The 70,245-nt window shown below is 45.5% G+C and overlaps 3 protein-coding genes and 2 non-coding genes across 7 annotated transcripts; 4 read left to right on the top strand and 1 right to left on the bottom strand.

The window, feature by feature from the left end:
• Window positions 1–6,298: 6,298 nt before the first annotated feature.
• Window positions 6,299–8,215, bottom strand: LOC118259393 (C-C chemokine receptor type 8-like). The gene is made up of 2 exons (XM_035568882.2): window positions 8,162–8,215; window positions 6,299–7,375 (listed from the first exon to the last, which is right to left on the bottom strand). The coding sequence occupies exons 1-2, from the start codon at window positions 8,213–8,215 to the stop codon at window positions 6,299–6,301; spliced, it is 1,131 nt and encodes a 376-aa protein (XP_035424775.2).
• A 6,085-nt stretch (window positions 8,216–14,300) lies between these two features.
• SLC25A38 (solute carrier family 25 member 38) lies at window positions 14,301–20,102 on the top strand. Of its 3 annotated transcripts, none has more exons than XM_050708573.1 (7): window positions 14,301–14,527; window positions 14,709–14,830; window positions 15,088–15,172; window positions 15,698–15,877; window positions 16,170–16,338; window positions 16,949–17,115; window positions 18,504–20,102. In XM_050708573.1, the coding sequence occupies exons 1-7, from the start codon at window positions 14,507–14,509 to the stop codon at window positions 18,624–18,626; spliced, it is 867 nt and encodes a 288-aa protein (XP_050564530.1). In that variant the 5' UTR covers window positions 14,301–14,506; the 3' UTR covers window positions 18,627–20,102. The 3 variants fall into 3 exon arrangements, with proteins under 3 accessions (XP_050564530.1, XP_035424770.1, XP_050564531.1); XM_035568877.2 differs by having other exon boundaries at window positions 14,455–14,527; window positions 14,676–14,830; XM_050708574.1 differs by having other exon boundaries at window positions 14,499–14,559.
• A 21,209-nt stretch (window positions 20,103–41,311) lies between these two features.
• LOC118259390 (40S ribosomal protein SA) lies at window positions 41,312–46,085 on the top strand. Its single transcript, XM_035568878.2, has 7 exons — window positions 41,312–41,423; window positions 41,657–41,824; window positions 42,395–42,513; window positions 43,912–44,157; window positions 45,017–45,145; window positions 45,366–45,534; window positions 45,945–46,085. Exons 2-7 carry the CDS (start codon window positions 41,692–41,694, stop codon window positions 46,037–46,039), a joined length of 891 nt encoding a protein of 296 aa, XP_035424771.1. The 5' UTR covers window positions 41,312–41,423; window positions 41,657–41,691; the 3' UTR covers window positions 46,040–46,085.
• Window positions 43,149–43,308, top strand: LOC118259398 (small nucleolar RNA SNORA62/SNORA6 family). Its single transcript, XR_004782021.1, has one exon. It is a non-coding gene; the product is annotated as a small nucleolar RNA SNORA62/SNORA6 family (small nucleolar RNA).
• On the top strand, window positions 44,332–44,485 carry LOC118259399 (small nucleolar RNA SNORA62/SNORA6 family). The gene has a single exon (XR_004782022.1). It is a non-coding gene; the product is annotated as a small nucleolar RNA SNORA62/SNORA6 family (small nucleolar RNA).
• Window positions 46,086–70,245: the final 24,160 nt, after the last annotated feature.

Genomic DNA, 70,245 nt, shown 5'->3' with positions numbered 1-70,245 from the left:
GGCAGTCTTACAGGTCAAAGTTGAAATATATGGAGTAATCTGCCATTTCCCTCTTGAAAAAGTTTCGTAGATGTAGCAGCAATGTCCTCATCTATTCAGATTTTTGCTGTGCAGAGCATAGGTGGAGGCATTAGACAAAGACTCTGCCTTTCTAACAGAGACCATTAACCTGTAAGAGGCTGGATGCTGATAAAGCAACACATGCATGCAGCAATATATATATGTATATATATATTTGTACTTCTGAGAGTCTGTCCCTGAAATGCAGAGAGACATAATGGATGGAAAGACAGTTGCGCCATGCACATGAGAGTAATGTATAACTTTCCCTGCCATTTTCCCTGTTTATGAACAGAATGTAATACTCCTTTTCAGGAAAATCTTTCTACCACTTGGCTGCCTCTTTCTAGGAAGAAAGTATCTCCAGGAGTGAGGGTGACATGGCTGGAGGTGAAGTGGGCGCAGAGCACACACCCAAACTCACAGCCACCTTCTAGATGAGAGGTAATTTGGTTAGCATACTCTCACCATATTTATCGCCATGCACCTTCCCTGCCATTCCTCTAAGAGAGAGGTTGAGTTCCTCTAATTTGGAAAACACTACAGACATACCATGAATATACAGGAAGGCACAGTGGGTGGTTAAGATCAGCCTCTTGCACAGAAGTCTGTAAAGCAAGTAACATTGTGCATGTGCACATTTCCTCCAGGAACAGAGCTTTTATCCACTTCACTCCTTTGTACTCTGCATTTTACAAACACCACCAGTGAATCAAAAGAAAAAAAATATATATTTTAGGTTTAAGTTTGAACATGAGGAACTATTACTTTTGTGTCTGTTTTAAGATTACACACTGAAGCCAGAACGGGAGAACACCTGACTATTTAATGTGCTACCGTCATCGTGACTTCCCTTTAACCTGTGTCATCTCAGCAAAAAGAAAGATCATGATCGGGATGAGTGGGACCAATATTAAAATTATGGTGGGCATCTTTTAAGCAAATGTGTGATCATACATAAAGTCTGGCCCAGCCCCTGGCAGCTGAATGCTTTTCTTGGGACAAGCAGCTGCTGGGACAACCCTACAATTTGGCATCACCCTCAAGCTGCCTGGACTTAGGGCTCCGACCTGAGCAGATGCAGGTAGATGCTTCCTGCTCTCCTGTGCTGCCAGTGCCCCACAAACAACAGCAGGGCAGAAGACTCTCCACGGCTTGTCCCATCAGAAAAAAAGAGGAGCTCTGAGACCTGTAGGTGACATGGGGCAGGTCCTGCTGGCTGCACAGCCTCCGGATGTGGGTCTCACCTCCTCCCCCTTCTCAGCAAGGCAGCTGTAACAGTTTGAAGCAGCTGGGCTGCAAGAGGTGCTGAGGTTGGTCCAGCTCGGGCTCCTGATGCTGCTGCTGCAGAGGAGGAAGGCAGCAGCCCCAGGCAGGAAATCCTTCATGCTGCAGAAAGCACCTCCTGCCTCCTCAGGAGAAGGCTTTGAAAATAGGGCTGAGGCAGCAGCAAAGGGAAGATGCCCTTTAAATGCTACTGAGAACTAGAGAAGTGAAAGGCTTTGAAAAGAAGTCCCTTTTCTCATGTTCAACTTTATTTCTAAATGCGTAAAATACGAAAATATGCACTTGGACTTTTCTGTTTTAAGACTGTGCTGAAGAACATGTCTATTAAAACAGCAGAACAGTGAAAACAGCTGGAAAAATTGTCACGTCTTGGGTATAACAAACTGAGGAGACCTGGCCATGGCGGGGGGGTGGGGGGGGGGAGGGGGGGGAGGGGAGCAGAGGAGCAGAAAGACCATCCCATCCCCAGAGGTTTCCTCACAGCAAGCATCCTTCCAGGGCTGAGGATAAGGAGCTGTATGCATGCAATGAGACACTGAGCCAGTGAGGCATTCCCTTTTCGAAATACCAAGAGTTCTGGTGAGAGCTGATCCTATAATACTTGTCATCTGCCAGCTTCCCCACACAGTGTAACATCTTCCCAACTCAGTTGCTGGTGTCCTGGAGCATTACACCTCAATTGGCATCAGAAATTAAAATTTTAAATGCAGCAAAATGAGCCCACTTATGCTAGACCATGACACATGCAGCTAGGGAGGATGCTTTCCAAGAGGAGCAAAGTGAACCAGCTCACCCAACCAGATGAGGACAGGTTGTAGGAGGACCACAAAGGTATTTTGGATGCTTGAGTGCTTTCAGCACTCATGTGTCTCACTTGAGATTACTCTTAACACCCTTTACCATTATTGCAGTAACAGGAACTAGAGATTTCTTGAGTCCCTGTGGTATGTTTTTGTCACAGGATGACACAAATGACTGATAGTAACCCAAATGAATACTGCACAGATCAGAAAGTTCACTGTCACCTCAGAGTCACTCACAATTACAGCACATCCCAGAACCAAGAAAATCTCAACGCCCACCCCCCCCCACACACACACCCCTGACCCTGTTGTCCTCTCCTGATGTGCTCCTGTTCTGCAGCAGAGCCTCACTCTAGGCTGTGCACATCTTATTTTGGTGACCTTGCCTAACCTACACCTCCACGCACCCTTTTCAGGACTGTATGGAGTAAGACAACTCCTCAGTTTGTATTTTTGACTATTACTGGAAAATGCTCTCTGGGAGTACAACCTAAGTACTGATCATGAATATTGCTGAGCTTCAGAAGAGCAAGTCTTCAGTTGCCTGATGTGGTCCAGGAGAGGTAGGGATGATTTTCTGTAAAGCTTAGAGACACATCCTTCAGAAAAAAAAAAAATATATATATATATATGTGTGCATGTGTGTGTGTGTTGGTCTTCATCTAAATGTCTTGGATCCCCCTTAGGCCACAGGTTAACTTGCCAATCTTGAAAAGGCTTCTTCTAAAAGGAAATTCTCCATCCTGCATTTGCATGAGTAAGGGGTTGCTCCATGCTATCAAATTTGCTGGCCATTTCAGTGTGACTGCAAAATTTGAAATGCCAGTGCAAAGAAGGTGCATTGACCAAATTTTGCAGAAAAATGGAAAAACACAAAAAATGTTAGGGTTTCTTCAGATCACTTTTGCATTTACTTTGTGTCAGTGTGCAAAAGGGGAAGGGGAAAAAGTGCAAATGGAGGGCACGTGTTCAACAAGCCAGGAAGCTCCCCTGTGACTGCAGGGATGTTTTTTTCCAATCCATGCTGCAGTCCTTGCAGATGCCCATTCCCTGACCTCACTCTTCTCTGGGTATCACAGAGGTGATGCTGGGGAGCAGCTCTGGAGGGCTGGCAGGGTGGGAGCATAGGCAGTGAGAAGGGATGAAATAATTTTGCATTTCCTGTTATTCTGCAGTCTTGAGGGTACTCCTATTTTCCTGCAGTGAACTGGTGATGGAAATTAAATGACTGTGCCAGCTACTGGGGGAAGAGCTGTGGGGGTAACCACTGCAGTGCAAGGAAGATTTTTGCCTGCATGTCAGTGGTGCAGAATCCTCTGTTGCATCACTTCTGGAGGAAGCAAGCCGTGAAATCCTACAGTATTGTACAGACACCAACATGTACACCACTGTGGGGATGCAGAACTTGTTTCCATCTCCTGTGCTTCCAGCAAGGTGCAATCTAGGGGGCTCATGCTGCAAAGTTTCAGGGGAGAGAGATAGTTGATGCTGTCCTTCTGCCCACCACCCTTTGTCTTTAACCTTAATGTCTGTGAATCCTGTTCTTGGACATCTAAGTGTTTGCACATACAAAGAAAAAAGCCTGGTTGACCATGGGTGGTGAGGCACCTGAATGGCAGGAGCAGCATTGCAGGACTGGCATTAAGGAATCAGTTAAAGGTTTTCCTTTATTCACTGTCTTTGCTTTATAATTTGCGGAATGTGTCATGGCCCACATGAAAGAACATTTGTTTCTTGCACATGCAGTGTTACCAGACTGTTCTTGCAAAAAAAAAAAAAAAATGTATCTTGCAGATTGCAAATACTAACACATATTGAAATAGTAAACCCTACCTGAAAAAGATCAGTGGCTAAACAGAATTGTCTTTTGTGTTTTGTTGGTTCTTCTCTAGGAATTAACCACAGTATGTGTGGGGATACTGCAAGGGTAGACTCTTACAGTGAATTAAATTGCTAGAATAAAAGATAATAAGATAATCTTCTCTCAGCCTCTTTTTCCCAGGGAGAGGGGGAAGAGGGAGAGAGAGAGAGGAGGTAGAGAAGAGGCAGCTGGAGGGATGATCAGTTGTGTAAAACTGCCTGGGACAGAAGAAAAAAGCATAGGCTGAAAGAATCAATGACAGGACAAGGAAGTTCCTCAGGTTCTGGGATTGTTCAATCACACTGCATACAGTATCTTTATTATAAAACTTCAAATAGGGTCATATCTTGTAGGGAGAAATAGACCAGAGCCAAAAACTTCAGAACATCATTGCATTTATCTATCAATATTTGTGTGTGTGTGTGTGTATATATATATATATGTATACACATATATATTCACACACACACATATTTAATATATATGTACACATATATATATGATTATATTTTTTACGTACACATATATTATATATATGTATATGCATGGTTAACCATTCACATATATATCATTCAAGTTACCAAGCTCGAACAGCAGTAGGGAATGTCTCAAGAAGCTCATACTAGTGCATCAGTTGTTTAAAGTGTTCAGAAAGTCTGTCTGGGTTTTAGGCAACTCTGAAGTCTCTGGCCACTCACTCCAGTCTGTGCCATCTGCTTTAGATACCACCTGAGTTACAGGCTCTTGGTGTATTTCCCCGTTTGTCTTCTCTCCATCCTGTTGCAGGCTTTCAGCAGAACAACCACCCCTCAGCTCATGGGTCAGGGCTCTGCTGAGAGCAACCACCTCCTTGGCCACCTCCAGCAGATCTCCAGGAAGTTTTTACATATGACCTTTACCACTCTCTCAGCTTACATTCGGTGTTTTCCACTCTTCAGTCTCTTTTTCCTGGTAACTATTTCTCCACTCATACCCAGGGCACTCATTCATTTCCATCAGTTTTTTTTTTTCTTAAGACTCCCACAGTGTCATTTCTCAGCTGTGACTTTTAAACCCTTCCAGCCCAGTAGCTGCAGGTCCTGGTAGCAAAGAACTTAGGCAGATAGGGAGGCAGGGTCATACCTAGATATTCTTCCATCTTCATGTTAACAAAACCCAGGCATAAAGTTAATTTCTTTTTTGCTTGACTAACTGATCGCTTACTAAGCACTTTCTGGGCTGGGAACATTGTTTAGATATCAGGTAGAAGCCAGACCCTGGAGTGATTCCTTAAATGTGGGGACCGTTTCCCTCCCAAAAGCGTGTTCCCCCTCCTGTGTTGAGCCCAGTCCCTACCTACAGAGCAAATCCACTCTGCTTTAATTCCCGGTGCCGTTACCATTGTCTATTCACATTATTAGCGTGCAAACCACTTTCCTTGGAGGGGAGTTTGTTGTTTTAATGGACACATCTGTCATCTTCCCTACACACAGATGATGCAGCCAGCTCTGAGAGCAGTCCAGGACTAACTGCCTCCCCCAGGGGGGCAGCTCACTGAGGAGGCACTAAGAATTAAATAAGCAATCCAGAAATAAGTATTATGCCTTTGTTTTATCAAGATCAGGAGTATTTAGGTGTGACCTTGACTCCCTGTCTGCAAAGACAGACTGCTTCCTCCTTGTACTTCGATGCACAATTTCATGATTTCATTAGAGATATTTGAGGGCCATGTGTCCTGTGCTGGAGGTGCTGGGTGCACCTTTCTGTACTGCTAGGGCAGTGCAGAGTCTGCTGGTAATTTTGGCCTCCTTTTCACAAAGAAGGTAGAGCAGGAAGTGAACTCCAAAGGGAACCATGATACAAGTAAGCTTAAACAGATGCTTCCACTTTTCTGGTACATCCTGTCCTAAAAGGTTCCCTGAACAGTGCGTCTCTGTGCTACTCTGAGAAGGAGGCATGAATCTATGTTAAAGGATTCAGCTGGTGGGCAGAGGAGTGGCTGATAAATTTCCCAATGTTAATTTCAGTGTTTGAAGTTCTCATTCACATTTGCTAATAACAGAGAAGTATTTCAGAAGGATTGCATCCATGAAGATACCTGCTCAGAATGGTATTACAGCATATCATGGAGCAAGGTGCACTGCAGCTTGCTCTAGGATTGCATGATTTCCTAGTCACACTTTGGTAATGGGCCACTGCACCTTAACCTCCTACACTAAGGCAACAAGAAGACTTATTAACTGAATCACTGGGAGGACTTCTCAACTTCAGGTCATGCATGAAGTATGGGAGCTTTTGGCTTGCAGCTCTACAAGACACTACCAACAAAAGATGACTGCGAGGACACCATGTGCACAGAGGAGTGCCTGTCCAGTTTGTGCCTGTGGAACACGCTGTAGTCGTTGCAGATCAAGAGAAAACGTGCATATTTGCCAAAAGCCTCGCAGAGATACTTCTTGAACTTCTCACCCACGAAGGCGTAGATGATGGGATTGAGGCAACAGTGGACGAAGGAGAGCGCCTCAGCCAGCTCCAGGGCTAGGTCGAGCCTTTGGCTTGCCTGGCAGTCGTCGATGATGTGCATGTTCCTCATGGAGTCCAGGAAGAGCACGACATTGATAGGGGTCCAGAAAAGGAAGAACACAATGACGACAACGAAAACCAGCTTCATTGCTTTGTACCTGTTGCGAGTGTGACACCGCCGCAGGTTTTTCAAGATGTTGTGGTAGCAGAAAATGAGGATGCCCACTGGGATCAGCCACCCCAGGACATTGACTTCAAAATTACTGAAAATCTTCCAGCCGTTGTTGCTACCAGGATAGCGAGGCAGGCACACGGTCCTGTTGCTGTCTTCCATTTCCCGGAAGAAAATGAGGTCTGGCGCTGATGCTAAAATGGCGACTGCCCAAAGGGCCAGGCTTGCGATGACCCCGTGGGCGGACGTGCGCACCCGCAGAGCATACACCGACCGCACAATGGCCAAGTACCTGTCGATGCTCATGATGGTTATAAAGAAGGAGCTGCTGTAGAAACCAATGAAGTAAGCTGAGCTGACAATTTTACACATGACATTGCCAAAAGACCACTGGCTCACCAGGGAGTACTGAACCAAGAAGGGGAGGGAGAAGACAAAGAGGAGGTCAGAGATGGCAAGGTTCAGCAGATAGACGTCAGTCATGGCCCTGACTTTTTTGAAGGCCATTAGGACCCAAACGACCAAAGCATTTCCCACAAGGCCGGTCACAAACAACACAGTGTACAGCACTGGAAAAAAAATCAGTGCAAATGCTGGAATAGTTTCAAGTTCACAGTCAATGTCCAGTTCAGAGTAGAGGAAGATGTCATCATAGGATGCAGAGGAGTTAACTCTTGATTGATAATCCACCTGTTCAAGGACATTGAAGCTCATGAGGCCCTAATCCCAAATTATAGCCTTAGTAAATATACTTGGCAGAGTTCATCTCACACCAAACCCACAAGGAAAAATCAGGTGCGCCTTGGCCAGGTCAGAGGATGCAAATGAGGAAGGAACATATGTGACCAGTCCTGCCCTGCAGGGATGAGGCTCTTGCACCAGAGGGGCAAGGGCAGAAATGCTGTGGTAAACCAGAGGGGGGTACCAGCATCCCCCCACAGCTCCTTGGGATTGACCAGCCCTGTGCCCACCCCATGCCACTGAGCAGGTGGGGTGAGAGACCCAGGGAGCATCACCAAGCCAGCAACCAAATGGGTACAGCCAGGATGCTGAGAGCCCCCAGTAGAGGTTTTGGGGCTCAATTCTGTATTTTGTTAAGGCCTTTGCATGGCTAATGGTGATGGCTGGGTGCCAATGGCTTCAAAGCCCCCACAGCCACAACTACCATGGCCAGCCAAGCACAGCAGAGCGGTGAGGGCACATCCCCAGCACAGGGACCCCCCTGGACACTCCTAGGGCCAGCCCTGCCCCAGGGGACAGTCGGTCCTGGCACATGCAGCCTTCTCAGTGGGAGATGCTTTCACACACGCTGCTTTCAGAGAACTGTGACCACAGTGATTCCTTCCACACCCTCACTGTCCCCACCAGCATGGCCTCTCCCAGTAGCAAAGCCCCACACATCCCAGTCACAAACCTGGGCCCCTGAGGCATGCCCCTGGGCTCAGCTCGCAGGGCGGCAGCCAGGGAGCAACTCACCAGCGAGTCCTCCAGGTCTCCTCCAGACAGCAGACTCCCCAGGCTGTTGTCCATAATCCAACACTGCATGAAAGAATGCCAGGAAAATTTCTTTATATCTAAAATAAATCTGAGAGGTGAATATATCTTCATACATATATACTGGCAGTACTTTGCTTACTTTGCCAAGCCACTGGCAAAGTCTACACCCTAACAGCCAGCAGTCTCAAACTGCCTCTTCCTCTGTGTGACAGATGTTACATTAAAGGTGTGTAAAACCACAAGCCAATGAGTTCAATGTCTTTAGTTCACACATACAGAAACGGAAATGTTTAACTTATCTTCTGGATGATCATTCTGCCATTTCACAGGAATAGGAACGTCAATGTAAGAGATCTGCAATTTGTTCCACGCATATGTGAGGTGCCCCGTCTCACCAGCAGCTCCCGTGCCACAGCCCCACATCATCATGAGAGGAGAGAAGAAACAGCACTGCTGCTCCTGCACACCAAGAACTTTTGGTGAAGATGTATATCGGAGATGGCCCAACACTGCTGATAGCCAATGATGGTGAAGGACACCATGTTTGCCTGGATGGTTTTCCTTGGAAGGGCCCTCTGTCCACCCTGCACCCACCACAGAAATAGTCAAGTTGAGATCATCTCACACTTCCTTCTCAAAACACCCATTCTGCAGGATGCTCTCAGAGACCAGCAATTCAGTAAAGCCCTGAACAAGATTGGATTCCCACCAACTCTGCAAGATATCTGCTGGGGACCCAACACGGCTTGTTGGGATGTGCCATGGAAGTCTGATGTGCTTTGCAGCTGATCTAATTGTTCAGATCATGGTTGTCAGTGTAATGTTGGTGTGAACAATTGTCTCACCCACAAAAAACAAAAGTGATAAATCTCTGAGCACAAGCACCTAGAAAATCTGCAAATATTTCACAGCTGCCTTTTGTTAGCCAGGGTGGGCAGTGTCACATTAGATGAAAGTATTGTGTGTGAGCCAAGCTGTAGGTATATGATAGTCTGCCTGACAGCCACGGCCTCCTGGGTATTATTACTCTTGTAATAACTGAAGACAGAACATTTCTCATAGCAGTGACTGGTAGTGTTGAAGTGTTATCTCCATTACTGATTTTCAGGTTTAACACATCCATCAGTGCTGGTGGCACAGAAGGTACCCAAGAATCATGCAATGTATAAAAAGAGGTGACAACCAACTACATGAATTTGGCTGCTCTGGCAGCTCTGTACATCTCGTCTCCTAAATGTAGATGGCAGGCTGCCCAACCACAAGAAACAAGCAGCTCCCAGAAGAACTGAGACTTCAGTGGAACTGTGAAGTGCACAGGTATCTCCCAATGCAGAAGAAAAGAGAAGTTCACAGGCAGGAGCTGGGAGTAAAGGTGACACCTCAGGTACTCACACTATATGTCTTGCTCAGGGGATGCATCTCATTGAGTCTGGGCAACACAGGAGCAGGTTTTCTGTGGTGTTTAAACTGAGGCAGGTGCTGGCTGTCCTGCAGGAACCTGTCCCAGTGTGGAAAACAAGCTGCTCAGAGACCCCAGGTCATGCAGACAGGGGGCCTTTGACTGTGAGTTCTCATTTCCTGCCTCAAGAGCCTGAAAAGGCTTTCTTAACTTGTAACCACAACTTTGGCAGCATCAGCAAAAATGTCTGTACATAACCCCCTGCTTGGGGCTCATGGGCAGAGTTTCCCAAATCTTTTGGAGTAGAGCTGCTGAAATGCTGCCGCTCATGCACGCTCTCTGGTGCACAGGTGGAGTGAGGCGGCGGGGAACAAAGGGGAGCGAGGGGGCAATGGAAATCAGTGCTTGGCTCGGAAAAGAGCTGCAGCAGAAATCTTGATCTCCAGGTGCTTGATCACCAGCAGCACGTGCTGGTGAGCACAGGGACAGGTAGAGGGAAAGGACACGGCCATGGCTGAGCAGCTACCAACAGGAATCTGTAGGGGCTGTGGTTTGTTCAGCATCAGCCTGTGTGGCCTCCTCGAGTCTCTGTCCATGCTCACTGTAAGGCAGACACATTTATTCTCCCCTTCCTCACAGCATCTACTTCCACATCAGTGCTGTGCTTCTCTGAACATCTCTTAACATCCTCAGATGTGGGCACTGGGGTATATCCTTCTCAGCTTCCCTGCTCACTGTGGGGTCACCTGAGTAACCAGCCCCCATGCCTGTGTGCAGTACCCATTTGAGATTTTCCTCCTCTCTACTTTCAAGGAATCCTAGAATCAGGATTTTTGAGTTTGGAAGGGTCCTCTGGAAGTCACCTGGTACAACCCCACTGCTCAAGCAAGGACACCTCATGTGGGTTGCCAAGGACCACACTGAGGAGGCTTTTGAAGATCTCCAAGGAGGAGACTCTATAACCTCTCTCAGCAGCCTGTGCCAGTGCTCAGTTATTCACTAGCCCTCTTCTATAATGGTATTCTTCTCCAAATCCTGTCCATAATACCAAATATTCAGCATTAGGGTGACAGGGGCAAGAGAGATGGGGCAGGGCTCTTTCTGGATCTCAGTAAGAAAGGTCAGACAACAAATGGCTTAATAAAAGAGCTGTTTTAATAAGGCAGAATAAAAAGAAGAATATAGGTAGCGAATAAATCTTACTTCCCTTTCAGTTTTGGGAATCCTGCATGTGTTCAGCATTAGATGGACACTAGATGGATTTTTCCATAACACACTGCACAGATCCCACCTGTCATCATTCAAGCTTTACGTGACTTGCTTGCAAGAAAACACCTCTATTCATCATTTCTATCAGCAAACAGAAAGGATTTTCTCACAGAAACTTCTTGCTGCACTTTTTGACAAAGGCAAGGCCACATGGTTGGTGTAATCACTGGTACCAAGTGGGAGCTGCCCACAGGTTCCTCTGTTACTATGAGCTGGGGCCGCCCTGGACAAGCCTGAGCCCACAAAGGGCCACTGCTGTCTGGGTCACTGGCTCCTTGGTGTGGAGTGGTCTCCTGGTCAGCAGCACTGCAGCCCTCATGGCATGGTGTGCACAGGGATCCAGACACATGTCATGGTCCACCTCCCTGGCCATGGCCAGACCAACTGCATCTGTGTCACCCCAGGGTGATGCTCATCAAAAAGCCACGCAGACCCACCACAGAGGAGAGATGTCGACTCCTCAGTCCCAGACCCAAGGGCTCTGGCAGGAGGTGGTTTTGCAGGCACGCTGGCACTGGAGATGATCTTGCTGGGGGTCTCCGTTCCCACTTGCCTCAAAGCAGTACCTAGCTCTGCAGGGACACTCCTGTCCTGCAGCAGGATCAGCAGCTTCACCTTCCAGTTCCTGTCTAACACTGGAAATTCTGAAACCGGGGAAATCTGGGGCCATGACAGCACTGTGGTGCAAGGTCCTGGGGCAGGAAGGCCCATGGGTGCTGGCAGAGCCATCCTGTAGCTTAAACCAGCGGGGCCCGGGTACCCCCAGCTGCAGACACTCCTGAGCAGGGACCAGTCCAGACCTAGACCATGCTGGTAATTTCTGCTTCTGACCTTTGTAATGAGGAAGGATAAATGTCTCCCACCAGTGGCTGGAAAGCCACCAGGCAGAGTGGTCTTGCATCTCTGCAGGGAAGTGACATGAAGGAACAAAGCTCCCTCTGCTGGGTTTTTCTTCACAGGCAAGGCACAGAAATCATCACCGCAGAGATGTGTGTGACCAGTGGTGCTGGTTCACCTCCTTGTTCATCATGAAGCTTATTTAAGGGAGCAAAACTCTTCCAGCTCCACAGCAAGCCAGGGACTGGGAGACTGTGGTTACTGCCAGGGTTTCAGTCTGGAAAAGCTCTTTCTTGGGATGTGACCCATTTGGCCACTACAACTGCAGTCTCTGGTTTGCGTCAGGAAGCAACACAGATGTCCTTTGTGGCTACACCCATGGACAGGGAGGAAGAGAAGCCAGACACACCACCCTCAGCTCCACACAAAAGCTCCACACAAAAACATTTCAAATACATCGTTTGGGTTTGTCAGCCTTATCAGAGTGGTTAAGCTCTAAGCGATCAGTTAAACATATTGTTTATGTTGTTATTGTATTGTACTGTGTTGTATTGTTGTTGTATTGTTATGTATTGTATATTTATTGTGTCTTCAAAGCGAAAGCCAAGCCAGGTGCAAACTGCTGTGGTGAAAGTATGAACTAATTCCTAAGAACAAGACATCCCTGTAACTGCCCTGATGATACAAGCTCAGCACAACAGAAAGACACCAAAGGAAATCACCCAAAGGATCTTTTCAAAACAATGCATATCTCCAAGCCATCCTCCTTATGTATCTGTTGATTAATTATGCATGATACGTGTGATCCCATAACAAATTCAGGATGCCATAGGTTAGTAGCTGAACATAGTTTTCTTTCACTCCAGTCTGGTACTCCCCCAAAAAGAGCACAATAGGGCAATGTGGAGAAGAGGTTCTCTCTGAATTATTTACTATGTAAATTTTGTCCAGCACTAGTCTTCCTGCCCCTGACCACATTTCCAGCCTGAAACTTTGCACCATATCACTTACAACCCCATGCTAAAGAAACATTTCTCATCCGTTCAACACCTCCATTGCTTTTCTGCTTCTTTTCCCCAGGCCACCCACCCATCAATGCTCCAGTGCAGCAGGAAGGGCTGCACTTTGTCGCCAGGCCTTTTGCAGTGGCATGCAGGGGAGAAAAGGAGCCAGGATGTGTCAAGAGGAAGCCAGGAATTCATAGTGTGATAAATTAGCGGGTGTTTGTTCATTGTCTCTAAAAGGAATGCAGAGAATATACTGAGAAGATAAGGTTTCACAATTTATGGCCTTGTTAAGGGGGAGGATTAAGAAAGTAGATAGTGGGGAAGGGGGTGCTGGGCAAACATCCTTGATGAAATAAAGACTCTGTGATCGCAAGGCATCGCTTCACTACCCCCTTTCCTGAGCACGAGCATAACGCATGAACACTGAGAGAGGAGCGACGACCCCCCCCAACAACGGACTGCGCAGCCTCAAGAGATTCAACAGGAACTTGGATGCTATAAAACAGCGATGCGAAAAAAGGAAAGTTGCGTGCTGTGGCAGAGCGGAGACTCCCTGGCCGCCCAGCGCTGTTTTGCTTGTGCCTGCTTACTTAATTAATAAAATATTTTTGATAGACCAGAAAATTGCGTGGTCTCACTTATGACAATAGGATTGGGGAAGTGGAGCTGGAGAGGTCTGGCAACTGAAGAGGAGCATGAAAGTTGAGCTTGGTACCACCTGCAAGCCACCTGGGGGCATCTCCTGAGCCTTTGAGGGTCTTTGGATGATTCAGGAAAGCTGGAAGCTGTTTGGAGCCTCCACAGGGTAGACTATGGGCTGCACGTTGGCACAGGACTCCCAGGTTCATCTGAAAGACATTCAGAGCTGCACAGCCCGAACCACCCTGGGGCACACCACCGCAATCAGCTGGCGATACGCAGGGGCTGCAGGCTGAAAGCCAACAGCCTTTGGCCACGTCTCCTCCTGCTTTGTGGAAAAGGAACAGCTGGTTCTGCAGCCACCTTCAGCTTCTCAACTTCTTGAAAGCCTTTGGCTCCCAAGAGCTGAGGCTCATGTTGGTGTCCCGCTGCTTGGGTGCTCCAGTGGTGGGGGATTATGGTGTCTTCAGGTGCCACCAGAACAGGATGTCCAGCGGGAGGGAGTGGGGGGGAGGGGGGGAGAAATGAAAGCAACGCTTCGTAATCGCTCAATTTTCCAGTGCCCGTGCCTTGCAGAGGCCACTGGGCCGAATATTTTGCTGCAGGGGAGGTTTAGGTTGGAAATGGGGAGAAATTTCTTAGGAAGAGTAGTCAGGCATTGGAACAGGTTGCCCACGGAGGTGGTGGCGTCACTGTCCCTGGGGGTGTTCAAGGAAAGGTTGGATGTGGTGCTTAGGGACACGGTTCAGTGGGTGATATTGGTGTAGGGGGATAACAATTCTGTGAGTCTTTGATTGCTGCAGCACGTTGGCTGGGTACCAGAAAGCCAGGAAATGGGGCCAAAACCAGATCCCAGCCACCGACTTAAACACATGCCCCGTGCTTTTCACATTTCCGCGTTTTTGCACGAAGGCCGGCCGCAAAGCGCGCACCCACTCATGCAGGTCACATGTCACGACAAGAGCGCACCCAGGCAGGCACATCACGTGTCACGACAAGCGCACCCCCGCAGCACGGCGCCCCCTCCGCCCGGCACGCCAGAGGTTAACGGCCGCGCAGCCGCAGTAGCCGGGCCGCGCGCCCCCCGCCTTGGCTGGGATTGGCCCGCGGCGGGGGTGCGCCTGGTGCGTCACTCTTGCCCGTCGCGCTCACTGGTTGCGGAGTGGCCCTGGAATGCCGGGGCGAGAGGCAGAGGTAATGACGCGCGTCCGGCCCAGCTCGGTCCGGTGCGTTGGGTTCGCTCGCGAAGCTAAGGAGGGGCCCCGCGCGGCTCCCCGTGGATGGGAGTCTGGCGGGGACTTCGCGTCGCGACATGGCCCCTGCTGCAATTCGATCTTGACAGGAAGTTAACCGGCCGCCTCCCCTCCTCCTCCAGATGCATCCCGTCCTGAAGGCCTTCGTCTGCGGCTCCATCAGCGGGACCTGCTCCACGCTTCTCTTTCAGCCCCTCGACCTGCTGAAGACCCGCCTGCAGATCCTGCAGCCCCCCGCGGGCGGGTAAGGGGCCCGGGGGGGCGGGGGGCCGGGAGGTGGGGGCCGTGCCCCAGCCCGGCCGGGGCTTGGTGCTCGGGGGTGCCCTTCAGGGACTGAGGGTCCTTCTGGGATAGGATGGGGTCTGGAAGGAGTGACCAAGAAGTCTGTAGGTCTGAGGTGCTGGAGTAATGCTTGGAGATAAAAGTAAGGTGGTGCGGCATGCGTCTGCTGGAGGGCAGAAGTAGGTCCTCGCTGCAGTTCCTGTCTTGTCTTCCTTTCAGGTCCGGCCGTGTTGGGATGGTAACGCTGCTTTTTAGGGTGGTTCGTACTGAGAGTCTTCTGGGGCTCTGGAAAGGTGTCTCGCCAGTAAGTGGCTGTTTTAACCCTCATCTCAAAAATACATACATAAATAGACCTACCATTTATTAATAACCAAGGACTGGATTTAAGTGGCTAGCTCTTGTACAGTTTAAGTGAAATCATGTGATAGGTAGATAGTTAAATCTCATTTTAAGGAGTTAATGGTTAATGTTGTGAGTTCCACTGGTTTGGTCCTAGCAGCCATTGTTGATTTGCAAGGCTGAGCAGCTGAATGTTTGAATAACTTTGCAAACATGGTGTGGTGAGTGCACTAACCTCATTTTGCTTTGGAATACCTTGTTCCTAGAAAATTGCAGATGAGGAGTGTGTTAAATCCTGGCATCAGTTGAATCTCTTACCTCTCAGTGGCATTAATTGCTTTTCTTTGTCTTCTTTTCTTAGCTTTAGTGATCTTGTAGTGATTTTTTTTTCATAAAGCTTCCTATCACATTTAATAGCTCCTGAAATGTTCTGTAGTACATTTTGTCTTGTGTGCTTTTTCTGTCTTACTTTGCTACTGTTTCTTTGCAGTCTTTTGCAAGATGCATTCCTGGGGTTGGGATTTACTTCAGCACTTTGTACACAATGAAGCAAAATCTTCTAGTGGACCGTTCACCCACAGCCCTGGAGTCTGTCTTTCTGGGTGCCACTGCACGTGCAATATCAGGGATTTGCATGTTGCCAGTAACTATAGTGAAGACCCGGTATGAGGTTAGTATGACTTTAATTAATTCCTTGTTAATAATATCACACCCCTTCCTCATGATGACAAAGAAATTCTTGTATCTGGAGAAGGTTGCTGGTTACCTTCTTGAAAGGCTCTTTTAAAGGCAGAGGCGGGTGGAATGAAGTTTTTGCCTTGGGCTATCCTCTCTACTGCCATCTTAGGTATTACATGAAGCACGTAGCATTGTTGGTTTGAACATGGTTACCTCAGGCTGAGAGCAGAGCTCCTTAGCCTGTTCCTAGCATGTGAATGACAGAATTTTATTTGCCTCTGCAGAGTGGAAGGTTTGGCTATAGGAGTGTATACGGAGCTCTGAAGAATATTTATCAGACAGAAGGGGCTCGTGGCATGTTCAGTGGGCTCACCGCAACGCTGCTGCGGGATGCACCATTCTCTGGGATTTACCTGATGTTCTACACACACACCAAAAAACTCACACCTCAGGGTAAGGCTGAACTTTGGAGGCTGTAACAGAAGATAATACCTTTCTTGCATCTTGCCCTACGATTCCCTGCTCTGCCTATTGCACTCAACCTCAGCAGCTAAATTAGTCTCTTGTAGGACTTCAGGTGAGATGTTTGCCTTTTACTTAAAGAGAACTGTAGACTTATAGCTCAGGTCAGTGTAGAAATGGAAATTGACCCCAAATTAATTGATTGTGAAGACTGATGCTTAATATAAGTAAATGATGCATAAGTTAGGTTAGTGAAGAACTGAGAGGATGTGTTCAGCAGTGTTTTATCCTGTTGGTTGTCTTGTATACTGATTAGTTCCCACTAAACTGGGGTTTCTCTGGTGTTAGAACTGGCTGGGACAAGACTTACACATCTTTTCCTTATCTGAGCTCCAATTAAATTCAGTTCCTCAGCAGTGAGCTCTTTGTGCAGTGTTATCTTTAACTTGTTGCTACTTTTCCTTCCAAGGTCTTCTCTGCCCTGCGTGGATTTTGTCTTCTCTTGGACTCTGCCATTGATACCATCATTCAGTAGCTTTTCAGTTTGTCATGCAACGTAGCTTGTTTTGTATCTGAGTGATTTGCCTTTGCTCTGCTGCAGACCAGCTGGATCCAGTGCTCATGCCCTTGATGAATTTTGGCTGTGGGATCTTTGCGGGAATCTTGGCTTCACTGGCAACACAGCCTGCTGATGTCATCAAAACACACATGCAGCTGTCCCCTGAAAAGTACTGCAGGACGAGCCAGGCCATTGCCTTCATCTACAAGGTGAGATGAATCCCTTGTAGCTAGTGCAATTGCAGCCTCGCTTCTCACTTACTTGCCCGAAGCACAGCCATGCTAAGAAAGTTGTTGCCTTTTAAAGTAGGCGAACAAATGTGACTGCTCATTGAGTTCTTACAATCAGGCTAATTAGCATGAGCATTTTCAGAAGATGAGATAGAACATGCTGCAGGAGACTGAGGCTGAATTTTGTGTCACTGGCTTATGGGCTGCTCAGGAAAATAACTGGAGAAGTAATGTTTTTGATGGCTTGAAAGCAGTCAAAGGCTTCAGTCCGTTATTCCTTGGTTTTCCTTGTAATTAGTGAGGCCATTACTGCTATCAGATTTTTTTTTTGCTCTTCTTGGACAGATTACAAGGCTGTGAACTTGCTCCCTGATTATTCTTGCCATTTCCCAGTCCATTATCTTTTTTTTTCACAAAATTACAGAAAATGGGGAATTGGAGAGCAAGCTTAGAGCACAAAGGTGGGCGTATTGCAGCAAGCATCTCTCCACAGAAACTTGCTTCATGTTTCCAACTACTGAATGATTTCACTTAAGTTCTGTCTTTCATACCTTGATTCTTACACTGGTAGTGATGGAAAGCACTTGGATTATTTCATTTTAGCTCTGTATGTAAGCTTGGTGGAGCTGTGCTTGCAGCTGCTGTCACCTCTGGCTTATCAGTGCAGGCACATCTGTAGTTACCACACTGAGACAAAGGGTTTCTTTAGTATGTGGCATGAAATGGCAATTTCATATATAAGCCAGTGAAAAAACAATTCTTTTCCCTTAAAAGAGAAATAAAATATTAAAAGACACTAAAAGAGAAATAAATATTCAGGTCTGTATCCAAGGAATGGGATGGAGATGTACTCAAAATCCACCTTCCCCTTCCTGCCCTCAGAAGGCAGCTTTACTCTGTTTCCATATTGAACTCTAATCCTAAACAGGAATATGATTTTTTTTTTTTGTACGTGGTTCCTTTCCTTGTATCAGATTTTTTTTTCTTCTTCAGTACTTATAAACTTCAGTTTTAAGTCTTAAATGATTTTTGTAAATATGAATGGCCTCTAAACTAGGACAAGTCACTTTCCTCAAGTGGCTTGAAATTGTTACTCCCTCATCTTCTCTCTTTAAGGCTTGAGTGTGGCTTTCCCTATTGTTTGTCATCCTAACACACCCTTCCCCTTCCTTCTTCATCAGTAGCCCTGCAAGTGCACAGTGTTATGGGTTCTTCCTAAAGGTTGAATGCAATTTAAGCCTGGATCTTTCAGAGGCTGATCTGGATCAGAGCTGAAATACATCCTGGGCTGTTCCATGTAATAAATGATGAGAAGTTAAAACACTGGAGGCAGATGGTAATGGATTGATGTTTATCTCCTGTTGCAGGACTTTGGGCTGGTCGGCTTTTTCCGAGGTGGAGTGCCCCGTGCCCTCAGGCGTACTTTGATGGCAGCAATGGCATGGACTGTATATGAACAGATGATGGAAAAAATGGGCTTGAAATCTTGACTGACTTGCACTAAAACTGACCAGGTTCACTCCTTTTCCTGCTTGCTGTGATCAGCTGGCACTGGGAAGTTCCCAGTTGCACAGAGGAATAAGCCTTACTCAGTTGGGAGGAAGAAAGTCCTTCTGAGACAGAGGATTAGGCCTTTTGGCAAGTAGGGGAAGGAAGAGTTGAATCTTTGCATCATTTGATCAATGCATTCCAGAAGGACTGTACTTGCAGACTTCCTTGGGAAATGGCAGGGTTTCCGCAGCCTGGTGTCTGTGCTGAGAGAAGGCTATTTTAAAGATTGCTCTGTGCTCACCACCTTAATGCAACGAGAAATTGCTGAACAGAAGTGTTTGAGGAGAAAACAGCAAGGACAATGCTGATTGCAGAACCTGCCAGCCTGTTCCTTGCTGGTCTGGCCAGTAAGGCCACTGTGATCCACCATCTGCTGTAGATCCTCCTTCCTCGTATGCTTTGTTCTCACAGGGGAACACTGCAGACCCAGTCAGGAGACTGGATTTGTCTCTTGAGGTTTACAATGCAGGAGTGGGTGGAAGAGAATGAAGTGCTGAAGGAAAGCTCTGTCATCATTTTTGTACTGTGCTTGATAGCAGAGAAGGTAACTCAAGCCTCCTAGCTGTGTCATATGCCACTGTGTAACCGAGTATCTTAACACTTCAAATGTGCTTCTACGGCTACAGCAGCATTTGCACTAGAATTAAGAAGCATAAGACGCTTCAAAGCAGAAGTAGAGAGCGTGCTAGTTGCTACCAAAATTCTACTCATTCCCTGAAAAACACTTTTCCTGATGATGTGATTACATCAGGAATACTCAATTTTTTTTATCCAGTTGTACTAGAGCTTTGCTTCCTATTATTTGTTTGATCCCTGATCTACATTCTGCGTGAGCTGGTCCTTAGATGTAGCTTTTAGGATCACGGCTTCTAGTGCATAAATGTATAATGGAAGCAGATACAGATACTGACACTTCAGATTTCTCTCAGAAGCCGTTACTGATTGCATGTGGAATATCTTTAGTTTAGGAGAGAAAAGGCTGTTCTTTTCTGCAAGCTTTCTCCAAAGTTTGAGGTGTCTGAGTGTTTGGTAGGGAACTTTAATTCTATTTATGTTCCACACAAACTCTGGGTGGGTTCTGAGATGATTGTTTTCTCTTAGCAGGTTCATCTATTCATGTTTCAGTATTCCTGAGTTTAAGCTTGGAGATCAAATACACTTTTTTTCATCAACTGTGCCTCTTTCCTCATTCCTACTCCAGACCTAATAGCATGTGCTTTCCAATCTTGGGTACAGCCTGCTCCCATCTTCACTTGTACCTCTGTGGGCTGGCTGAATTGGGACTCTTGCAGCTTTGCTGGTGTTGTCACAAAGCTAGGCATGGAAGTATGTGTCCTGTTCTGTAGTGTACCTTGCAGAAAACATAGCATTGGTTTTTATTAAATATCTATTGGTATTAAAATTCACTTTAAAAACAGAGTAGGTGTCTCTAAATATGAAGATGTGGCACACTTTAGCTGTATGAACTGGTTTGACCTATCGTTCTTAATACTTAAAATGCAACTTGCATAATCAGCGCCTGCTCTGGCAGTCTCCTGACCACAAGAACAGAAGGGATGTGGGTTGTAAAAGATGTTCTTCAACAGATTCCAGCTGCAAGAAGCTTTGATGATTGACGTGAAAGTGAAGGCGTAGAAAAGTTTAAGGGACAAGCTGGCAGATTGTCAGGTGAGTGGCTGGATCACTTGCCAAATCCTGAATAAGAGCAGTTCCCCTTTTTGCAGCCCCTCTTACCCTCTTACTTGAACTTACAAATGCACGTGGAACAGTGGTAACTGCACATGTTGCTGTTTGTTACCCTGAGTACTGCTGACAGAGCTGGAGAACCAAGTCTAGATTACTGACCTGGCAGAGTCTTCTATTCTGCTATGCATGGGGTCAAAGCCTGAATTTATTTGGGGTTTCTCAATCTGGTGAGTGAGGTAGATGTGTTGTTCACCTTGGGTTGTGGCAGTCAAGGGCTGCACATGGTGTTGCCTGCAAGATGCTTCACAAATATTTTAGTTGCTGATTAAGCAATTGCAAAGTAGTATGCAGCTTGTGCAGATAGAAGCTTAATGAGGCATGTGGGCAAAGAGTGCCAGGTGATAAATCTTGTATTAAGTAATGTCCTCATCAGAAATATGAAATGCAGGACTGCTTTGGTGGCTTTTCATGCCCTCTATTCCTGCCTGGTCACGTAACAAAGGAGGAACTAGAGAATCTACTCAGACCTGCTGGTGTCTTAAAGTCTACTGCCCTAAAGCAGTATTAGCTTTTTCTTTTGGAAGGCTCTTCTATTCCCTTCACTTCATAGAGAATGAGGAGGCTCTTAGTTGTTGCAGTAGAGTGAAAAGGTGTATGTCTTTCAGTTGTGAACTAGTTGGGGCTCTTTGGACTTTTACAAATAGAGAATCTAAACTGCACTGGGCTTCATCAGCCCTTAGTGCTGCAAATCCAAAGACTTCTCTCACACAAGCTGGGAATAGTGAGTTTTGTGGTACAGGTTTGTTTGGTTTTATTTCTTTTGTCACTTCCCTTACATATAGGGGAAGGGAAAGCTTGAAGTTCTTTCTACTTCACAATCTGAAAGCTGTATCAGGCAGATACAAGACTTTCTCAGCTCACTTTATCATCTTTCACCCTTTTCCTTTTTCAAAAAAAAAGACATTGTTTCTAAACTGATGAGTTGAAGTTACTTTTCAATAGTTATGGTGAGTGTTTAGCTATGTTTCTGGTGAGGTTGTATGCTTCTAATAAACAACAAATGGTCACTATACAACCTAAACACAAAAACCAGAGACAGTCCCAGAGGCAGGTACTGAATCACCTACCTCCATCACCCCAACAATTCAGCACTAACAATCCCATTAGATAATCATTTACAAAATCTAAGCTAAGATGGCTTTGGAGAAGGTGGTGTGATGAAGTGTGAGCCTTTTTCTATTATGGCAGGATCACAGTCAGATCCCTCTCTGGGTGACCTCAGTTGCTGGCAATGCACTCTTAGTGAGTGTGCATTGGTTCTGTTTGCCCCTGCAACTGTGGTATAAGAATGCAACTGGCTAACACGTTGAGGCAGTCAGTATTTAACTGACTTGTAAAGACACAAGAGAAATAGCCTGGTTATTTATTTGTTTCATGTTATTGCTGTTCTGCCTGTGGTGGTCATATTTTTTTTTTCTCTTGCACTGTTTAAAACAGAACTGGAGCTTTTGAACATTTTATAGGTTTGAGTGTTTTGAGTGTATGTCTACATAAAATGTTTGTGATAAAGTCTATATTTCTATTAAAAGCTGTGGTTGCCAGAATTATCAATTTCATCCCCTCTATTTCTTCAAAAAAAAAACAACCCACTAACAACAACAAAACAAAACAAAAACAACAACAACAAAAACGTAAAAAGCAAAGGGATGGGATGGAGAAAAAGCCTAATAAAGCAAAAGAAGTTTCCCAAGAGAACAGAATTGTTGGGTGAGTTCAGATTAATATGAGGCCATGTGTATTCCCTTTCTCTAGGGCACAATAAACAGACTGTGCTAATGCAAGCTGAATTTGCATTACTTAAATGGAAAAAAATACACAGCAGTGGGGACTCGTCTTCCTCACAGCTTCCTCTGCGTGCCTGTTGTGTGTTAAGGCTGATAGAAAGTGAATCTCACTAGCAGATGGTGAAATATCAGCCTTTAGGACAGTGGTGTTTTGAGTACTCTGAGTAGAAACTAACTTTTTAATCTCCTGCAAACCAGCTCTTTGCTAATCAGGCAGTCTGATCTCAATGGAGGACCAAGACTGTGCTTGTGACTTCATTTTCACTGTGAGGCATAGTGCAAGGGCATACTTGATTGCTGATCTCTTACCAAAGCATGGCCCTGGGATGCAGTAGTGGGCAGGCTGCACCAACTCTTGCATGCAGGGCTCCCCAGAGCTTCTGCTGCCTTGGAGACCTACATCCAGTGTAGAGGCATTTCTGTTCAACTGGTGCCAGCTGCTGCAGCTGTGAGGAGAGATAAGGGACAAGCTCCCTAACCCTGTGGAGGGTGGGAAAGATAGAAGAGGAACCGTTAAAGTCACTATTCTTGTAATAGAATATTGACCTATGGTTCTGCCTTCTGCTTAAGAAACAGGTAAAATAAAAGGTTAACAAGGAGACCTCTGCAACTTTTGTAGAACTGGAAATAAGGATTTGCTGAAGTCTGTTTCCCCAAACCATTAAAGAAATAACAAACCTTTGAAATACAAGCGAAGATGGAATTTACAAAGATGATACTGCTCTGGGTTTAGTAGATGCCAGTTGTAACTTCAGTAAAGATCATTCAACTGTGAAACCATTTTTCTCTTCTGAAACTGCAAACTTCAAGGGAAAACTGCATCTTTAGAAAAATAACCCTACCTCCACTACTGAGTGGGCCAAGTACTAAACTCAAAGCTCCCCGGAGCTTTCAGCACGTGAAGAAACTGTAGCTGCTTCCAGAGGCAGTTTCCATACGAGTAGTAGCACTATGTGCAGTGACAGCCTTACAAAAGATGAACATTTTTTTGAATAAAGGCAAATGTGGGACCACCTCTGGCAAAGGTGAACAAAAGAAAGCCACACAGTCACAGTAGAACTGTTCTTTCCTTGGGATCGGGCCTGCAGGAGATGCAGCAGACTGCACAGGGCTCTGCCCCCAACATAAGGGATCACCAACAAGTACGTACATCATCTTATCCAAACTTTTAAAAGAAAAAAAAGCCACATACTAAGGAGTAACTTTTAAGTGTGCTGAAAATACATTCCATGGTGTTTGGAGAACCAGACTGCTGTCTCCGGTATTAGATACTGTGGTTATCAACTGTATTCCTGAGAAATGTGCATAGTGTGCATGCCTATAAAGTTGCAAATTAACCAACAGGCTATGCTGTATCTCTGGCTGAGGGCCACCATGCTGCAGCAAAGCTAGCAGACAGGATCATGTAGTAGATGCTCACCCACTGTGGTGTCATGTCCCATTCGCTTGACTAAACTTGTACCAGGAGCGACCTGTAGTTCACCTGCTGGGCTGTACACTGGACAGGCTGCTAAGCCGGCACATATTAATGTCGGCTAAGCCTGCTACTGTATGGTTTTGTGCACCTTTGCTGGAGGAGGATAAGCAAAACCAAGAAGTAGTAATAAGGTGTGGTCACAGAAACAAATCTGAAGTGAGAGTAATGAAGATAATATATTGCTTCAAATAAAAACAACTTTTAGAAAAACACTTCCAGAGCCACCCTGACCTTGGTGGCCTTCCACCAGCTGCTTCCGCTCCCTGCTGCAACAGCCCAAGGGAAGCAAGGGCCTCCCCTTCCTTCTCCCTGGGGGCTCAGTACAGAAAACATGCTCCGAGGACAGGGGGAACAACATGAGATGGAAAAGGTCTCACACAACATCTGAAAGATATCATATCTGTTATTGACTATGGGAAGACTGTAAGCTGGCCAACCTGCAGGATTTCCCTCTTCCTCACCCTGCCTCAGCTGCAGGGTGCTGATGGGGCAGGGCTGAAGCACTGTAAAGCCACATCCTCGTGGCACACTGTTCCTGCCTCTTTGCCAGGGGGATCCCAGGCGCAGTGTTGCAAAACTCTATCCTCTTCACTGAAGGTTAATCGGTTCCACTTATCGATTTGATGATGACTGGGACAGTGTGGGACAGGGAAGATGGGCTTACACAACACCTGTAACTCAGGAACTCTGTTACAGGTTGCAGGGAAGCCTTGCATAGGCCAGGTAAGTTAATGCCTTCACTTCGCATTTCCTCACTCTGCCTCAGCTGCCTTCTGGCAGGAGACTGGAGCCCTTTCAAGGCACAGGGCCAAGGCTGAGGCACCAGAGAAGCCCTAGTCCTCTTGGTAGTGCTCCCACTTCTCTTTGTTGGGGGAATCCCAAACACAACATTGACGCATACAGCTTCGCAGGAGGTGGCTGCGTATCTGTGTTCTCCTTTTTGTCTTCTGGAGGATCCAACTCCATGGACTCCACACCATTCCCTGCATGACACCCACAGGCATGTCCCATGGCAAAGATACTGCCCAAAGGTCTTTCTTACTGAGCCTCTCTCATGTTCTGTCCAGATGCAGCAGTCGATCCACTCTTCACAGGACCCCTTTGGGCAGCAGGAGATGTCTTCACGGCAACTCAGTGGCTTTCCCACCACTGGGGGGCCTGTTACAGCCCCCTTGCTCACAGACCTCCCCTGGCAAGGGCTGCTGCTTTCTTTCACAGCCTGGGCTGGCTGTTGGGGAGATGGTCTTTCTGCGGCATTGTAGCCACCCCAGGAACCTCCTTGAAGTTCTTGATGCACCACTTAAAGGTTGGTAGTAACTCTGTGATGCTTCCCTACACCTGCCTACTCCAAGATTCCTTGCTGCTGCAGGATGACCGTAGGCTGAAAGCCACTTTCCGTGGGTTCACTCCCACATGCCATTTTGCTTGCTAGACAGAAAGGCTGCTCCTTGTGCCCAGGGACCGCTCTCATTGTTCCTTCATGCATCCTGGACTCCATAACAGGGGTCCTACAAAGGGTTTTCTCCAAGATGTCACTGCCTTGCTGTTACTGACTGGATGATCCAAAACAGCCCCAGATGCAGAACCGTAGAGTGATTCTGTGAATTGCACGGGACCCACATGGATCATCGAGTCCAACACCTGGCTCAGCACAGGATTACCTAAAAGTCAAACCATATGTCTGAGAACATTGTCCAAACTGTTCTTGAACTCTGGCAGGCTTAGTGCCATGACCACTTACTTTCCTAGGGAACCTGTTCCAGTGCTTGAACACCCTCTTAGTGAAGAGCCTTCTGCTAACATCTCATCTGAATTTCCCCTGACACAGCTTTGTGCCATTCCCTCAGGTCCTATCTCTTGCCCTCTAGACCCTTCATCAACTTTGTTTCCCTCCTTTGTGTGGGAAAGGAATTCGCAGGGAGCTTTGTGCTGTTTCACACGTCCCTGAGTTAGAGATAATGAGGAAAACAGCGGTAGAACCAAAAACTTGAGCAAGGTCGAGATAAAGTAAATTGGCTACAGTGGTAAAGATGAGCTTTGGGCAGTGGCCAATTGCTGGCTGGCTCAAGGCGCATGTCGGAGGGTCTCTAACCAATTGTAAGACAGATTCGGGCGCGTGGACAGCGTGTGGGGCTACGGGGAAAGTACATGTAGTGGTGAAAAATGGCAATAAAGGTCCTGCTGTTGAAGAGCCATCAGGAGCCCGTGTCATGCGTGCCTTCAATTGGTGACCCCGACGTGATCAGGGAGGAGCAGCGCTGCACGAGAGTCTGAACGGAACCCAGCAGAACGGATCAAGCTTGCAGCTGGACTGCAGCTTCAACCCTGGAACATCACCTGAAGGACAGGTGAGCGGCTGGGCATTAATCATGGGAGCTAGCCTTTCAGCAGAGGAAGCAGCTATAGTGAAAATACTAAAGCAACTCCTAATAGAAAGGGGAGTAAAATATGATCCGATCCGTTTAAGATAAAGCTATTATTGAAAATTTTGCGAAAACAAGGGTTCCCCTCAATGGCTTCTACAGTATTTGATGTAAAAACTTGGGACCAAGCGGGGGAAAAAATATGGGAAGCAGCGTCCTGTGGGGATACTAATGCTGCTGAGGTGATGACTACGTGGCGGCTGGTGACAGAGACTTTTAAGAGCGTGGCAGGCAGAAAAGAAAGTACAGAACGCCGCTGCCCAGGCAATAAAAGCAGCTGAACTGAGATCAGAGCCTGCAAGGTCACCAAAGCGGTGCAATTTGATAGACCTGGGGGATGACAAGGAAGAGGGCCACAGACCGCAGAGCCCCTCCCCGCTGACCCCCCCGGCTTCCGCCTTGCCTGCCCCCGATAATGCCTCTCTGGGAGCCCGAGCTTTCGACCCGTGGGAACGATGGGAGCTGGTGCGCCGGGAAGCGCTAAAAGACGGGGAGCTGGTGGGAATGGCTTTCCCGGTGCAGGTGCGACCCAACAGTCCAAATGAATATAATGCCTTCCAATGGAACCTAATTAAAGAGTTGAGAAAGACTGGGACTACATATGGATTACATGCACCATTTACTCAGTCATTGTTAGAAAACGTTATGACCGGTCACTTGCTGGTGCCGTACAATTGCCGTCAGATAGCCGCGATGATTTTAACGCCAACACAAAAATTACTGTGGGAGCAAAAATGGAAAGAAGGGTGCGAATTGGCCGCCCTGCGTAACCTGGACCGGCAGCCCGGCGACCCCCTACTGGGAGCCGGGATCCCACAGTTGATGGGGACTGAGCCGTTATTCGATCCGAGATTGCAGGCTAGGCTCAACGATGCCGTCCTGCGGCAGTCCGCGTCTCTGGCCTTCCAGGCTATGTTGAAGTTGCCTGAAGTTGGAAAAGCCGAGCCATCATTTACCAGCATTAGGCAACAAGTTACCGAGCGTTATATGCAATTCATTGATAGATTGCGAGACGCTTTGGACAAACAAATTGACAACCGCGAGGCCAAAGAGGCCCTTATACTAAAACTGGCAGTGGAAAATGCAAACACAGACTGTAAGAAAATACTCCAAGCCCTGCCTGCTAATACTACATTGGTACAAATGATAGAGGCTTGCAATCGAGTTGGATCCATAGAACATCACACTGCCGCTTTGGCCGGAGCTTTTGCTACTGCGCTTAAAACTGGGTGTAAACAGCGTTTTCGCTGTCGAGCCACGGGGCATTTTGCCACTGAATGCCCACAGGGAGGAGCGGGGGGGGGGAACGCGGTAACCCTGCTCCTCCCACTATTTGCCCACGCTGCGGCACGGGATGGCACTGGGCTAGCCAGTGCCGTTCACCGCATAATGCAGAAGGACGACCTTTACAACCGTGGCAGGGAAACGGGAAGCGGAGCGCGGGGCGCGGCCGCGCGACGAAACAAGTTCCCCGGCCCCCCGTCGTGGGCGGGCCGTCCTCGCGGAAGTCACCGCCCTGGGCGATGATGACTACCGGGCTGCGACCGCAGCCGCCCACTGCTCCAGCGATCCCACCCACTACGTCAGGGTGGATTCCCTCACAGCCAAAATGCGAGGAAGCGCCGGATTGGATGTCTCCACAGTAACGAGCTGCACCCTTTGGGACACTCGGGTCCGCAAAATACCTCTAAACGTAAAGGGTCCAATAGGGAAGGGATGCGGCGCCCTCTTGCTAGGGCGGTGTAGCACCACGCTACCGGGTCTTTTTGTACTGCCTGAAGTCATTGACGCTGATTATGAAGGCATAACACAAGCAATGGCATGGACTCCCTCCCCTCCGATGCTCATACCCAAGGGGACTACAGTTGCACAGTTAATACTATTTAAAGCCATAGTTCCACAAGCAGAGACACGTGACCGACACGACGCGGAGTTTGGATCAACGGGACCCCCATCAGCTTTTTGGGCCGCGGCCATCACCATCAAGAGACCTATGCTGACCCTAACACTTCATCACCCAAAGGCCGACCCCTTGAGCGCGCAAATAACTGTATTAATGGGTACCGGGGCAGATGTTACAGTAATTGCTCTTCACGATTGCCCCAAAGGTTGGCCTTTAGATTCCACCACAAAAGGCCTTGTGGGAGTCAGTGGTGTCTCCAGTGCTTTTCAGAGCCGGTATATGCTTACCATTAAGACTCATGAAGGCTCGCTGTATAACGTCCGGCCGTATGCTGTCCTCATACCTGTCAGTCTCCTGGGGAGGGATGTGATGGGACAGGGCGAGTTCACCTTGAGCTTTCTGGAAAATTTTCGATAGCGGCCATTGACGAATGACCGTGCATGAGACTCAGCTGGAGAACTGATAATCCCGTGTGGATGAATCAATGGCCGCTTCCTGTGGAAAAGGTCGCTGCTCTCCATGAGCTTGTCCAAGAACAGTTACATTTGGGACACATTACCCCCACAATCAGGCCCTGGAATTCACCTGTGTTTGCTATTAAAAAGAAAAGTGGGAAATGGCGATTACTTCACGATTTACGTCAAATAAACAATGCAGTGGAAGACATGGGAGCTCCCCAGCCCGGATTACCTTCTCCTGCTATGGTCCCTCAAAATTGGAATATTGTGATTATCGATTTAAAGGACTGCTTCTTTACTATTCCGCTTCACCCTGCTGATGCTCCTCGATTTGCGTTCTCGGTCCCAAAAATCAATAAGACCGAACCAATGGATAGGTATTATTGGACTGTGCTGCCCCAAGGGATGAAAAATTTCCCAACAATTTGCCAAACATACGTAGCAGGAGCGCTACGCCCCGTACGCGAATGATTCCCGCACGTATACATCTATCATTATATGGACAACATATTGCTCTCCAGCCCGACAGAAAACTTAACGCAAGAAGTACTGCCTGTTCTATGGCAGGAGTTACAGACATGGGGATTACAAATCACGCCAGAAAAAATTCAAATGGAGGTGCCTTGGAAATATTTAGGCTGGAAGATACTGCAGCAAAGTATTCAACCCCAAAATGTAGCCATTACAACGTAAATTCGCACGCTCAATGATGTCCAGAAGCTTATAGGCAATATAAATTGGATAAGGATGCAATGCGGAATTGACAACCATACACTAGCACCCCTGTTCAAGTTGAAAAAAGGGGACACTGATATTAATGCGCCCCGCCGGCTGACTAATGAAGCCAGGGCGGCACTAAACCGTATAGAGGAGACGATCTCTGCCCAAGAATGCCAGCGGCGAGCAGAAATTTCACCCATTCAGCTCTACATATGCAACCAGAATCCACAACCTTTAGCTATTATTGCACAATGGGACTCCAACGCAACAGACCCGTTGCTGCTATTAGAATGGGTGTTTCTACCCCACCAACCAACAAAGACACTTGCCACCTGCATTGAAATGTTTTCAGATTTGATTAGGAAGGGTAGAGAACGAATTATAGAAATGGCCGGAGAAGAGCCAAAATCCATTATCATTCCGATAGTTAAAAACTATCTTGATTGGTGCCTCCAGAATAGCTTAGAGCTACAATCAGCCCTTTTGGGTTTCAATGGTCAACTTGATATACATCTCCCGTCTCACAAAATGCTTACCTTTTATAATAATGTACACATTGAGGACAAGCCGCTATATCGATGGCACCCAGTCCAAGGACAAACAGTATTCACAGACGGGTCAGGGAGAATGGGAAAAGCTGTAGTCATGTGGGAACAAGGAGGCCACTGGCAACGTGTGATAGAAACAATACAGAGCTCCCCTCAGATAGTAGAATTACATGCGGTAGTAATGGCATTCAAGCAATGGGACCAGGTTCCACTAAATATTGTCTCTGATTCACATTATGCAGTAGGAGTGGCACAACGAATTGAAAGATCTCAGATCAAACACATCCAGAACAAGGCGCTATCTTTAAAATTTAAAGAGTTATTATTTCTTGTAGAGCACCGTACCCACCCGTATTGCGTGATCCACATTAGAAGTCATACGACACTCCCGGGATTCTTTGCAGAAGGAAATGCCCGGGCCGATCAATTGACTAACATTGCATTGCAAGTCCCAGTGCCAAATACATTGTCCCAGGCTCGTTTATCACATCAATTCTTCCACCAGGCAGCAAAAGCATTGTCCAAACAGTTTGCCATCCCCATAGGAGGTGCTAAGCTCATAGTACAGACCTGCCCAGATTGTCAACAACGACCAGGCCCACCGACTACAGTTAATCCTAGGGGCCTCTCTTCTCTTCAGCTTTGGCAAACTGACGTTACTCACGTTCCCAAGTTTGGGAGGCTAAAATATGTTCACGTGTCTGTAGATTCTTTTCCGCACACACTCTGGGCCTCTGCGATGACGGGCGAAACAAGCCGTCACATACAGTTGCATTTCCGTGCAGCCTTCGCCACCCTCGCAATCCCTAAAGAAATAAAAACTGATAATGGCCTGGCTTATGCAAGCCGCTCTATGCGACTTTTTTTCCATACCTGGGGTATCACCCACAAGACAGGCATCCCACACTCACCCACAGGACAAGCAATAGTAGAACGTGTTCACCGCACATTAAAGGACTTACTGGCAAAACAGAAAAAGGGGGAGACACAGGAGACCCCACAGAATAGATTGAACAAAGTGGTATATGTCATAAATCATTTGACACTACCTTTTCAATACGAAGAAATACCACCTATAATTAAGCATTGTAAATCAATGGAATCAGGCCTAACGTCCGTTCCAACAGGAAAAGCGATGGTTATGATGAGAAATCTGGATACTGGGGGGTGCGAAGGACCATATCCCTTAATAACTTGGGGGCGAGGGTACGCTTGTGTTTACACAGGGCAAGGACCATGATGGGTGCCGGCGCATGGTGTGCGACCATGGTTGGGACCATCATCCTCGTCTGCCTCTGCAGCTTTGGCACCTCCTGGGTCTCAATCCAGCCCAGACGAAACATCTGGGTCACCCTCGCCAACATGACCGGACAAAACCATATGTGTCTGTCTATGGCCAGCGCAAGAAATCCGTTCACAACCTGCCTGGTCGGGATTCCGCTGGAAGACAAGGATCTGACAAATTTGGTTAGCAGCACATCGACAGGGCCACACCTTGTGGGGGGGTGGAACCTCTCAGATACAGGAAATGCCTCCAGAGAGGCAATGAACAACTGGGATGGTTGGGTGGTCCAATTACCGATAGCCCCGTTGGAGTCTCAGGAGCTAGATATCTTGGGAAGTGTTAATGCGCTTGCCTGCTTAAAGTTCAATTATACTGGGAAAAATATCGCTGCGGTTAACATCACGACCAGCCTATCTGTGTACCAGAATGAATCTAAATGGTGCAATTATACCACCCCTAACATATCTAGGTCCTCAAACGCACCACTGGCCTTGCCAGCCAGGGTGTTCCTTGCTTGCGGTGACCAGGCCTGGCAGGGTGTCCCCTCACATATTGCGGGAGGACTTTGCACCATGGGGCGTTTAACTTTGTTGACGCCTAATATGTCTATGATCTTGAATATCACGAAGCTCCATAGGCGGACGAGACGAGCGGTCAATCACTACCAGAAAGACTGCAAGGACAATCTTGATTTCTGGAAGGCTGATAAGGTTATCGTAGCCTCCTTCCTTACACACGGTGTTGTGGCCGCCCAAGCTCTGACAACACTCAATAAATTAGGGTGCTGGCTTGCCAAACAAAACAACGCTAAGTCTGCTGCGCTAAGTGCGCTCTTGGCAGATACTGATTCTATTTGACACGCTACTTTGCAAAACAGGGCCGCTATTGACTTTTTGCTATTAGCCCAAGGCCATGGGTGTGAGGAATTTGAGGGTATGTGTTGTATGAACCTGAGCGATAACTCCCAGACAGTGTTTCAACAGCTGAAAAAGCTGAATGAACTATCCGACAAGCTAACAACGGGCTCGCTGGGATTAGATTAATGGTTAAAGGGGTTAGGAATAACTGGGTGGTTGATGGAGCTGATAAAAGGAGCACTTATCCCACTTATCGCATTTGTCGCAATCCTAGCAGTCGTGCCATGCCTGTTGCAATGCCTGCAAAAATCAATACGCACAGTTTGGCTAGTGGGAACAAAAAAAAGGGGGAATTGTGGGTGACCCGTTCGGTGATAATCTGGAGCTGGTTAATACAGCAGTGCACTAAAGGTCAGATGGGAGGAGGTTCCTGGATCTGGTGGAGCCAATGAAACGACCTATCTACGACATGTCTGGTGAGGAACCTGGCGGATAACAAAGACTGGACTGTCTACTTATCGCAAGCGCCCCTAGAGCCACAGGAATTAGATATCCTGAGATGTGTAACAGCAACAGCATGTGTAAGGTTTAATTGCTCAAAAAAAAAAAAAAAACAAAACACGCCACACCTGCTCCTTATTGCAATGCATCTCTTTGCTGTCATTATACAAATTATAAGAGCATCCTTCCTTGCGCCAGGAGCCGCTCTGCTCGGCTGTGGGATCAACTGTGGAATGGACGCCCCTAGGTGCACCCCGAGCATTTTTCCTTGGAGAGGTCTCCACTCTCGGCCACTCACCACGGGAGTAGACAAGGACCTCCTGAAGCCGCGGACAAATTATTTTAAGTGATATTTTCTTGTGGTATGAATGAGAAGTGCAAGAGGCCTCTTTGCGTGATTGTGTGATTGTGCTGTGCGAGTGAGAAACAGCATCGTTGCGAAGCAACATCCCTAGTGCTTAGTGGCTTGTTGACTGATGTAGATTCTAGTAGGCACGCTACTTTACAATCGTAATTCTGCATGTGATTTTCACCCTGTTGCTTATTGTACCTTGCTTATTGCAGTGTCTGCGGCGATTGATAGAAAAATCTATAGAAAGCGTTTGGTTGATTGAAAATAAAAAGGGGGAATTGTGGGAAAGGAATTCGCAGGGAGCTTTGTGCTGTTTCACACGTCCCTGAGTTAGAGATAATGAGGAAAACAGCGGTAGAACCAAAAACTTGAACAAGGTCGAGATAAAGTAAATTGGCTACAGTGGTAAAGATGAGCTTTGGGCAGTGGCCAATTGCTGGCTGGCTCAAGGCGCATGTCAGAGGGTCTCTAACCAACTGTGAGACAGATTCGGGCGCGTGGACAGCACGTGGGGCTATGGGGAAAGTATATGTAGTGGTGAAAATTGGCAATAGAGGTCTCATGTTCAAGAGCCATCAGGAATCCGTGTTGTGCATCCCTTCACCTTTGGACAATAGTAGTTTTACATTCTTCTTATATTGTGGCGCCCCAAACTACACACAGTACTCAAGGTGAGGCTGCACCAGTGCAGAGCAGAGTGGGACAATCACTTCCCTCAACCAGCTAGCAATGCTGTGCCTGATGCATTCCAGGGTACTGTTGGCCATTTGGCTTGCAGAGCACACTGTTGACTCATATTAATTTTGCTGTTGACCAGAGCCCACAGATTCCTCTCTGCAGGGCTGCTCTCCAGCCTCTCATCCTCCAGTCTGTGCATATATCCAGGATCATCCCATCCCAGGTGCAGAATTTGGCACTTGCTCTTGGTAAATCTCATACAACTGGCAAGTGTCCAGTACTATAACCTATCAAGACCTCTCTGCAAGGCTTCTCTGCCCTCAGAGGAGTCAACAGCTTCTCCTAATTTAGCATCACCTGCAAACATGCTTAGTATGGCCCATATTCCATCTTCCCAGGTGTGCCATTTCAGCCTTGCCTGATAAACCAATCTATCGAGAGAGAGAAAAATCATCACATTAGCACATCTGATCAGTACACTGATAACATTCATTTTGAGATTGTAAAAAAGACCTGAATTAGGCCTAGGTTTAATGGGAAATAATCCAGCACCAGTGGCATTCTGTTACAAACTCTCACAATCTAGAGTAACTGAGTATAAATACATCTTAAAACCACAATTAGGGTTCGGTGTGCTCTGTAATGCTGTAAGCATAGTTTGCTTTCCCCTTGGTAGAGTCTGCCACTTCTCCTGAACCACTGCAGTATTTCATGACTTAGTTTCAGAACTCACCATCCAGCTGGTGTGTCATCTTCCTCCCACTGGCATCTGGCTACAGATCCTTCCTGCATTGTAGCTCTGCACAAAAAACAACATACAACTGTACATAAGTTGTCTGCTCATCCTGACACACAAGAAAATCAAAGTGAAGAACAGCTCCACTGGATTTTATTAGAACAGCCTGTACTAGCTTATGAAGACGTTACCCTTATGAGAGAATGCACCAGCTGGTGAAGGAGAAAATTAACTGCAGCAACCAAGCTGAGTTTCATTCTCTGTCACATGAGAAACATGCAGAGCTGACTTAAAGCAGGTTATGAACAAGAGCTGGAGGTCAGTTTAAACAGCAACAAGCACAACACTTCTGTGGACTAGAAAAGCTGTTCTTTCCCTGCTTTAACAAAACTGCTTATACCAGCAAGAATTTAGCTGAGGCCTCCTTCTTTGCACCATTCTGTGAAAACTGCTGCATTTGTTGGCTGGGTTTTCAGCACATCAACACATGTGAATACAGGGCATATTTTCTCTGCTTCAAATTTCTGCATCTTGAGTCAATGACACCTTTGAAACAGACAGCCCTTCATAAACAAGCAAGTATTTGGAAGCCAAAACTGATGCCTTTGTTCACCTGACCAAACAATGATGCTTTTCTGTTTGTGTAACCCTTCAGAAATATTGTGCATCAGAATTTCAAAGCATTTCAGTCACCTCCAAATACACTATTGTTAGCATTCATGAAGACACATAATCCACAAAGTGATTATATGAAGGTGCTTTATTAGGCGCCGGAAGTTAGGGGCATGCCTGCCCAAATCTAACTTCGTCCGATTTGTTCGGACTCAGTTCTCTTTTGTCTCCTAAAATATTACATATGCATTAAGTTTCACAACACATCTATGCATATTCATTTCCTAGCTCTGCCTAGCCCCGCTTTGTATGCTAATTATCTTATCAGTCCTTCTGCGCTTGCATATTACTCTCTGGTGGTCGTCCAGGTGGTCATCGGGATGAAGTAAGATGTCTTCATTAGAGTTGAACTTTTTAACCTTTTCTTCTTACGCATGCTCTCTGAGCCCTTGGTCTCAGTCCAAACCACAAGGTTGGTTTGATCCAGTTCCCGGAGTCCGAGAGGCCCCAGTTATCTAGATGTCTTGCAAATTGGGCATTCTTTTAGTCCTCCTCCTTACTCCTCATCATGAATCGGTGCATTCTCTCATGCTATCCTTGCACATATATTTTGTATCTTCCAAGCGCAGCCCCGGAACAGTACGTCGCAAATGTAACACATATTAAGCAATATTGTATATTTCATCTTCTATTACCAACACTATGAGCAAGTTTTACATTTAATATTTAGCCTGAAGTACAGCTTTGCATTTTTGTTTTTTAAATCAAGTTTCATTAGGTTAAAAAGGTTTCTCCCAGTAATATATTTTGTAGCATCATTTAAAATCACTGTATTCTAGAGAGCTTTCTTATACTGCAGACTTACTGTTTATATTTTAGTTGTTGCTAGATAGAGAGGTTAGGTGGTTGAGTGCAAGACTGCTGTTGCTCATAGAGCTATAGTAATTGTTGTGTTTCTCCCCTATTACGGAACTGTTGAAGGAGTATTAAAGTTGCTGCTGGAGGCATACCCCATTTCCAGATATGGTATTTGATGTTTCTCTGTACCTCTTACTTTCCTGGTTTTCACAGATTTTACTGTGTGTTAAATCATAATTGCTAAACCTTTGAATGCACAAGCAGTGGTTTTACTACAAAGGACTTATGCGGAAGGTATGTAATTTCTATAAACAAAAATTGACATACAAAGAGTAAGAGCTGAAGTTCTGCAGACTCTCTATACTGCATATATATAGTACAAATTATACAGATGTCCTCCACCTCTGTGTTTCTGAAACAGTCACACTGCAAAAGCCTCCAAGAGATCTTACTGCACTGCGCTGCTCAGACTTCACACGTAACCAAAACTGACTAGAACAATTTTAAACTCTCTTGGGACCAGTTCTCAAAAAAACAGCAGTTGTTAATATATTTTATACCTTATAAAAATGTATATATAAAAGAAATACTTTTTAATACTTTTTTTTTTTTTTTTTTTTTTTTAGTAGAACATTAACAGACCAGGTTAGAGTTGTTCTCAGCAGAGGAAAATGACACAGTTCATTTCAGGAACGTTTCACATGCAATCTCCCATGTATTTCTGAAATTCACAAAAAAAAAAAAAAAAAGCCATTTTAACTGCATCAGTTGCCATATTATTTTCTACTAGCCATCACACCCCTTACAACTTTACACGTAGCACTGACGAGGCCTCAAGCTTTTTGCCCCCACTGTGGTCTGGTTTCACGGATAGATGCTGAAGAAAGGAGCTGAGCGACGCCCCCAACACCCCAACTGGCAGTGCTGACATCTGGCCCTACACCTGCTGCCGGACACTGGGCAGCGGTTATGGCAATTATGGGGGTTATGGCAGTTCCAGCCTGGTCCCAACCAGGCCCTGGAGCCTGGTCCCAGCCCTGCCCACTCACCCCCAGCACGGGGGGGGGGGGGAAGCGTGGTGCTGGCGGGTGCTGTGAGGGAGGGGAGGTGAAAGGGAGGAATCAGGGAGATTGCTCTAATCCATGTGACACTGGCACGGGATTATGACCGTCACGTAAAAAATAAGGGTCAAGAGAGAGAAATGGGTGGTTGGAGGAAGAGAACGTGGCTGGGAGAAGAGCAAAATGAATATAACCTATTCTCAAACACACGAAAGCAGAAGTGGGGGAAAGCTCTGGTGCACATAAGGGTGGTAAGGACAATTTCTTACGAAATTAAATCTAGAGATTCATGCTCACAACACTCTGTGAAAGCTTTTAATGCAGTTTTATCTAATATAAACTGACCAGTGGGCTACTATTTCCTACCGTATTTGAAATCTTTTGATTTATTCACAGTTTTATTCTAAAAAAAATTTACAAATTCTTCCTCAATGAACTCTGTGCTACTGTTACTTATTTCCTACTGCCATTTTAATGCATTTGTCTGCATTTCTGACATCCATTTACCCATTAGATCTGTTTTAAACTCTTTCTATAGGAGTCCTGAGTTCACACCCTGCAGACAGACCTGACCAGGTACACGTGCTCTGAGGAACGTATGTACAGGGATCAGTCTGTAAGTCCCAGAAACTCCAAGGTAACAGCTTTTTGGAAGGCTGAGAATACTTCACAACTACAGCAAGTGTATTTTTATAGATTGGCAAAACTATTATAATATATTATACTATTAAAAACTAAATTAATTAATACTATTATAATCAATAGTGTTAATTATATAATTAATATATTATATAACATATGAATATACTATATAATTATTAATATCAATATATTAATATATAATTAATATATAATTATATAATATATTAATGTATTACATAATATATAAAATTATATATAATTAATTAACTATTAGTATTAATATTATTAATACTATTAATACTAAAACTATTATAATATATTTATAGTGCCACCCTTCTGCAAGAATGAACAGCAAGTCCACCTTGTATACCACCAAGCCACAGTGTTCAACAACTGCACATAAACAACTGTGGTTGAACTAGCTCAGGGCCTAGTTTCAGAAAAGGTTGCTTTTAAAATTAAGTTGGTGTAACAGAAATAGGAACATCTTTATCCTTTACAGTCAAACTGATTATGTTTAATATCAGCTTCAATATCTTTGTAATCAGATCAGGTGACTAGACTGTGGGAAGTTTCACTCTCAAAAGGAATATTTTGAAGCTAACTCAATTTTTAAAAAGCAATATCTGTCATGCTCTGCATATAATTATGTAACAAAGTTTAGTGTGAATGGTGACAGGAGAGACATGATATAAAATACATGCTAAGACAGGTACACTTGAGGGACATGTCCATTAGTGATGGAGACTTATTTTAAAGTGTCTAGGCATGCAGCTAAAAATAAACTTTCAGGTTGCTTAAGATGATAATTAAAAATACTCCACTGTCAAGCTTTAGTATGACCTTTCCAAGGCCTCTCAGGCTATAGAGCATGAGCTCTTCCAGACAGAAGAGCTTGTCCACCAAAAAAGGTGCAAGGTATAACTACACGAAAATGCTGTGTTAGAGATTGCAGAGAAGTCTGGGATGCTTACTGGCATTATTCCTTTGATAACATCACATTTACTGTAATATTTGTTATTAAACTTCCAATCATTACGTTCAACTACACTTAATTTAATACATTTATTAATTATTAATAATAGTATTATTGACCCAAAGATTTCTCTGAAGTAAATGGATTGCACACACCACAGTAACACCTCCCTCCCTCCCAGCCAATATCGTTCATGGTAGGAGATACATGTACATAGCCTCAAACGGTCACTTCTCATTTGTCAAAGTTTGATAAAAGTCTGTTATCTGTAAAGCACCTGTGTAAAGGTTCATATTCTTACTTAGGGAGAGGTCATTTAACTATCTTTTGAGTTTTGTTTTACTTAACTTTGTCACCACCATGTGGCAAATGTGTGAATTATTCTCCTAAAAATAGTATAATCTGGTAATTTTGCTAATTACGATCATCTAACAAGCATACAGAAAGGAGAAAGTACAGCATGAGTGCCAGCTCCTGACCTGCAGATTGGAGCTCTGCATGATGAAATGATTGACAATAAATAAACAAATTGCTGCTCACTAAAACAGGAAGTTTTCATTTTACATAAATTGAAGAATATATGGGAAATGGTGTTCGAACCTGCAATTTAGATAATCTCCTCCAGAATGACTCAGTGTGCAGTCATTGCAAAAGGGTTATCAGGAGCTTCAGTGCCCAGTCATGCTGCTATAGTTGTATTAGGTTGAAGTAGATGAGAGAAAACTAAAGGAGCATTCTTATTAGAAAGGCACAAACATTGACTATCACTTGCAGAAGACACTGGCAATAGTGCCAGCCTAATCCAGAAATGTAGCTAGATCTGGACAATGACAATGATTTACACAAGCATAACAAAGTAAATATCACTTCTTTTCTTTTTTCTAAGAAATGCCAATCTCAGGCTTTTGTATGCTCCCTGAAAAAAACAAAGAGGAGAAAGATGAAGCATGTGAAGTCTGACCACTTTCTGCTCCTTTGTAAAAGCAAACAAACAAAACCCAAGACCAATAAACTTCAAATGTGAAATTATCATGTTAATGTCCACTGCAGAACAGAATGTGTAAGTCAAGTTTCAGTTTAACCTACTTTTATTGTAATTTCTCTAAAAGACAGTGACAACCTTGGTACTTTAAAAAGTAGAACAGGGCTGAGTGAACTCTCCCACAGCATGCAACACCATGTTAGTGTTAATGAGGAGAGAAGGAAGGGGAAAGTAGAAAAGATGCTGTAGCCTCTTAGAGGCTGCCTCCCACTGCAAGCAATTTAGAAGCTAAATATAATTTATCAAATAACCATAAAACCATGAATTTCACTTTCAATGGGAAAGCAGAATTCTAAAGTGTTAAAGTAAATCTTTGATTTCTCATCATTTCAAGAGTTCAAAAGAAACCTTAAATTTTCTCCTAGAAACAAACAAACAAACAAACAAAAAACACACAGCATACTTTGAAGAGGATGCACCCAACTTACAATTTTATAATTTTTTAAATATACTTTTCCCCTTCAAACACTCATGTTAGAAACATAGTATTCACACTGTGATCCTAAAATACATACTTGTGTAACATAATGTTGTAACAACAGCAAGCATAAATTAATGGGTGATAAATGTCATCATTCTCATTCAAAAGTTCATAAAGATGAAGTTCAACTCAAAAATGTGGTTGCTATGTGCACAGACTCGCTACATACCACTTCTCAGAAAACATTTACAGTGGTGGTGGAAAAAAAAACTGCACAGGATAACATGAGAAGCTATTCCGTGCTGAGGAAGGAAGGGCAATTTCCTGTGATGTTACGCATTGTAGCACTGCGGTGACCGTATTACAATATGCTTCGTGCACAGCAGTCAGGCAATTCATGTTTCACGCCCCCTGTTTTAGCTGCAGTGTGTCACTAAAGTGTTTGCTAGCCATGAGCATGGCACCATACAATAAGGTATTTGTCACAGGAGGGCAGGTGCAGCAGTGACAAATTGTGCAGCCTCACACAGTGGACAAAGTATTCTTTAGCTGTGGCAATCTACAATTTTGTTGCACAAGCGAGGAGAACCATTTTTGGAGCTTATAAACACTTCCCAACTGCAGTAGTAGAATAATGCAAATCTTTTATTGATTCAGCTGATCAATAGATGCTGGTACAGTGATGGAAACATCTGCTGGTTGCTGATATATTTGGAGCTTTGTAGTATTCCTAAAGCAATTACTGAGGGCAACCTGCAAGGAGGAGCTCAGCAAGCAGCAAACCATCTGCAATACCAGGAAGAGCACTGCTTGGCAAATCAATATGAGTCTCAGCGGGGCAAAGGCCAACCCTATCTTACACGAACTGTCCTTTAAACAGAAAAACACAAGCTGATTTTAATGAGGGAAGGGGAATTGTTGCACAGAACGACAGGCAAGGCATTACTTCCATCAGAAACAAAGGTGCCATTCATCCCCTGTGCTGTTCAGTCCATCTTTAAGGGAGGCAGGGGAATGTGCTGCGGGAAGAGCCAGCTGCACCCAGCTGACGTGCTAAAGCAAAACCTGACTGAGAATTCTCCCCTGCCTATTGAACCAACTCCTTTTTAGTTTCTGTCCCAAATAAAGATAACAGACATGGTAAGTAACATGACGACAAGTACAATCTCAAGTGCTTATCAAAGGGAAGGAAATGCTTAAAGACAAAATTGAAAACCCAAGGAGCTTGATACAGTGAAGCCAACACCATGCGATTTATCTGAATACTTTTGCCTCAGAAAAAAAAAAAAAAAAGGTAGGTCGTAAAATCAGAAGGCCCATTGCTCCTTTTTGGAGTGAGGATTTTGACCAGCCTGCTTTAGCGATGAAAACCCTGCGGAAGCAGCAGCAAAAGCGCTCTCAAGGGCAGTGTTAACTGCCCTGACCCTCTCCTCTCCCCACGGTTTCCGGGTAGCATAAGCAGCCTGCCCGCCATGCAATGAATAGGCCGCCCCCGGTCGCTAGGCGCCTACTTCCTTAGCAACCGGTGGAGCCCCGCCCTTCCTGAGGGCGCGGTGCTCCCCATTGGCCGGCGCAGGGAGCATATATAGACGTCACGCGGCTAGGTCTCTCTCTTTCTTTCGGCACCCGCCGAAGCCTCTACACGGCGTTGGCCGCGTGAGTCCCGGTTCTGGGGGTCGGGGGCGGCCGGGGGGCAGTGAGGCCCAGCGGTTCTCTGTGTGCCTTACCCCCCCCCCCCCCCCCCCCCGCTGGGCCTTGGGCCTGGCCCTGGCCCTCGGGAGAGGTCGAGGCCCGCCGGGAGGGCCCGAGGGTAGACGGCCAAGATGGCGGCCAGGATGGCGGCCTGGGCGCGTGCGGTGCGGTGCGTGAAACGGTGCTTGTGCCCGCAGGTTCCCCATCGTTGCTTCCCGAGGGAAACCCCACAATGTCCGGAGGTCTCGATGTCTTGCAGATGAAGGAGGAGGATGTCCTCAAATTCCTCGCTGCCGGGACCCACCTGGGAGGCACTAACCTTGACTTTCAGATGGAGCAGTACATCTACAAGAGGAAAAGCGATGGTAGAGCCCTGGGGTGGGAGGCAGGCGTTAGGTGCAGCTGGTCTGGGTGGCTGCAGGGATTTGGTGGGCAGAGCTGATGAAACATGGCAAGTGCCAGTGCTCGAGCTTCCTGGTAGTTGATGGCCTTAAAAGTATGGTAAAAGTGTGGTAATCCTTAGTAGTTAAGTCATGTTACTCAAAGAATTAGAACAAAGCGCTGATTTTAGAACTCAGTAAATGATTCAGTACTCAATTATGGTCATTTCTGCTAGATCTTTACTATGGTAGCAAAATGATTTTAGTGTTGCAGTAGTAATCTTTGCTTCTTGTTAGCACTGAGCTAACAAGACTCAGTTGCAAGCTGAGCTGCAGCGTGTTAAAATGCTGCAACTCTTGCCAGGTCGTGGTCTGTACTGGTAGGTGCTGGAGTGTGTTACCTTAAATGTATATGGTAAGATTTTTCTTTGCACTGCTTTCCACTATCTAGAGTTTTAAAGTAAATAGTCATATGACAAATTTATTAGCAGAAGAGTGCTATCTTGATTTAGAAACTTGTTTGATGGTTATTCTAAATCCTTTTGTCACCCATAGGTATTTACATCATCAATCTGAAGAGGACCTGGGAAAAACTTCTCCTGGCAGCCCGTGCCATTGTTGCTATTGAGAACCCAGCTGATGTGAGCGTCATCTCTTCCAGGAATACTGGACAGGTATGGGCATTCTTTGCTGGTGATAAGGCCTTCAGTCCTGGGAGCAGGCCTCTATTGCCATGCATCATGGCATGCCGGTGGCAGCTTGATGTTAAAAGTTGAAAATTCAAACTTTGACACTAGCAACACTGTTTCAGAAGCATTCTTCATGTGTTATGCTTGAAGTGTAGAACAATTCCATGGAGGGTTCCCCCCTGTCCCCAGTTCCCGTAGGTTTTGGGGAGGATGTGAGGAGTTTGATTACTTGTTTTTTTTATCTTCCTTTGATTATATCCTGTTGGATTTCTGGTGTATTAGTAGTCAGTCCTCTGCACCCCCAGTCACCCATTCATTCCTTGAGTCATCAGCATGGCTTTTTGGGGACAAAAAGCATGTGATAGAAAGGTTTTCAAAGAAGTAATTCTATTGTTGAACAGGAAATAGTAACATATATTTTTTAATTTCTCATTTTAGATTTTTAGCAGAAAAACTGTTTTCATAGCAGGGGATATGTTGCACCCTTCGAATAAATCTAATTGGTACTGAAGTTTACCTGTGAGCTTATTTTCTTTGGAGTAATCCATGTGGTGCCACGAATATAGGGGAAGATGATGAACAGATTTACAGAAGCAAAGCACGAGTTCCTATTTACTTGACCTGCACACTGTTAAAGCTTGATGCTCAGGTCAGCTTCTGGCCGATGAGCTCTCAAGTGTCGGAAGTGTGCTACAGCAAGCCAAATGGCAGGGTTTTTGCTAATGTCAGGAGAGGAGCTCCCTCTATGATTGGGATTTAATAGTAGGCCCTGCCACATGTCCTGCTGGCTGATGCCTGGGAAACTGAAAGCTGTTGCAGGTGACTGCAACTGTGGTCTTAATAGATGTGGTTAGTCTGCGTATATTTACTAGCGAGCTTCTACTGTAGTCAGTGAAGTTACACTGCTGGATAATAGATGGATGTAGGAATAGTGGATGTAAAATGATTTTTCTTACGGATTAAGAACAATACAATGTGACCAGGGGCATGGTCTAGTTATGGAACTTTGTAGGTCAGACTGATGGCTGGACTACATGATCTTGAAGGTCTTTTCTAGTGTAGATGGTTTTATAAAGCCATTTTACATCTACCCTTTCCATGATTTGATTTTGAGACTCTTAATTTTGGAGTAAAGCATGCAACTAAATTAGGGTGGGGAAGCTTTTGTTCTGTATATTGACATCATGCATTGCTGGTGGATATGATCTTAACTCCTTTTTGTGGTGTTGTAGGTATTTTTAAGTGCTTTTATTGCTTTTAAATTGGTGCATGAGCCTTGGTTGCACAAGAACTGAAAAGTTAATTTGTGTTAACTGACAGCACACCAGGACAAGTTTGTTTGAAATTGAATATCCTGCTTCACATTTGTGGTCTGTTTTGCAGCGTGCTGTTCTGAAGTTTGCTGCTGCCACTGGGGCTACTCCTATTGCTGGACGCTTTACCCCTGGTACCTTCACAAATCAGATCCAGGCAGCTTTCCGTGAACCACGACTCCTGGTTGTTACGGACCCTCGGGCTGATCATCAGCCACTGACAGAGGCGTCTTACGTCAACATCCCCACCATTGCGCTGTGCAACACTGACTCCCCACTGCGCTATGTGGATATTGCCATCCCCTGCAACAATAAGGTTACTGATTTGAAGCATTGAAAGCTGCTTTCTCTAAACATGAAACATGCACTGGGATGCAAGATGAATGCCTTTTTGCAGGGGAAGGTTGGGGTTGTATCTGGAATGTTCACAAAGTGATTAGCTAATTAAGGTTTCTGGCAAGCCAGCAGGTGGGTCAGGGGGAGGAGGTGCGCGGCACACATTTGGAGCTTGGAGCTGAGGCTAACTTTTGGCCGAGGAGCTCTTAAGTGTAGGACGTGTGCTACAGTAACCTGGCAGAACTTACTGACAGCCGGAGGGTCTTTTTGGCCCAATGAAGAGTTTGGTAGTCATTCTTGCCACAGTTCATTAATATGAAAGAAAAGTCATGTCAATTCATGGTGAAACTGATGTGAAATTTTGTCATGCCAGAAACCACTTGAAAGGTGTGAAGTTTAGGGAATTAGGAAACTTTTTGATCCCTATTTAAACATTGTTATTAACCAAAGCTAATGTAAGCTAAATCTGATTATATGTGTTAGATTCATTTGTTTAAGTTTCTTCACTTCTTTGTACTAGTGTAAATGATGAGCATAATCCCTGTCTTTTGGATAACATGTCTTTGATAACATGTGACATTGGGCAGGAGAATTGATTATCAGGCTAATTTAGATGTTGGTGACTGCAGTGCTATGATAATGCCGTAGAGACCTGGAAATGGTGCTGTGAATTTGAAAAGTTGCCATGTCCTGAGTCCAAGCACGTAACGGGTCTGTCAGGCATTAGCAAACAATGCCTTTCTCTTGCCAGGAAGAATCTTGGTTGCAAACTAGTCTTTTCCTCTTGTAAAGGCTTAGCTTTGAAGCAGATCTTAAGGTAACTTTCTTACCCTGTTCAGGGAGCCCATTCAGTGGGTCTGATGTGGTGGATGCTGGCTCGGGAGGTCCTGCGCATGCGTGGCACCATCTCCCGTGAACACCCATGGGAAGTCATGCCTGACTTGTACTTCTACAGGGATCCTGAGGAGGTAGGAGAGTTGTGGAAGGCATTGTGCCAGTATGAGGTGTGCTGCTTGTGCTCATGCCTGTGGTCCTGTGCCACTGAGGACAGACTTTGCCAATATAATGGACTAGACACTTCAGGTGGTAGTTAATTGTCTGTTGTCAGTTGGTACTTACTGACTGCTGAGTGGTAGTGTGGGTGGTGAGATGTTTCTGGGAGATGTCAGCTATGCCCTTCCATTGCAGATTGAGAAGGAGGAGCAGGCTGCTGCTGAGAAAGCTGTTACGAAGGAAGAGTTCCAAACTGAATGGACGGCCCCGGCTCCTGAATTCACTGCTCCTCCTCAGCCTGAGGTTGCAGATTGGTCTGAGGGAGTGCAGGTCCCATCTGTGCCGATCCAGCAGTTCCCCACAGGTCAGTTCGGGGGGTGGGGATGTCCAAGAAATGAGTCTTCATTGTGTGATTAGCTGCCGGGGTGTGCACAGTGGTGGTGTGCTGATTTGCCTGTCTTAAGCAAGTCTCATCTCCAGTATTTTGTAGTGAAAACTTGGAACTCATCAGATGGCTCTATGCAAGTGTTTTCCAGCACTGTCTCTAGACATTAAATGTATATATTTTTAAGGCAGACTTAATGCAGGTGCCTGCCTTGGCTCAGTGTTCCTGGAAATCCATGATAAACTATTTTGGGATCATGAGAAGAGCACTGGGTAGTTGCCATGTGTACTTCCACTTGCATGCACAAAGAGTGGTAGAGTCTGTAATGTGGTTTAGTGGGTGGAAAAAGCAGGGGTGCACTGAGAATTTTGTTGTGCTTTCATTTGCAGAGGACTGGAGTGCCCAGCCTGCCACTGAGGACTGGTCAGCAGCTCCCACTGCCCAGGCAACAGAGTGGGTTGGGACTGCCACGGAGTGGTCTTAACTTTAGAACCACTGAACTGTGAGAATAAAGTTTGGTTTAATACACATCCTGCTTTGTGTGAGTGCTGCTTGGTGCGTCTTTTTCCTCTACTCCCTGTTGGCGTGTGAAATGTGGAATACTATACTGAGTGGTGTGGATCATAGTCCATGGTCAAGGTGTGTTCTTTGGAATACATCTTCAAATGCTGGATGAAGCCCCAACAGAGGAGCTGGAGGAGTGCAAATTCTATCTGCACTATTAATTTAGTGTCCCAAGACTTATTTGGAAGGTGTTATTAACAGCTGTGAGCTGGCCAGGCTGCTGGTCAAATGCTTCTGTGACAAGGATGTGCATGCACAAGGATGTCTGCAGAGATGTCTGCAATGACCTGGTCAAGCAGCTGAGGGAGTGGAGATCAAGGAGCTTGGATTCACAGGATGAGGGCTGCTGTTGGGCTGTGTGGTGAGTGGAGGCTGGTAGGGAGCTGGTGCAGAGGGGCTGGGGAGCGAGAGGATAGTGGGGTGCAACTCTCATGAAGTCAGGGCTCTGTGCAGGCAGTGGGAAGGGGCAAGAATCTGGTGCATCCAACATGACAGGAGAGCAATATGGTCTTCTCAAAGACCTTGCAAAGGCAAGAAAGTCCAAGCCCCATGGTACAAAGAAGCAGTGGTGGCCAGAGAATGCACATGGAGGAATGGTGAGTAGAGATTCCTGTGAAGGGGAAAGCTAGAAGCTTGTGCCTGTGCATCTGCAATTGCAGAACAGGTATTGTGCCCTGGTAACAGGAGAAGAGGAAGCTGCTTTCTTGAGGAAGACAACTGGAAATGCCTGAGCCTTAACCAAGAGTCTCCAGCAGGAAGGCAAAAGAAAAAGGTAGGCACTGGGGGCTCCTTGGGGGGGGGGGGGGGGCAGGGGGGTGAAGGGGAGGAGGCACCTATCTGCCAACCTGACCTGATACCCTGTGGTCAGCAGGGCTGCGGCCAGGGGAGGTCTCTTGTGCTGAGGGACTACTGCACTCAAGCAAAGATGAAGAGCCTGAGGACCCAGGTCTCCTTGATCCTGTCAGAGGGGCAGGAAGGTAAAGGAATGTAGTTTAGGGGGTGGAGAGGGGTGTTTAGCTCAAGTCCCCAGGACTAAACAGGAGGCATGTGAGAGCAGAGAAGATGGCTGGTGTGACTGCAAAGCTGTTCTGTATCATTTTTGAAAGGTCATGGCAATCCAGGAAAGTTCATGATGACTCTCAAAAAGTAGGAATCAAACCCACCTTCAAGAAGGTGAGAATGATCTGTTCAGCTACATACCACTGCCACTATTGTCCTTCTGTCCTGGTTTTTGTTGGGATGGAGTTAATTATCTTCATAGTAGTTGGTATGGTGTTTCGGATTTAGAATGAAAAAAATAATACTGAGCAGGGCTTACGCTAAGTCAAGGATGTTTCAGATTCTTATGCTGTGCTGCCAGTGAGGGTGCACCAGGAGCTGGGAGGGGACATACTCAGGATAGATGACCCAAACTGGCCAGAAGGATGTCCCATGGTATGGTGTTGTGCTGAACAATAGAACTGGTAGAGTTGGTGTGTGTGTGTGTGTGCTTTTGCTTGGGGACTGACTAGGCATTGGTCAGTAGGTGATGAACAATTGCATTGTGTATCACTTGCTTTGTTTACTCTTTGTAATTGTTTTTTCTTCCCTCTTATTAAACTGTGCTTATCTCAACCCAGGAGTTCTTACACTTCTCAGTTTTGTCCCCCATCCCACTGTGGTGGGGGTGTGAGCAAACAGCTGAGTGGAGACTAAAAGTGAACTATTGTGGCCTGAATTAAGTCATACCACTGCTGAGTGCTCTTGTGTCAGACATGCCAGAACTTCATTAAGAACTGGAGTCAAAGGAAACCAAGTGGTGTACCCCAACTGATACTGCTACTGTGTATTTTCTTGATTCCTTTGGCAGTAGAGCGCAGGCCATGATTTGCTTTCCCTTGGAGGGGTGTCCAGTCCACCTGAAACACAGCCCTACCATTTGATGCAGACTGCCCTGGAAGAGGGTGAAGCGCCATAACACATGCGCTATGTTGACATCACTGTGGGGCAACGCATCAGAAGTTTTTGAGGAAGGGAAGAAAATAGTCTTAAGTTCTCCCAAAAGCTGGTTTTGCCATTAAGCAGAGTGAGACCAGGGGATCTGGACAGGAAATCCAGTTTTGGGGAATAAAAAATATGGGCATCTTTAGATCCCAATGGATGTGATGAACAAGCTAACAGCTATGTCTCTGCCAGATAGCAAAAAGGAAACAATCTTTCTCAGGTGTGTGGGTTTTTGAAGAATGCTTATTTTGAGTGAGTCTGATTGTAAGCTGTCTCTATCAAGTGACCCGGAAGACGGATTTCAAATGGGGTCCTGAGCAGTGGCAAGCCTTTGAACAAATGGAATGGGGAAGACAGCAAGTGATGCGCAATGCAATTGCTCACCACCTACTGATGGATGCTCAGCCAGACCCTGAGCAGTGGCACCTGCACCCTGTCCAACGCCCCCCCCCCCCCCAGTCCTACCCAAGTAAATATATGTATATATATTGTGGAAATTGATGGAATAGCGCTAATCAATAGTAGCAGCGATTAGCAGAAGTAGGAAGGCAACTAGATGCAGGGAAAAAAAATCACTATTCTAGCAGCAAATTTACATTAGTACTCTAAAATTTACATTAGTACTCTAGATTCAACAAACTTCTCTATATCATTATAGCAGTAAATATACCTATGGATTGCAGATATCAATACTGTAATGGTTAATATGCTTATGATATGTTATACTTATCAAGACTATACTTATGGCAGATTACGGACATATACGTGTGTATATATACTTCATAAAATTACTGTTACCAATTCCAGAAATAGGCTGCCAAACTGATGTCAAAGGGTCTAATTAAAAAAACCAATCTCAGAAGAGACCAAACCCCATGAGGGGGCCCAAATGAGTAAAGAACAAAATCTCGCTTAGATGATCCACATCACAGAATTTGGAGACAGCCAGGCATCCGCAGCAAGGGTTCAACTGGTTTAGGAAATCCTGAAGGAAAGAAAAAGTTGTGCAACACAGGAAGTTCTGAGACTGAAGTGCTCCATTTTAAGTAGACTAGTAGTCCTTTTCCTATCAAAAGAGACATAAGAGAGCGTAGGACACCACCTCTTTAGAGCAACCAAGAGATGATGTTAATTTCTGTGTTTCGCCTGAGACAGCAAATAGAGAATGGTATTTCCTAGTCTCTCAAAATTGTACCTTTCCCAGACTAATTTCTCCTTTTCAGACAGTCAGTCGCTGTTATACTTCCTTGCTTTTGCCCTTGTTGCTGGCATCTTCAGGAAGTCTCTGGTTCTTAGGTACCCAGCTGCACTTCACTTTAGAATGTATTTTCCAGAAAATGCACTTGAACACGTACCGAGGACATTGGAAAAAATGTGAACTTACCTGTGTAGTGCCATCAGTTTGTTGGAAACAGTCCTTTTGTATTTGATGTGAATCTCCTTACTTCACCCTATTTGCTTTGCTGACAGTATAGCTACAAGCACGTTTGGTGAATAACTTTTGATAGCAGTGTTGACCTTAGTTGACCTGTGTATTCTGTAAACTGTAGCTTTCATGCTTTCTTAGCAGCCTGAGCTGAACTTGTCACTGTACTGGATCTGGCTGGGATGGAGTTAACTTTCCCTGCAGCAGTCCCATACAGTGCTGTGCTCTGCACTCAGCTAGAACAAAGCTCAGTGCTGCCCAGTTAGACTCTTGGGACAGGAGGCAGAGAGGGCTGCACTTCCCACATTTCACATAGTAGCTATGGTTAGGAGCTATGGCACCTGTCCTACAGTTCTTCTCACTTAAAGAGTTGCAGTCAATGGCTCAATGTCCAAGTGGAGATCAGTAATGATTGGTGTTCCCCAGGGGTTACTACTGGGGCCGACACTGTTAAATCCTTTGTTGGTGACATGGATGGTGGGATCAAGTGCTCCCTCAGCAAGTCTGCTGATGACATCGAGCTGTGTGGTGTGGTTGACACACTGGAGGGAAGGGATGCTATCCAGAGGGACCTGGACAAGCTTGAGAGGTGGGCCTGTGTGAACCTCATGAAGTTCAACAAGGCCAAGTACAATGTCCTGCATCTGGGTTGGGACAATCCCAAGCACAAACACAGGCTGGGAAGAGAATGTATTGAGAGTGGCCTGAGGAGAAGGATCTGGGGGTGTTTGCTGATGAGAAGATGAAAATGAAGCAGCACTGTGCGTTTGCAGCCCAGGAAGCCAACCGTGTCCTGAGCTACATCAAAAGAAGCGTGGCCAGCAGGGTGAGAGAGGTGATTGTGCCCCTCTACTCTGCTCTTGTGAGACCCCATCTGGAGGACTGCATTCAGCTCTGGGGCCCCCAGCACAAAAAGGACGTGGATGTATTGGAACGAGTCCAGAGAAGGGCCATGAAGGTGATCAAGGGGCTGGAGCACCTCTCCTACGGGGACAGGCTGAGGGAGTTGGGGTTGTTCGGCCCAGAGAAGAGAAAGTTCAGGGGAGACATGAGAGCAGCCTTCCAGTACCTAGAGAAGACTGTATTTCTTTTGGTTTTGGCTTTGTACATTTTGGGGTTTGGTGGTGGCCTTGTAGGTTTTTCCCTAAATTATTCCTGTGGATTTTGATATGGATTGTTGGGGGATTGGTGGTGCCTTTTCTGTTCAGGTTTTTCCCTTGGATTTTACAAAGTTTTTCCCTTGGATCCTGCTTTGGATTTTGGGGCTTTTGTAGTGGCTTTTCACTAGTTTTTTTTCCTAAGATTTTTCTGTTGGATTTTGCAGTTCATTTGGGGGGTTTGGTACTGGCTTTTTTTTTTTTTTCTTCAGGTTATCCCCTATGATTTTCCCACGGATTTTGCATTGGAATTTTGGTGTCTGGTGGTAGCTTTTCTGTAGGGTTTTCTCTCAGATTTAGTTTTGGATTTTTGCAGTGGACTTTGGATGCTTGGTAGTGGATTTTGTGAAGTGTTTTCTCCAAGATTTTCCCTTGGAATTTGGCTTTGGACATTGTGGGTTTTGGTGATAACGTTTTTGTAGGATTTTTCCTCAATTATTCCTGTGGACTTTAAATTGGATTTTTGGGGTTTGGTGATGGCTTTACTCTAGGGTTTTCTCCAAGATTTTCCCTTGGGTTTGGCTATGGAACTGTGGATTTTGGTGATGGCTTTTCTGTAGGGTTTTCCCTAAATTCTTCCCTGGGATTTTACATTGGATTTTTGGGGAGGTTGGTGGTGGCTTTCCTGTAGCATTTTCTTTAAGTATTTCTTTTGGTATAGGCATTGTACATTTTGAGGTTTGGTCATGGCTTCTTTGTAGGTTTTTCCCTAAATTATTCCTGTGAATTTTGACACGGATTTGGGGGAGATTGATGCCATTTCTGTTCAGGTTTTTCCAAGGTTTTCTGTTGGGTTTTGCAGTGGAATTTGGGGGACTTGTAGTGGCTTTTCTGTAGGCTTTTGTCTATGTTATTCACTTGGATTTTACATTGGATTCTTAGGGTTTGGTGGTAGTTTTTCTGTAGGGAATTCCCTAAATTCTTCCTTTGGATTTTGCATTGGATTTTTTTTGTTTGGGGGGGTGGGGGGTGTTTGGTGGTGGCTTTTCTGTTGGGTTTTCCCTAAGTTATTAATGGGGATTTTTTCATTGGACTTTTCAGGGGTTTGCTGGTGGTTTTTCTGTAGTGTCTTCTCTAAACTTTTGTTGTATTTTGCATTGTGTATTTGGGGTTTGGTGGTGGCTTTTCTGTGGAATTTCCGGTTAACCCAAGGAGGTTAACTGGGAACCTGTTCAACAGGTGAACCACAATGAAGAGGTGAATTGGCCCCAAGCTGGACAGGATGTTGTCCTGGCAGGGGTACTTGGGACCCACTGGCTGCAGGGAACTGGACAGGAGGGAAAATCGGCACTGCCCGTGCCCAGGCAGGAGCAAGGGAAACCAGGCTGTGGCTGCGAGGTCTTGCTGTGTTTTCTGGTTTGAGCCACAACAACGAGACACGAGCTTTGTCTAAGGCCCAAAGCTCTCCCTGCAACGTGCAACCTCCCTCTATTTTCAGGTGGCTATTTGAATTTCTTCCTGAACTTTGGATTGGAATAGTGCTGTGGGTGATGTACATCTGGTGCAACCCCTGGCAAAGTGATTGTTTTGGCCATTTGGCAGGTAACAGATTCAGCTAAGCTCCTTGGCTTTAGCATCAGTAGTGTGATGGTGAAATTGCATAGCCACATAATGACTTACCTTGTTCCCTGACAATGAAATACTTTCTTCCCAGCCAGCAAAAGGGCTCTAAAGCTACTGGTCCTCCATGTTACTGTTGTTGGTGAGGACATAAGTGGATGAACGAAATGTGCTAGATGTTTGGCTTTCCCAGAGATGGTTTACAGATGATTTCCACCACTTTTGCACAAGGTGACTGTCTGTCCGTGGGTCAGTGTTGAGGATGGTGCAAAGGCGAAGGTTTTCCTCATGCCAGTTCTCTGCTGCTGTGGCAGGACCTTGTCACCACACAGCGACAGTATGCTACCAACACAGCCAGCGAGCAACCCTGTGCAGCACATTGCTTTGGGATGCCTTTCAGGGTTAACTCAGCTAAGCCATTCCACCCCTTGCCTGTGAAGGAAATGCTCCTGATCCTGAGTCTCTGTTCCTGCAAGCCAAACTCTGCTCCCTCATGCAGGTGCTGTAACGTATGTGCACAGCATGGGCACTGTTTGCAGTGCCTTGCATGACATTAACTAATTAAAACAGTAACAGGGCTGGAAAATACATGCATATGCTGGACTCTTTAATTTTCCAATGTGTTACTTAAATTATTGTAGGCGTTGGCAGGAGTAGGTAGTGCTTGTTGACAACACTGCAGTACACAGCAGGGTTGTATTGGTGCTGAAATGGATATTAAAATGGTAATAAATTGCATGTTGGGTGGGGAAGATACCTGGAACCTCTAGTAATACGCATCTTCGTTTCATGTCTGGTGTGGTGCTCAGTGCCTGGGTGCAACGTGTGCTGTTTTGACAGTGAGCTGAAACACAGGCCCGGTTTCCTTATGGGAGGGATCATGGGGCGAGAGGTAGCATTTCTTGGTAAGCTGCTGGGTGCAATTCTGTTATCCGTCACCAGCCCATTCTTCCCCACCTCTGCAGTGGGGTTTGTGCTGTAGGTGAGCACAGGTGAGCAAAGGACAACAGTTGTTTACAGTGGGACACGGTAGTCTGAAAAGCCACTTTCTTATCCATGTACTTGCCATCAGCACATCCTATTTGGTGCATGTATCTTCCTGACTATTGGTAGTCTTATTTTCCCAGAATATTTATCATCTGTCTCTAAACTGACCCATCATCCCTGAGTTTCACATTCCCTACCAGCCTCTCCTTGTTGGTGAGAACAAGGTCCAGCATAGCACCTCTCTTTGTTGGCTCCTCTATCACTTGGAGAAGGAATTTATCATCAATGCATTCCAGGAACTTTCTGGATTTCCTGTGCCCAGCTATGCTGTCCCTCCAACAGATATCAGGGTGATTGAAATCCCCCATGAGGACCAGGGCTTGTGAACATGAGGCTGGTTCTATCTGTCTATACAGGGCCTCATCTGTTTGGTCTTCCTGATCAGGTGGCCTGTAGCAGACTTATAATGTCACCTGTCTCTGCACTGCCTTAAATCCAGACCCACAAGCTCTCTGTCAGCTCCTCGTCTGTCCCCAGGCAAAGCTCCATGCACTCCAGCTTTTCAGTAACATACAGGGCAATGCACCCTCCTTATCTCCCCAACCTGTCCCCCCTAAAGAGGCTGCATCCTTCCATTCCAACACTACAGTCATGGGAACTATCCCACCACATCTCTGTAGTGCCACCTGCTCTCCTGAGTCCTTTATTGCTGCTGCCAGGGCTCTGTAATGATGCTCCTCAGACTGCTCCTGGCTGCGTCACTGGTGCCCACATGAAAAGGCAGCAGCAGGAATGTAAAAGATGAACTAGAAGGAACTTATTCTCCTTCTTCAGGGAAAAGCTGATGTTTCTGCATTGGAGACGTCAAGGCCCCAATGTTCTGGCACTGACTGAAAGAGAAAAAAAAAAAAAAAAGGTGTATTCTTCTTATGTGCATGAGCTATTTGGAGCACTCTGTTGGCTTTATGAGTGTTGTGGTTTAGCCCGGCTGGCAGCCAAACACCACACAGCCGTTCGCTCACCCTCCCCCCTCCCTCTCCGGGATGGGGGAGAGAAACGGGAAAGTGAAGCCTGTGAGTTGAGATAAGGACAGTTTATTAAGACAGGGAAAATAATAACAATAACAATAATAATAATAATAATAATAATAATAATAATAGTAATAATGTGTACAAAGTGATGCACAATGCAATTGCTCACCACCCGTTGACCGATGCCCAGCCTATCCCCGAGCAGCCGGCCCCCCCACCCCGGCTAGCCACCCCTATATATTGTTCAGCATGACGTCAGATGGTATGGAATACCCCTTTGGCCAGTTTGGGTCAGCTGTCCTGGGTCTGTCCCCTCCCAGCTCCTGCTGCACCCCCAGCCTGCTCGCTAGCAGGACAGAGCGAGAAGCTGAAAAGTCCTTGGCTTGGTGTAAGCATTGCTCTACAACAATTAAAACATCGGCATGTTATCAGCGCTCTTCTCATCCTAATCCAAAACATAGCACCCTGCCAGCTACTAGGAGGAAAATTAACTCTGTCCTACCTGAAACCAGGACAATGAGCAAACCTGTTTGGTGGTATCTACTTTTTTTTTTTTTCCTGTTGACTGCAAGCACAGAAGGAATTTTGTCTGGCAGCACGGCCAACCACAGTATGAAAGACAGGGCTGAAATGCTATATTGGCTCTAAGAGAAGGGTGAATGCTGGCATCCTTTCCAAGGCTTTCCTTTAGCCACCTGGTTTGCAAAATTGCTTTTTTTTTTGGGGGGGTTGGTTTTAGAGTGGTGTTCTTTTTACTTGTTTTTTGTTCTTTTTTTTTGTATTTTTTTTTGTCATGTTGGATGCCAGGGTTTGGGGTATGTGTTTATTGTTTTTTTTGTGTGTGTGTTTTGTTGTTTGTAGGGTGTGTGTTTTTATGAGGGTGTCTGTGTTTTCTTTTATTTGTTTTTCTGTGTTTCAATTATTTTTTTTATTATTTTTTTTAAGGGGAGTGTTGTTTTTTAAGGGGTGTGTTGTTTTCTTGCGCCATTACTTGATAGACAACTATGCTGTCACAGTTACAAATCTAACCTAAGGCAGAAACACCACTACATAAAGCAAACCTATTAATGCTACAACTGAGGGGAAGTTGGGGGTTGTTTCTTGGGAAGGAGTATTTTGGGAAGGGATTTAGAGAGGGGATGTTGGGGTGATTTTTTGGGGGTGTTTTGGAGGAGGGGCTGGGGAATTTGATGGGATAGTTTTTGGGTGGTTGGGTAGGATGGTCTTTTTGGGGGAGGTGTTTGTTTTTTTCTTGGAGGTTTCTGGGGCTTTGCTGTGTTTTTCTTTGCTGTGTTTTTACTTTGTGTTGGCTTTTGGTGATTTGGTATTGCAGTTTGTTTTTTAGCTGTGGTTTTGTGGATTTTTTTACTATTTTTGGTTGGCTTTTATTTTATTTTATTTTTGGTGTGTGTGTGTTTCTCTTTTTCCTGTGTGATGCAGTGAAAACTCAATAACCAAAGTTATTAAGCAGGTATTCTTTATTACAGCGCCAAGTGTGGGGGGGATCTCTCTGCCTAACACACACACACTAAGGGTTACTGGCAGGGTGCTTATATTAGTGGGACAAATACATATTCATTTCATTTCCCGTAAGTCGCTAGCATATTCATCAAGTCTCTGAAGAATCCTTAACATAGGTTCCCGCCCCAATTTGCATGCGTACTGGAGTCCTTGGGTGGTCGTTCAGCATACTCTGGTGGGCTTCTGATGAAGGCCAGGAGTCTTCCTTGTTGCTAAATTCCTGACCCTTCCTTTCTTGCAGTCAAGCCAGTTCTTCCTGGTTCCCTTATCTATGTATACAGTCTTCTACCCCCTTATCTTTGGGGTCGTTGACATACCATTGTGCTGGCTAAGACCTACAGAATCACAGAATCATCTAGGTTGGAAGAGACCTCCAAGATCACCTAGTCCAACCTCTGACCTAACACCAACAAGTCCTCCACTAAACCGTATCACTAAGTGCTACATCTAAACGTCTTTTAAAGACCTCCAGGGATGGCGACTCAACCACTTCCCTGGGCAGCCTATTCCAATGCCTAACAACCCTTTCAGTAAAGAAGTTCTTCCTAATATCCAACCTAAACCTCCCCTGGCGCAACTTTAGCCCATTCCCCCTCATCCTGTCACCAGGCACGTGGGAGAATAGACCAAACCCCACCTCGCTACAGCCTCCTTTAAGGTACCTATAGAGAGCGATAAGGTCGCCCCTGAGCCTCCTCTTCTCCAGGCTGAACAACCCCAGCTCCCTCAGCCGCTCCTCGTAAGGCTTGTTCTCCAGACCCCTCACCAGCTTCGTTGCCCTTCTCTGGACTCGCTTGAGCACCTTGATGTCCTTCTTGTAGTGAGGGGCCCAAAACTGAACACAGTACTCAAGGTGCGGCCTCACCAGAGCTGAGTACAGGGGGACAATCACTTCCCTAGTCCTGCTGGCCACACTGTTTCTTATACAAGCCAGGATGCTGTATTTGATAAATTATATTTAGCTTCTAAATTGCTTGCAGTGGGAGGCAGCCTCTAAGAGGCTACAGCATCTTTTCTACTTTCCCCTTCCTTCTCTCCTCATTAACACTGTCTAACATGGTGTTGCATGCTGTGGGAGAGTTCACTCAGCCCTGTTCTACTTTTTAAAGTACCAAGGTTGTCACTGTCTTTTAGAGAAATTACAATAAAAGTAGGTTAAACTGAAACTTGACTTACACATTCTGTTCTGCAGTGGACATTAACATGATAATTTCACATTTGAAGTTTATTGGTCTTGGGTTTTGTTTGTTTGCTTTTACGAAGGAGCAGAAAGTGGTCAGACTTCACATGCTTCATCTTTCTCCTCTTTGTTTTTTTCAGGGAGCATACAAAAGCCTGAGATTGGCATTTCTTAGAAAAAAGAAAAGAAGTGATATTTACTTTGTTATGCTTGGGTAAATCATTGTCATTGTCCAGATCTAGCTACATTTCTGGATTAGGCTGGCACTATTGCCAGTGTCTTCTGCAAGTGATAGTCAATGTTTGTGCCTTTCTAATAAGAATGCTCCTTTAGTTTTCTCTCATCTACTTCAACCTAATACAACTATAGCAGCATGACTGGGCACTGAAGCTCCTGATAACCCTTTTGCAATGACTGCACACTGAGTCATTCTGGAGGAGATTATCTAAATTGCAGGTTCGAACACCATTTCCCATATATTCTTCAATTTATGTAAAATGAAAACTTCCTGTTTTAGTGAGCAGCAATTTGTTTATTTATTGTCAATCATTTCATCATGCAGAGCTCCAATCTGCAGGTCAGGAGCTGGCACTCATGCTGTACTTTCTCCTTTCTGTATGCTTGTTAGATGATCGTAATTAGCAAAATTACCAGATTATACTATTTTTAGGAGAATAATTCACACATTTGCCACATGGTGGTGACAAAGTTAAGTAAAACAAAACTCAAAAGATAGTTAAATGACCTCTCCCTAAGTAAGAATATGAACCTTTACACAGGTGCTTTACAGATAACAGACTTTTATCAAACTTTGACAAATGAGAAGTGACCGTTTGAGGCTATGTACATGTATCTCCTACCATGAACGATATTGGCTGGGAGGGAGGGAGGTGTTACTGTGGTGTGTGCAATCCATTTACTTCAGAGAAATCTTTGGGTCAATAATACTATTATTAATAATTAATAAATGTATTAAATTAAGTGTAGTTGAACGTAATGATTGGAAGTTTAATAACAAATATTACAGTAAATGTGATGTTATCAAAGGAATAATGCCAGTAAGCATCCCAGACTTCTCTGCAATCTCTAACACAGCATTTTCGTGTAGTTATACCTTGCACCTTTTTTGGTGGACAAGCTCTTCTGTCTGGAAGAGCTCATGCTCTATAGCCTGAGAGGCCTTGGAAAGGTCATACTAAAGCTTGACAGTGGAGTATTTTTAATTATCATCTTAAGCAACCTGAAAGTTTATTTTTAGCTGCATGCCTAGACACTTTAAAATAAGTCTCCATCACTAATGGACATGTCCCTCAAGTGTACCTGTCTTAGCATGTATTTTATATCATGTCTCTCCTGTCACCATTCACACTAAACTTTGTTACATAATTATATGCAGAGCATGACAGATATTGCTTTTTAAAAATTGAGTTAGCTTCAAAATATTCCTTTTGAGAGTGAAACTTCCCACAGTCTAGTCACCTGATCTGATTACAAAGATATTGAAGCTGATATTAAACATAATCAGTTTGACTGTAAAGGATAAAGATGTTCCTATTTCTGTTACACCAACTTAATTTTAAAAGCAACCTTTTCTGAAACTAGGCCCTGAGCTAGTTCAACCACAGTTGTTTATGTGCAGTTGTTGAACACTGTGGCTTGGTGGTATACAAGGTGGACTTGCTGTTCATTCTTGCAGAAGGGTGGCACTATAAATATATTATAATAGTTTTAGTATTAATAGTATTAATAATATTAATACTAATAGTTAATTAATTATATATAATTTTATATATTATGTAATACATTAATATATTATATAATTATATATTAATTATATATTAATATATTGATATTAATAATTATATAGTATATTCATATGTTATATAATATATTAATTATATAATTAACACTATTGATTATAATAGTATTAATTAATTTAGTTTTTAATAGTATAATATATTATAATAGTTTTGCCAATCTATAAAAATACACTTGCTGTAGTTGTGAAGTATTCTCAGCCTTCCAAAAAGCTGTTACCTTGGAGTTTCTGGGACTTACAGACTGATCCCTGTACATACGTTCCTCAGAGCACGTGTACCTGGTCAGGTCTGTCTGCAGGGTGTGAACTCAGGACTCCTATAGAAAGAGTTTAAAACAGATCTAATGGGTAAATGGATGTCAGAAATGCAGACAAATGCATTAAAATGGCAGTAGGAAATAAGTAACAGTAGCACAGAGTTCATTGAGGAAGAATTTGTAAATTTTTTTTAGAATAAAACTGTGAATAAATCAAAAGATTTCAAATACGGTAGGAAATAGTAGCCCACTGGTCAGTTTATATTAGATAAAACTGCATTAAAAGCTTTCACAGAGTGTTGTGAGCATGAATCTCTAGATTTAATTTCGTAAGAAATTGTCCTTACCACCCTTATGTGCACCAGAGCTTTCCCCCACTTCTGCTTTCGTGTGTTTGAGAATAGGTTATATTCATTTTGCTCTTCTCCCAGCCACGTTCTCTTCCTCCAACCACCCATTTCTCTCTCTTGACCCTTATTTTTTACGTGACGGTCATAATCCCGTGCCAGTGTCACATGGATTAGAGCAATCTCCCTGATTCCTCCCTTTCACCTCCCCTCCCTCACAGCACCCGCCAGCACCACGCTTCCCCCCCCCCCCCGTGCTGGGGGTGAGTGGGCAGGGCTGGGACCAGGCTCCAGGGCCTGGTTGGGACCAGGCTGGAACTGCCATAACCCCCATAATTGCCATAACCGCTGCCCAGTGTCCGGCAGCAGGTGTAGGGCCAGATGTCAGCACTGCCAGTTGGGGTGTTGGGGGCGTCGCTCAGCTCCTTTCTTCAGCATCTATCCGTGAAACCAGACCACAGTGGGGGCAAAAAGCTTGAGGCCTCGTCAGTGCTACGTGTAAAGTTGTAAGGGGTGTGATGGCTAGTAGAAAATAATATGGCAACTGATGCAGTTAAAATGGCTTTTTTTTTTTTTTTTTTGTGAATTTCAGAAATACATGGGAGATTGCATGTGAAACGTTCCTGAAATGAACTGTGTCATTTTCCTCTGCTGAGAACAACTCTAACCTGGTCTGTTAATGTTCTACTAAAAAAAAAAAAAAAAAAAAAAAGTATTAAAAAGTATTTCTTTTATATATACATTTTTATAAGGTATAAAATATATTAACAACTGCTGTTTTTTTGAGAACTGGTCCCAAGAGAGTTTAAAATTGTTCTAGTCAGTTTTGGTTACGTGTGAAGTCTGAGCAGCGCAGTGCAGTAAGATCTCTTGGAGGCTTTTGCAGTGTGACTGTTTCAGAAACACAGAGGTGGAGGACATCTGTATAATTTGTACTATATATATGCAGTATAGAGAGTCTGCAGAACTTCAGCTCTTACTCTTTGTATGTCAATTTTTGTTTATAGAAATTACATACCTTCCGCATAAGTCCTTTGTAGTAAAACCACTGCTTGTGCATTCAAAGGTTTAGCAATTATGATTTAACACACAGTAAAATCTGTGAAAACCAGGAAAGTAAGAGGTACAGAGAAACATCAAATACCATATCTGGAAATGGGGTATGCCTCCAGCAGCAACTTTAATACTCCTTCAACAGTTCCGTAATAGGGGAGAAACACAACAATTACTATAGCTCTATGAGCAACAGCAGTCTTGCACTCAACCACCTAACCTCTCTATCTAGCAACAACTAAAATATAAACAGTAAGTCTGCAGTATAAGAAAGCTCTCTAGAATACAGTGATTTTAAATGATGCTACAAAATATATTACTGGGAGAAACCTTTTTAACCTAATGAAACTTGATTTAAAAAACAAAAATGCAAAGCTGTACTTCAGGCTAAATATTAAATGTAAAACTTGCTCATAGTGTTGGTAATAGAAGATGAAATATACAATATTGCTTAATATGTGTTACATTTGCGACGTACTGTTCCGGGGCTGCGCTTGGAAGATACAAAATATATGTGCAAGGATAGCATGAGAGAATGCACCGATTCATGATGAGGAGTAAGGAGGAGGACTAAAAGAATGCCCAATTTGCAAGACATCTAGATAACTGGGGCCTCTCGGACTCCGGGAACTGGATCAAACCAACCTTGTGGTTTGGACTGAGACCAAGGGCTCAGAGAGCATGCGTAAGAAGAAAAGGTTAAAAAGTTCAACTCTAATGAAGACATCTTACTTCATCCCGATGACCACCTGGACGACCACCAGAGAGTAATATGCAAGCGCAGAAGGACTGATAAGATAATTAGCATACAAAGCGGGGCTAGGCAGAGCTAGGAAATGAATATGCATAGATGTGTTGTGAAACTTAATGCATATGTAATATTTTAGGAGACAAAAGAGAACTGAGTCCGAACAAATCGGACGAAGTTAGATTTGGGCAGGCATGCCCCTAACTTCCGGCGCCTAATAAAGCACCTTCATATAATCACTTTGTGGATTATGTGTCTTCATGAATGCTAACAATAGTGTATTTGGAGGTGACTGAAATGCTTTGAAATTCTGATGCACAATATTTCTGAAGGGTTACACAAACAGAAAAGCATCATTGTTTGGTCAGGTGAACAAAGGCATCAGTTTTGGCTTCCAAATACTTGCTTGTTTATGAAGGGCTGTCTGTTTCAAAGGTGTCATTGACTCAAGATGCAGAAATTTGAAGCAGAGAAAATATGCCCTGTATTCACATGTGTTGATGTGCTGAAAACCCAGCCAACAAATGCAGCAGTTTTCACAGAATGGTGCAAAGAAGGAGGCCTCAGCTAAATTCTTGCTGGTATAAGCAGTTTTGTTAAAGCAGGGAAAGAACAGCTTTTCTAGTCCACAGAAGTGTTGTGCTTGTTGCTGTTTAAACTGACCTCCAGCTCTTGTTCATAACCTGCTTTAAGTCAGCTCTGCATGTTTCTCATGTGACAGAGAATGAAACTCAGCTTGGTTGCTGCAGTTAATTTTCTCCTTCACCAGCTGGTGCATTCTCTCATAAGGGTAACGTCTTCATAAGCTAGTACAGGCTGTTCTAATAAAATCCAGTGGAGCTGTTCTTCACTTTGATTTTCTTGTGTGTCAGGATGAGCAGACAACTTATGTACAGTTGTATGTTGTTTTTTGTGCAGAGCTACAATGCAGGAAGGATCTGTAGCCAGATGCCAGTGGGAGGAAGATGACACACCAGCTGGATGGTGAGTTCTGAAACTAAGTCATGAAATACTGCAGTGGTTCAGGAGAAGTGGCAGACTCTACCAAGGGGAAAGCAAACTATGCTTACAGCATTACAGAGCACACCGAACCCTAATTGTGGTTTTAAGATGTATTTATACTCAGTTACTCTAGATTGTGAGAGTTTGTAACAGAATGCCACTGGTGCTGGATTATTTCCCATTAAACCTAGGCCTAATTCAGGTCTTTTTTACAATCTCAAAATGAATGTTATCAGTGTACTGATCAGATGTGCTAATGTGATGATTTTTCTCTCTCTCGATAGATTGGTTTATCAGGCAAGGCTGAAATGGCACACCTGGGAAGATGGAATATGGGCCATACTAAGCATGTTTGCAGGTGATGCTAAATTAGGAGAAGCTGTTGACTCCTCTGAGGGCAGAGAAGCCTTGCAGAGAGGTCTTGATAGGTTATAGTACTGGACACTTGCCAGTTGTATGAGATTTACCAAGAGCAAGTGCCAAATTCTGCACCTGGGATGGGATGATCCTGGATATATGCACAGACTGGAGGATGAGAGGCTGGAGAGCAGCCCTGCAGAGAGGAATCTGTGGGCTCTGGTCAACAGCAAAATTAATATGAGTCAACAGTGTGCTCTGCAAGCCAAATGGCCAACAGTACCCTGGAATGCATCAGGCACAGCATTGCTAGCTGGTTGAGGGAAGTGATTGTCCCACTCTGCTCTGCACTGGTGCAGCCTCACCTTGAGTACTGTGTGTAGTTTGGGGCGCCACAATATAAGAAGGATGTAAAACTACTATTGTCCAAAGGTGAAGGGATGCACAACACGGATTCCTGATGGCTCTTGAACATGAGACCTCTATTGCCAATTTTCACCACTACATATACTTTCCCCATAGCCCCACGCGCTGTCCACGCGCCCGAATCTGTCTCACAGTTGGTTAGAGACCCTCTGACATGCGCCTTGAGCCAGCCAGCAATTGGCCACTGCCCAAAGCTCATCTTTACCACTGTAGCCAATTTACTTTATCTCGACCTTGTTCAAGTTTTTGGTTCTACCGCTGTTTTCCTCATTATCTCTAACTCAGGGACGTGTGAAACAGCACAAAGCTCCCTGCGAATTCCTTTCCCACAATTCCCCCTTTTTATTTTCAATCAACCAAACGCTTTCTATAGATTTTTCTATCAATCGCCGCAGACACTGCAATAAGCAAGGTACAATAAGCAACAGGGTGAAAATCACATGCAGAATTACGATTGTAAAGTAGCGTGCCTACTAGAATCTACATCAGTCAACAAGCCACTAAGCACTAGGGATGTTGCTTCGCAACGATGCTGTTTCTCACTCGCACAGCACAATCACACAATCACGCAAAGAGGCCTCTTGCACTTCTCATTCATACCACAAGAAAATATCACTTAAAATAATTTGTCCGCGGCTTCAGGAGGTCCTTGTCTACTCCCGTGGTGAGTGGCCGAGAGTGGAGACCTCTCCAAGGAAAAATGCTCGGGGTGCACCTAGGGGCGTCCATTCCACAGTTGATCCCACAGCCGAGCAGAGCGGCTTCTGGCGCAAGGAAGGATGCTCTTATAATTTGTATAATGACAGCAAAGAGATGCATTGCAATAAGGAGCAGGTGTGGCGTGTTTTGTTTTTTTTTTTTTTTTGAGCAATTAAACCTTACACATGCTGTTGCTGTTACACATCTCAGGATATCTAATTCCTGTGGCTCTAGGGGCGCTTGCGATAAGTAGACAGTCCAGTCTTTGTTATCCGCCAGGTTCCTCACCAGACATGTCGTAGATAGGTCGTTTCATTGGCTCCACCAGATCCAGGAACCTCCTCCCATCTGACCTTTAGTGCACTGCTGTATTAACCAGCTCCAGATTATCACCGAACGGGTCACCCACAATTCCCCCTTTTTTTTGTTCCCACTAGCCAAACTGTGCGTATTGATTTTTGCAGGCATTGCAACAGGCATGGCACGACTGCTAGGATTGCGACAAATGCGATAAGTGGGATAAGTGCTCCTTTTATCAGCTCCATCAACCACCCAGTTATTCCTAACCCCTTTAACCATTAATCTAATCCCAGCGAGCCCGTTGTTAGCTTGTCGGATAGTTCATTCAGCTTTTTCAGCTGTTGAAACACTGTCTGGGAGTTATCGCTCAGGTTCATACAACACATACCCTCAAATTCCTCACACCCATGGCCTTGGGCTAATAGCAAAAAGTCAATAGCGGCCCTGTTTTGCAAAGTAGCGTGTCAAATAGAATCAGTATCTGCCAAGAGCGCACTTAGCGCAGCAGACTTAGCGTTGTTTTGTTTGGCAAGCCAGCACCCTAATTTATTGAGTGTTGTCAGAGCTTGGGCGGCCACAACACCGTGTGTAAGGAAGGAGGCTACGATAACCTTATCAGCCTTCCAGAAATCAAGATTGTCCTTGCAGTCTTTCTGGTAGTGATTGACCGCTCGTCTCGTCCGCCTATGGAGCTTCGTGATATTCAAGATCATAGACATATTAGGCGTCAACAAAGTTAAACGCCCCATGGTGCAAAGTCCTCCCGCAATATGTGAGGGGACACCCTGCCAGGCCTGGTCACCGCAAGCAAGGAACACCCTGGCTGGCAAGGCCAGTGGTGCGTTTGAGGACCTAGATATGTTAGGGGTGGTATAATTGCACCATTTAGATTCATTCTGGTACACAGATAGGCTGGTCGTGATGTTAACCGCAGCGATATTTTTCCCAGTATAATTGAACTTTAAGCAGGCAAGCGCATTAACACTTCCCAAGATATCTAGCTCCTGAGACTCCAACGGGGCTATCGGTAATTGGACCACCCAACCATCCCAGTTGTTCATTGCCTCTCTGGAGGCATTTCCTGTATCTGAGAGGTTCCACCCCCCCACAAGGTGTGGCCCTGTCGATGTGCTGCTAACCAAATTTGTCAGATCCTTGTCTTCCAGCGGAATCCCGACCAGGCAGGTTGTGAACGGATTTCTTGCGCTGGCCATAGACAGACACATATGGTTTTGTCCGGTCATGTTGGCGAGGGTGACCCAGATGTTTCGTCTGGGCTGGATTGAGACCCAGGAGGTGCCAAAGCTGCAGAGGCGGACAAGGATGATGGTCCCAACCATGGTCGCACACCATGCGCCGGCACCCATCATGGTCCTTGCCCTGTGTAAACACAAGCGTACCCTCGCCCCCAGGTTATTAAGGGATATGGTCCTTCGCACCCCCCAGTATCCAGATTTCTCATCATAACCATCGCTTTTCCTGTTGGAACGGACGTTAGGCCTGATTCCATTGATTTACAATGCTTAATTATAGGTGGTATTTCTTCGTATTGAAAAGGTAGTGTCAAATGATTTATGACATATACCACTTTGTTCAATCTATTCTGTGGGGTCTCCTGTGTCTCCCCCTTTTTCTGTTTTGCCAGTAAGTCCTTTAATGTGCGGTGAACACGTTCTACTATTGCTTGTCCTGTGGGTGAGTGTGGGATGCCTGTCTTGTGAGTGATACCCCAGGTATGGAAAAAAAGTCGCATAGAGCGGCTTGCATAAGCCAGGCCATTATCAGTTTTTATTTCTTTAGGGATTGCGAGGGTGGCGAAGGCTGCACGGAAATGCAACTGTATGTGACGGCTTGTTTCGCCCGTCATCGCAGAGGCCCAGAGTGTGTGCGGAAAAGAATCTACAGACACGTGAACATATTTTAGCCTCCCAAACTTGGGAACGTGAGTAACGTCAGTTTGCCAAAGCTGAAGAGAAGAGAGGCCCCTAGGATTAACTGTAGTCGGTGGGCCTGGTCGTTGTTGACAATCTGGGCAGGTCTGTACTATGAGCTTAGCACCTCCTATGGGGATGGCAAACTGTTTGGACAATGCTTTTGCTGCCTGGTGGAAGAATTGATGTGATAAACGAGCCTGGGACAATGTATTTGGCACTGGGACTTGCAATGCAATGTTAGTCAATTGATCGGCCCGGGCATTTCCTTCTGCAAAGAATCCCGGGAGTGTCGTATGACTTCTAATGTGGATCACGCAATACGGGTGGGTACGGTGCTCTACAAGAAATAATAACTCTTTAAATTTTAAAGATAGCGCCTTGTTCTGGATGTGTTTGATCTGAGATCTTTCAATTCGTTGTGCCACTCCTACTGCATAATGTGAATCAGAGACAATATTTAGTGGAACCTGGTCCCATTGCTTGAATGCCATTACTACCGCATGTAATTCTACTATCTGAGGGGAGCTCTGTATTGTTTCTATCACACGTTGCCAGTGGCCTCCTTGTTCCCACATGACTACAGCTTTTCCCATTCTCCCTGACCCGTCTGTGAATACTGTTTGTCCTTGGACTGGGTGCCATCGATATAGCGGCTTGTCCTCAATGTGTACATTATTATAAAAGGTAAGCATTTTGTGAGACGGGAGATGTATATCAAGTTGACCATTGAAACCCGAAAGGGCTGATTGTAGCTCTAAGCTATTCTGGAGGCACCAATCAAGATAGTTTTTAACTATCGGAATGATAATGGATTTTGGCTCTTCTCCGGCCATTTCTATAATTCGTTCTCTACCCTTCCTAATCAAATCTGAAAACATTTCAATGCAGGTGGCAAGTGTCTTTGTTGGTTGGTGGGGTAGAAACACCCATTCTAATAGCAGCAACGGGTCTGTTGCGTTGGAGTCCCATTGTGCAATAATAGCTAAAGGTTGTGGATTCTGGTTGCATATGTAGAGCTGAATGGGTGAAATTTCTGCTCGCCGCTGGCATTCTTGGGCAGAGATCGTCTCCTCTATACGGTTTAGTGCCGCCCTGGCTTCATTAGTCAGCCGGCGGGGCGCATTAATATCAGTGTCCCCTTTTTTCAACTTGAACAGGGGTGCTAGTGTATGGTTGTCAATTCCGCATTGCGTCCTTATCCAATTTATATTGCCTATAAGCTTCTGGACATCATTGAGCGTGCGAATTTACGTTGTAATGGCTACATTTTGGGGTTGAATACTTTGCTGCAGTATCTTCCAGCCTAAATATTTCCAAGGCACCTCCATTTGAATTTTTTCTGGCATGATTTGTAATCCCCATGTCTGTAACTCCTGCCATAGAACAGGCAGTACTTCTTGCGTTAAGTTTTCTGTCGGGCTGGAGAGCAATATGTTGTCCATATAATGATAGATGTATACGTGCGGGAATCATTCGCGTACGGGACGTAGCGCTCCTGCTACGTATGTTTGGCAAATTGTTGGGAAATTTTTCATCCCTTGGGGCAGCACAGTCCAATAATACCTATCCATTGGTTCGGTCTTATTGATTTTTGGGACCGAGAACGCAAATCGAGGAGCATCAGCAGGGTGAAGCGGAATAGTAAAGAAGCAGTCCTTTAAATCGATAATCACAATATTCCAATTTTGAGGGACCATAGCAGGAGAAGGTAATCCGGGCTGGGGAGCTCCCATGTCTTCCACTGCATTGTTTATTTGACGTAAATCGTGAAGTAATCGCCATTTCCCACTTTTCTTTTTAATAACAAACACAGGTGAATTCCAGGGCCTGATTGTGGGGGTAATGTGTCCCAAATGTAACTGTTCTTGGACAAGCTCATGGAGAGCAGCGACCTTTTCCACAGGAAGCGGCCATTGATTCATCCACACGGGATTATCAGTTCTCCAGCTGAGTCTCATGCACGGTCATTCGTCAATGGCCGCTATCGAAAATTTTCCAGAAAGCTCAAGGTGAACTCGCCCTGTCCCATCACATCCCTCCCCAGGAGACTGACAGGTATGAGGACAGCATACGGCCGGACGTTATACAGCGAGCCTTCATGAGTCTTAATGGTAAGCATATACCGGCTCTGAAAAGCACTGGAGACACCACTGACTCCCACAAGGCCTTTTGTGGTGGAATCTAAAGGCCAACCTTTGGGGCAATCGTGAAGAGCAATTACTGTAACATCTGCCCCGGTACCCATTAATACAGTTATTTGCGCGCTCAAGGGGTCGGCCTTTGGGTGATGAAGTGTTAGGGTCAGCATAGGTCTCTTGATGGTGATGGCCGCGGCCCAAAAAGCTGGTGGGGGTCCCGTTGATCCAAACTCCGCGTCGTGTCGGTCACGTGTCTCTGCTTGTGGAACTATGGCTTTAAATAGTATTAACTGTGCAACTGTAGTCCCCTTGGGTATGAGCATCGGAGGGGAGGGAGTCCATGCCATTGCTTGTGTTATGCCTTCATAATCAGCGTCAATGACTTCAGGCAGTACAAAAAGACCCGGTAGCGTGGTGCTACACCGCCCTAGCAAGAGGGCGCCGCATCCCTTCCCTATTGGACCCTTTACGTTTAGAGGTATTTTGCGGACCCGAGTGTCCCAAAGGGTGCAGCTCGTTACTGTGGAGACATCCAATCCGGCGCTTCCTCGCATTTTGGCTGTGAGGGAATCCACCCTGACGTAGTGGGTGGGATCGCTGGAGCAGTGGGCGGCTGCGGTCGCAGCCCGGTAGTCATCATCGCCCAGGGCGGTGACTTCCGCGAGGACGGCCCGCCCACGACGGGGGGCCGGGGAACTTGTTTCGTCGCGCGGCCGCGCCCCGCGCTCCGCTTCCCGTTTCCCTGCCACGGTTGTAAAGGTCGTCCTTCTGCATTATGCGGTGAACGGCACTGGCTAGCCCAGTGCCATCCCGTGCCGCAGCGTGGGCAAATAGTGGGAGGAGCAGGGTTACCGCGTTCCCCCCCCCGCTCCTCCCTGTGGGCATTCAGTGGCAAAATGCCCCGTGGCTCGACAGCGAAAACGCTGTTTACACCCAGTTTTAAGCGCAGTAGCAAAAGCTCCGGCCAAAGCGGCAGTGTGATGTTCTATGGATCCAACTCGATTGCAAGCCTCTATCATTTGTACCAATGTAGTATTAGCAGGCAGGGCTTGGAGTATTTTCTTACAGTCTGTGTTTGCATTTTCCACTGCCAGTTTTAGTATAAGGGCCTCTTTGGCCTCGCGGTTGTCAATTTGTTTGTCCAAAGCGTCTCGCAATCTATCAATGAATTGCATATAACGCTCGGTAACTTGTTGCCTAATGCTGGTAAATGATGGCTCGGCTTTTCCAACTTCAGGCAACTTCAACATAGCCTGGAAGGCCAGAGACGCGGACTGCCGCAGGACGGCATCGTTGAGCCTAGCCTGCAATCTCGGATCGAATAACGGCTCAGTCCCCATCAACTGTGGGATCCCGGCTCCCAGTAGGGGGTCGCCGGGCTGCCGGTCCAGGTTACGCAGGGCGGCCAATTCGCACCCTTCTTTCCATTTTTGCTCCCACAGTAATTTTTGTGTTGGCGTTAAAATCATCGCGGCTATCTGACGGCAATCGTACGGCACCAGCAAGTGACCGGTCATAACGTTTTCTAACAATGACTGAGTAAATGGTGCATGTAATCCATATGTAGTCCCAGTCTTTCTCAACTCTTTAATTAGGTTCCATTGGAAGGCATTATATTCATTTGGACTGTTGGGTCGCACCTGCACCGGGAAAGCCATTCCCACCAGCTCCCCGTCTTTTAGCGCTTCCCGGCGCACCAGCTCCCATCGTTCCCACGGGTCGAAAGCTCGGGCTCCCAGAGAGGCATTATCGGGGGCAGGCAAGGCGGAAGCCGGGGGGGTCAGCGGGGAGGGGCTCTGCGGTCTGTGGCCCTCTTCCTTGTCATCCCCCAGGTCTATCAAATTGCACCGCTTTGGTGACCTTGCAGGCTCTGATCTCAGTTCAGCTGCTTTTATTGCCTGGGCAGCGGCGTTCTGTACTTTCTTTTCTGCCTGCCACGCTCTTAAAAGTCTCTGTCACCAGCCGCCACGTAGTCATCACCTCAGCAGCATTAGTATCCCCACAGGACGCTGCTTCCCATATTTTTTCCCCCGCTTGGTCCCAAGTTTTTACATCAAATACTGTAGAAGCCATTGAGGGGAACCCTTGTTTTCGCAAAATTTTCAATAATAGCTTTATCTTAAACGGATCGGATCATATTTTACTCCCCTTTCTATTAGGAGTTGCTTTAGTATTTTCACTATAGCCGCTTCCTCTGCTGA

The sequence above is a fragment of the Cygnus atratus genome, chromosome 2 (genome assembly GCF_013377495.2).
Source record: "Cygnus atratus isolate AKBS03 ecotype Queensland, Australia chromosome 2, CAtr_DNAZoo_HiC_assembly, whole genome shotgun sequence".
Lineage (NCBI taxonomy): Eukaryota > Metazoa > Chordata > Aves > Anseriformes > Anatidae > Cygnus > Cygnus atratus.
The sequence above is the reverse complement of the archived record's forward strand: the minus strand, read 5'-3'. Positions and strand labels throughout refer to the sequence as shown.

What these genes read in the sequence shown, in the direction of transcription:
- LOC118259390 (XM_035568878.2), top strand. Translation starts at nt 41,692, where the DNA reads ATGTCCGGAGGTCTCGATGTCTTGCAGATGAAGGAGGAGGATGTCCTC. An exon ending in CTACAAGAGGAAAAGCGATG is followed by an intron (nt 41,825 to 42,394) that starts GTAGAGCCCTGG and finishes TGTCACCCATAG; the next exon opens with GTATTTACATCATCAATCTG. An exon ending in CTTCCAGGAATACTGGACAG is followed by an intron (nt 42,514 to 43,911) that starts GTATGGGCATTC and finishes TCTGTTTTGCAG; the next exon opens with CGTGCTGTTCTGAAGTTTGC.
- SLC25A38 (XM_035568877.2), top strand. Translation starts at nt 14,507, where the DNA reads ATGCCGGGGCGAGAGGCAGAG. An exon ending in TGCCGGGGCGAGAGGCAGAG is followed by an intron (nt 14,528 to 14,675) that starts GTAATGACGCGC and finishes CGATCTTGACAG; the next exon opens with GAAGTTAACCGGCCGCCTCC. An exon ending in TAGTGAAGACCCGGTATGAG is followed by an intron (nt 15,878 to 16,169) that starts GTTAGTATGACT and finishes TTGCCTCTGCAG; the next exon opens with AGTGGAAGGTTTGGCTATAG.
- LOC118259393 (XM_035568882.2), bottom strand. Translation starts at nt 8,215, where the DNA reads ATGGACAACAGCCTGGGGAGTCTGCTGTCTGGAGGAGACCTGGAGGAC. An exon ending in GAGACCTGGAGGACTCGCTG is followed by an intron (nt 7,376 to 8,161) that starts GTGAGTTGCTCC and finishes GTCCTTGAACAG; the next exon opens with GTGGATTATCAATCAAGAGT.